Source organism: Aquarana catesbeiana, linkage group LG01, assembly GCF_042186555.1.
Source record: "Aquarana catesbeiana isolate 2022-GZ linkage group LG01, ASM4218655v1, whole genome shotgun sequence".
Lineage (NCBI taxonomy): Eukaryota > Metazoa > Chordata > Amphibia > Anura > Ranidae > Aquarana > Aquarana catesbeiana.
In genome coordinates this window covers 413965153-414037241 of record NC_133324.1, presented here as the reverse complement: position 1 = coordinate 414037241, position 72089 = coordinate 413965153, and positions in this window count along the sequence as shown.

The window sequence follows — 72089 nt, the reverse complement described above, 5'->3', positions numbered from 1 at the left end:
GTATAAGTGGTACTTTACTTGCCACTGGGTAGTGACGAGCTTAACTGCCCTGAGTTCAGTTTGACAGGGGGTTCATCGGACCTCAAAGAAATTTGAATTGCTGAACCTGAACCTGAACCCCATGGAAATCAATGGAAGTCGAATATGACAAAATAAAAATGCCCTGGGCTTCTGGTCTTATATGTAAGGGGGTGTCAAAAAATAACATGCAAGAAACACTTCCCTGAGGAACATGTACTAATGAAAAAATTATGTTTTAATAATTCCATACAGCTAGGAGTAGTGATTTTTTTTAGCACTGACACGTAAGAAGGAAAATGTTTTAACCACTTCCCATCTGCGCTATAGCCGAAAGGCGGCTACAGCACAAGCTTACTTTGCCTTGGGACCAGCGTGTGTTAAAGGGAGATCTACACTGATAATCAGGGCACTGATTAGTGTCCATCCGTGCCACTGATCAGTAGACATGTGCACACTGAAATATTTTGTTTTGGAATTTCATTTTCGTCCGAAAAAGAAATTTATTTAGTTACTCCCGAAATTCGTTTTTATTTATTTTGTTTCGTTAAAAAATGCATTCGTCCGAAAATCCGAAATAATTAAGGTCAAATCTGTAATTGAAGGCTTATGGCAGTGGCGTAGCGTGGGGGGTGCGGGGGGTGCCGTGGCCCCGGGCGCGACATTTAGGGGGGCGCAATTTTGTGCCAGTAGTGTCATTACTGGCTGACGCTTCCTAATTTTAAGTTCCTGTGTCCCCCGCGCTCCGGCTGCCATGTTAAGTATCCGGCGCCCTGTGATTGGCTGTATGGGGGTCATGTGAGCGCTCCTGAAGTCCGGCCTCCGCAAATGACCCATTCGCGGCTGCTGTCTTCTTCTCTTATCCTCCGGAGAATCCGGACCGATCCAGGCAGGACAAGGTGTGTGAGACTGAGACTCCCTCAATTTGTGTTACTGGCCCTGGGGGCGGGGGGATGAGAGAGAAAGAGATAAATAATGTATGCAGCCGTAGGACAGTGTAGTATGTATGGTGGTGGGGTGGGGTGGGTCAGTCCTTCAAGCCGTTTCTCTTCCCTTCTCATGGCTTTAAATACTGTGAAAGACTTTTGCTATACTGTCCTGTGGCTGCATACAGTATTTATCTCTTTCTCTCATTCACTGACAGTGTCCATAAATGCACATCATGACATAAAATAGTAAACACATCACTACAATATATCACCACTGCGTTATTTATCATTTTCTTATGCCCATTTCACACTGGGGCGGGGGCGGCGTCGGCGGTAAAGCGTCGCTATTGTAAGCGGCACTTTACCGTCGGTATTCGGCCGCTAGCGGGGGGGGGTTAGCCGAGAAAGGGTTAAAAACCACCGCAAAGTGCCTCTGCAGAGGCGCTTTGCCGGCAGTATAGCCGTGCTGTCCCATTGATTTCAATGGGCAGAAGCGGTGAAGGAGCGGTATATACACCGCTCCTTCACCGCTCCAAAGATGCAGCTAGCAGGACTTTTTTTCCCGTCCTGCCAGCGCACTGCTCCAGTGTGAAAGCCCTCGGGGCTTTCACACTGGAGAGACAGCAGCGGTTGTTTCGGGACGGTTTGCAGGCTCTATTATTAGCGCAATAGCGCCTGCAAACTGCCCCAGTGTGAAAGGGCCCTTAGGTTAAGTGATGCGCCTGCTAGGGTGATTTTTGACATTTGCTCTATGTGTGGATTTTTTTTGCTTTAATTACCCACTTCAGCCCTGGAAGAATTTACCCCCTTCCTGACCAGAGCACTTTTTGCGATTCGGCACTGCGTCGCTTTAACTGACAATTGCGCAGTTGTGCGATGTGGATCCCAAACAAAATTGACGTCCTTTTTTCCCCACAAATAGAGCTTTCTTGTGGTGGTATTTGATCACCTCTGTGGTTTTTATTTTTTGTGCTATAAACAAAAAAATAGCGACAATTTTGAAAAAAGCATTATTTTTTACTTTTTGCTATAATAAATATCCCCCAAAAAATAATTAAAAAAAACATTTTTTTTCCTCAGTTTAGGCTGATACGTATTCTTCTACATATGTTTGGTAAAAAAAAATCACAATAAGCATTTATTGATTGGTTTGCGCAAAAGTTATAGCGTTTACAAAATAGGGGATAGTTTTATGGCATTTTTATGAATCTTTTTTTTTTTACTAGTAATGGCGGCGATCAGTGATTTTTATTGTGACTGTGACATTATGGCAGACACATCGGACATTTTTGACACATATTTGGGACCATTGTCATTTATACAGCAATCAGTGCTATAAAAATGCACTGATTCCTGTGTAAATGACACTGTCAGTGAAGGGGTTAACCACTAGGGGGCGGGGAGGTGTTAAGTCAGTACTAGGGAATGATTCTAACTGTAGGGGGGATGGGCTAGCTGCGACACATCACTGATCTCTGCTCCAGATGACAGGGAGCGGTGATCAGTGACATTGTCACTAGGCAGAACGGGGAGATGCTTGTTTATATCAGTATCTCCCCGTTCGTCCTCTTCGTGAGGCGATCGCGGGTATCCCCGCGGCGATCAAGTCTGTGGGACCAGCGAGACGACTCACAGAGCTCCCGGCCGACACGCGCCAGCAGCGGCGCACACGCAATGGCACGGCGGGAAATTCAATGGGACTTACAGGTACACCCATTTGCCCAGCCGTGCCATTCTGCAGACGTACATCTGCGTGCACCTGTCGGGAAGTGGTTAAGCAGCAGCCTACCATAATAATATTGGTCTGTGTATCTTTTACTTCCAGGAGCACAAAGTATTGTATATAGAATTTTGGATTGTTTTATCCTCTTTGTTGGGGGGTGTATAAAAATAATAAATTAACAGTGATCAATAATACATAATCGTTGTAAACAATACTGAACAGATATCAACATGAAATAAATACACATTATATTATATTTATTTCATGTTGATATCTGTTCAGTATTGTTCACAACGATTATGTATTATTGATCAATTAATTGTTAATTTATTATTTATTACTAAGCACCCCCTTATTTTTATACACCCCCCACTAGCTCAAAGCTTGCTCACTAAGCACTTTGAGGGAAGCAGCTATTTTGTACATTTCACCCATAGCGCGGAGTTCTTCCCTTTCATTATCCTACTTGTTAGTGTATGTTATGTGTGACCCAAGACAATTTATCCAATGTCACCCAGGAAGGTCAAAAGGCTTAGGCTTGTTTTTGAAGCTGGTCTTGACTGCATTGTCTATATGCTTACCTACATAGAGGCTTAATATTATAGTATCTTGATCCTTTTTAAATGCCCAGGCCCACCATTGGGAATAACCCCCTACAGATGCTAAAAGAAAGATATAGGAGCTGGTTGGCTTGTTGGATTCAATACAGCGATGATGAGTTATATCAGGGTTAAATGAGGGGGGGGTCCACATCTGGGGTATTTGTTTTTAAGTTGGGCCATGGCTCATATTCAACCAGATTTCAGCGTATTGCAGTCATTGGAGGGAAGAGCTGAAAATGGATTGGTTACTTTAGGCTCATTTACACAGGCTTATGTGCATTTTCTGTATGAATAAAGATTCTTCCTGGCTGAGCAAGCAAAAGATCCTGCATAAAATATGTACCTATAGCATAGCTCCCAATTGTTCCTGATTTCAAGGGACTGTCTCTAATTTGGAATAAAGTCCCTCTGTCCCTCTCAGTGGCGTAGCGTAGGGGGTGCAGGGGGTGGTCAGTCAGTGTAGTATATAGTGCACAACAGTATAGTGTAGTGTGGTGGTCAGTCAGTGTAGTGTAGTATGGTGGTCAGTCAGTGTAGTGTAGTATGGTGGTCAGTCAGTGTAGTGTAGTATGGTGGTGTCACGTACCTGGTAGGTTTTGAGCCTGAAGTGCAGAGAGAGACCTCCCTTACAGCTCCCACTCCCGTTCCTCTGGAATGGAGACAGAGGGCCCAGGAGTGAGGAGTGGTATGGGTGCCTGGCAGGATCAATAGTCACCAGAAGTTCAGGAGTGGTGGCACCCTCTGGAACCTGAAGCTGAAGAGGAGACTGGAGACTGGAATGCAGAGTGGACCAGGAACCACAGTAGGTAAGTAGGCAGGAACTGAAGTGCTGGACTGGAACCAGGAACAAGCAGTAGGTAGTAGACTGGAACGCTGGGCTGGAACCAGGAACAAGCAGCAGATAACAGACTGGATACTGGAGCGCTGGACTGGAACCAGGAACAAGCAGTAGGTAGTAGACTGGAACGCTGGGCTGGAACCAGGAACAAGCAGCAGGTAACAGACTGGATACTGGAGCGCTGGACTGGAACCAGGTACAAGCAGCAGGTAGTAGACTGGAACGCTGGGCTGGAACCAGGAACAAAGCAGAAGGTAGTAGACTGGAACGCTGGGCTGGAACCAGGAACAAGCAGCAGGTAACAGACTGGATACTGGAGCGCTGGACTGGAACCAGGAACAAGTAGCAGGTAGTAGACTGGAACGCTGGGCTGGAACCAGGAACAAAGCAGCAGGTAGTAGACTGGAACGCTGGGCTGGAACCAGGAACAAAGCAGCAGGTAGTAGACTGGAATACTGGGCTGGAACCAGGAACAAGCAGCAGGAAACAGACTGGATACTGGAGCGCTGGACTGGAACCAGGACAAGCAGCAGGTAACAGGCTGGATACTGGTATCAGGCAGAGGGATGGTCAAACAAGCCAGTGGTCGGTATCGGGTGGACAGCAGAGGTACCAGGGAATACACAGAAGGATGGTCAGGCAAGCCAAGAGGGTCTGGTGCAGGCGGATAGCAGGATGGTCTAACAGGAAGCCGGGTCAGATAACAGAGTACACAGGTCAGATCAGGTTTTAGCACACAGAACGCTGTAGAGCAGACAGCGGGGATTGAATGTGAGAAGCCAGTTTAAATAGCCCGCCTGACACCAGCGGGAGGGCGCGTGCGCATGCCCGCGCGTGACAGCACCCGTGAACGCGCGCGCATGCGCGGTAGAACCCGTGGCTGTGTTCCCGTGCGTCTGGATCGCCGATTACTGGCAGGATCTTCATGACATTGCCCCCCCAAGGGGCAGCCTCCGGATGCCCCTTCGGAGAAATTTCTCTGGGTGGGACCTTTTAAAAGATTGCAACAGATCTTCAGCATGAATATTGTCCTCAGGTTCCCAAGGATTTTCTTCTGGGCCGAACCCCCTCCATTTTATCAGAAATTGATTTTGGTTACCTCTTTTCCTATGGTCCATGATAGCCTCCACCTCGAATTCCTCCTTCCCATCTACCAAAATTGGATCAGGAGGATCCGTACTTCGGCCTGGAAATGGATTAGAAATAGAGGGTCTGAGCAGAGACACATGAAATACTGGATGAACTTTTAGTGAATCTGGGAGTTCAAGTTCGTATGCCACCTCATTAATTCTCTGCTTGACAGGGAATGGTCCAAGAAACTTGGGACCCAATTTCCTTGAGGGGCAGGCCAGCCTGAGATTTACTGTAGCCAACCATACCTGGTCCCCGGGTGTAAGTAACGGCTCACCTCGCCTCTTTTTATCGAAGATTGATTTATTATACTCCTGGGTCCTGGTCATGGTCTCCTGCAAAACTTGGTTGTTGGAAGTAAAGAAATCCAACTTCTCCTGGACTGCGGGTACTGTACACTCTGGAAGAGAATTAGGCAAAAATGAAGGATGGAAACCATAATTTGCAAAAATGGAGTTTGTTTGATAGCGGAATGAATAGAATTGTTGTAGGCAAATTCAGCCAATGGGAGCACAGAAATCCAATCATCTTGGGCAAAAGAAGAAAAACAGCGTAAATATTGTTCAAGAGTCTGGTTTGTTCTCTCTGTTTGCCCATTAGTCTGGGGATGATAAGCAGATGAGAATGAAAGCTCAATGTTCAGTGTTTTTTTTTTTGTTTAATAAATTTTTATTAAAGAAAAATATAACAAGGATACAAGTAAAACTCAAAATAGAGAGCATTTCCATTTTTACAATAATACAGGAAACAGTACTCACATATCACACCGATTAGAATAATTCTATAATTGCCACCAGGGAGATATAGAAAGTCAGCGCACTAGCTGATTGGGCAAAGGATATAAACTATGTGAGCACTATGAACCGAACATAGTTGAATATAAACATATTGCATTAGTTTATGGAAAATAAACACTAAAAACGAGTAGTGGGAGAAAAGTGTGGAAAAAAAAAAAAGAATAAAAGAAAGAAAAAATGGGAAAGAATATAAGAGGAAGAATTGAAAGAAAAGGGTTAAGAGGGAGGGGAAGGAAGGGTTGCCGGCATGCAGGGCCATGTATTGAAAAGAGAGGTGCATTAGCGAAATTAAATGCAATGCTAGGTGACTAAGTGTGAATGATAGGTTTAAGGGGTTTATGTAATAAGATTTTTATATGTAAAAGTGGTCTGAAATTTTTTCCAAGGATCCCAAATTAGAGAATGTTTCTGAGAGGTCCCTCTGATATTGTGGGTGATACTCTCCATGAGGTGTACGTTGTCAATCATTTGTAGCCAATTTTTTAATAGAAGGAGTTACTGGTTGACCCCATAAAGTGGGAATTAAAGCCTTGGCAGTATTCAATAGATGAGGAATGACTGAGCGTTTGTACGACCTTATGGGAGTTTTTGTGACATGAAAAAGGATAGCCCACGGGTCATTTGGTATGTGAACATCAGCAATCTGAACAATCAGATCACGAATGACATCCCAATATTGGCGGATAAGAGGACAAAACCACCATATGTGTGCATGAGTAGCTTTGTTCCCACAGTTCCTCCAGCACAATGGGGAACTGGCGGGGAACATTTGGTGCAATCTAACTGGGGTGTAATGCCATCTAGTGAGCAATTTATAGTTAACCTCTGACATTTTTGAGGCTAGTGACGAGGTGTGGGCTAATTGAAGGATCCTATCCTTTTGGTTGTCAGTTAGGGAAAGATCAAAGTCTTCTTCCCATTTAGTCAGGTAAGGTGGGAAGCCGGGATTTTGAAGAGTGATAAGGGCTTTATAAAATAACGAAATGCTATGTAGAGGAGGGTCTTTTGGATAAAATATAACTTCTATATCATTTAAATCACTGATGCCCCTAAGTGGAGCAGGAAGAGAGCTTAAGAGGTGTTGTATTTGGTGGTATCTCCACTTATCTAGAAACGTGACAGGTTTAGGGGCGAGGATCGCAGATAATAGTTTTAGTACATTGCCATTTAGAATATGATGGAGCAAGAGAGGCTCTTCCGGCCTCCATGATTTAAAGCCTGGGTCCAGAAGACCTGGCAAAAAGTATGTATGATTGAGGAGAGGTAAAAGGGGGGAGTCATAAGTCCAAGAAAATTTTTTATGTAAGGCATCCCATACATCTAAAGAGGATATGGTGAGAGCCAACGTAGTACGAGTAAGGTTCCTGTGGGAGCGGGGTATCCAGGGAGCCATTGAGAGATCCATGCCACTTAAGGAATACTCAATTTGTACCCATAACTTCGAATTAACAGCATATTTCCAATCAGCAAGTCTGGCCAAAACAGCCGCTTGGTAATATGCTTTGAAATTGGGAAGTGCCAGACCACCTGAACATTTGGAACGAAACAATAGCTCTCTGGATATTCTAGGATGTCTGTCCTGCCAGATGAAGCGAGAGATCATGGATTGTAAAATAGTAAAAAAAACACAGGGACACTCAATGGTAGCATTTGAAAGAGAAAGAGGATGCGAGGTAAAATGTTCATTTTAATTATATTTACTTTCCCTAACCAGTTCTGATCTTGTTTAACATGGGAATATAATTGTATCGAAAAAGGGATTGGAGATTAGAGGTAAGATAAATACCTAAGTATTTCATACATTTTGGTTCCCATTTAAAGGGAAAGAGGGGTTTGAGAGAAAGAGCCTCGGACTTAGGGATGTTAATGTTTAAAATTTCAGATTTAGGTTTATTTTGAAGTTAGAGATTGAATGAAACGTGGAGAATGCAGACATCAAGTTGGGAATCGAAATACGTGGTTGTTGAATGAAAAATAGAACATCATCTGCATAAGCTGCGTATTTATGGGATCTGTTACCTATTTGTATGCCTATGATATTAGCATTGTTCCTAATTGTAGCTAAGAAGGGTTCTAAGGTAATAGCAAAAAGGAGAGGGGAGAGAGGACATCCTTGCCTGGTTCCATTACGTAGAACAAAGGGGTCACTTAGCGTCCCATTAATTCTAATTTGTGCTGAGGGATCAGAATAGAGGGATGAGATACGATGGAACATTTTGGGTCCCAGACCAAAGTGGCGTAGGGTCAGCTTAAGGTACTCCCAGTCCACCCTATCAAAAGCTTTTTCTGCATCAGTGGAAAGGAGTAGGGTGAGCTGGGAGCATCGCTGAACATATTGAATCAAGGAGATTGCTCGAAGGGAATTATCTTTTGCTTCTCTAGTGGGTATGAAACCTGATTGGTCTGCCGAGATCCATTTGGGTATAAGGGGAAGTAAGCGGCTTGCCATTACTTTGGCGAATAATTTAATGTCGACATTTATTAATGATATTGGTCTGTAACTGTTACAAAGGGTAGGGTCCTTATCTGATTTGGGAATAACAGTAATATGAGTTGAGAGTGATTCCGGGCGTAAACCTGAGGAGTGGGAGATAGAGTTTGCATATGCGGAGAGGCGAGGAAGCAGGATGTCACTGAATGTTTTATAATAAAGAATAGTGAACCCGTCCGGTCCGGGGGCTTTACCAGAAGGTGAAGACTTTAATGCTACTTGAAATTCCTCAACCGAGAAGTCTTCCTCTAAGTCTTTAAGGACAGATATGGGCAATTTAGGAAGATTAGCTTCTTTCAAGTAGGAAAGCATGCAATTCCGTCTCTCCTTTTGAGGAAGAGAGGCTAGGTCATTTTTGACGTTATACAGATCCGCATAGTACTCTCTGAAGGCTTTAGTTTATGTCTGGAGTTGCATGAGCTAATGCACCTGACGGAAGTTTGATTTTGGGAATAAATTATTGCGATTGTTTAGTTTTTAATGATCTGGCTAACAATCTACTAGGTTTGTTCCCCCATTCGTAAAATTTCTGTGACAGACGTTGGAACTTTCGCTTGGTTTCTAAATTAAGGAGGGACTTTAATTCCTCTCATTTAAGTGTGAGGGATTGAAGGTGTTTAATATGTAAAGAAAGTTTAAAAATGTTGTAAAACCTGGTCAATTTGTTGACCATGCTCCCTTTTCTTCCGAGCGCCAAGCTCAATGAGTCGGCCTCCAATAGTAGCCTTGTGAGCCTCCCACACAATAGAGGGGGAGGTATCCGAAGGTTTGTTTTCCTTAAAGTACTGCGATAGATGAGAAGCCAACATGGAAACCTCCACTTCATCCGAGAGAAGGGAGTCGTTCAGCTTCCAATTGGTGGTGCGTCGGGGTAGGGAAGGCATGGTCAATGTCATCGACACAGGTGCATGGTATGAAATAGATGTGGTGCCTATGTGAGTAGAGTGTAAGAGGGGGAGATGAAAATGATCTATGAATATATTGTCTATTCTGGAGTATGATTGATGTGTTGAGGAGTAATGTGAGAAATCCTTCTCCTTAGGATGAAGAAGGCGCCAGAAATCCATTAATTGAAGATCAAGAAGCCGTTTTTTCACAAATTTCAGTCGTTTAAAAGAGATATTAGAACGATTTTGTGACGTATCAATAGTGGGGTCTAATGGCATGTTTATATCCCCCGCTAGGATAGTAATTCCCTTAGCAAAGTGTGACAATTTAGTCAGTATTTGGGAGAGAAAGGCTGGTTGATTATGGTTTGGGCAATAGATATTTGCAAGAGTGCATTGAGTGTTTCCAATAAATCCTCTGAGAAAAAGAAAGCGACCATGATCATCCGCAAGCATATCGGATAACCTGAAGGACATGTTTCTGCAAAAACCAATAGCTACCCCCTTGGCCTTATTGGTTTCTGATAGACTATAATACCACTGTGGAAAGTTAGGTGATGTTAGTTTAACGGGTGTCGTATGAATTAAATGCTTTCCTGAAGAAAGGCAATGGAACATGTGGCTTGTTTCAGCTCCCGATATACTTGGTGTCGTTTAGCAGCAACGTTGAGACCCCTAACATTATAGGATACAATCTTTACCTTAGCCATTTAAAATAAGATGTGGACCTTCAACCTAGCTTGCCATGCATGCCAGCAGGGAGGAGATAGTGGGGGGAAAGGAGAGAGAAAGTAGAGAGAGAAATGAGGAAGACTGGAGAAAAATAAACATATACAGAAAATATACATGTAAATCAAAGAACTTGTGGGAAACAAATTAATATCATGCAGAAATCTGCAGTGGTCCTGTTGGGGAGAGAGAGAGCGAAAGGCCATCCCAGTCCCTGAGCAGGGGTGGAATAGGACAACTTCAGGGCCGTTCGCACTCGCCTACCCCAGAAGGAAATGGGGGCGGGGTTACGCTATAAGAGGGAGGTAGTGAAGGGAGTGTGCCCCGACAGCACACGGCCTGTAGAGAATACCAAATAACTTGCAGCCAACAAGAAAACAATAAGTTCCAGTTAGAAATATGAAAAACCATACAAATAGAACTAGAATCAGTATAAACAATGTACATCCTACAAGAGTTCACAAATGTAGACCAATCTGGAGTATGAACCAAAAAAAACCCTAAAAATAAAAAGGAAGATCAAACATTGGTCAGCTTAATGGCGAGATCGCTTTGGTCATATGTAGGCAAACAAAAGTAGAAAATCACAGCGGCCATAGTCGGACAGTATATAAAAAAAAAAACAAAAAAAAAAACCCTTGTAGGAGAGAGATTGGTTACATTAATGATAGAGGCGTGGGTGAAAAAGTAAAAGTTTCAGCCATGTTTTTGTGCAAAACCCGGAAAAGAAGTGCGCCTCTTCTTTGAGGGGGTTTTTTCCACAGAGAGTCCATGGAGCAGGAGAATTTGGGGATTGGATCCTGCTAGCCTGGAAGTTACATGGGTGAGAGATGTAAATCCTGCAAAAAAATTGGAAGTTCCTCAGGAAATCTCAGTGTATGGGAGCAGCCATTTTTTGTGGCTATCAGGCAGACAGGAAAGCCCCATCTGTATGTGATCCCGTCAGAGCGTAGTTGGTCAAGGAGCGGTTTCAGAGCTCTACGACGATCTAAAGTATCCTTAGAGAGGTCCGGATAGATGGTCATGGTAGCTCCATCAAAGTCAATGTTAGGCAGTCCCCACATCTTTACCATGATGGCATTTTTATCTTCAAAGTAATGCAGGCGACATATAACATCCCTAGGCAGATCTGAGTTAGCATTATGGGGTCGTAGGGCACGATATACACGGTCGAAGCGTAACGGTGCAGTGACAGGATTACCCAGGATACTGTTAAAAATGCCTCTTATAGAAGGTTCGAGATCAGTATCTCCAGTGGCTTCCGGCAGACCTCTAACCGTATATTATTTCTACGGTTACGGTTCTCGAGGTCTTCAAGCTTATACAAAGATGCACGTTGGGCATACGCCAACTGGGTAACAGTGTCCTGCAATTCTTTAATAGCTAATGCTTGCGTGTCTTGGCGCTGCTCCGTTTCCTCTACTCTGACCAAGATATGCGACATATCAGATCTGACTGCAGTTATTTCTTTTTTAATGGATTTCTCCAAACTGTGGAACATACTTGCAAGTTCTTTTTTGAGACCGCTCATTAGTGAAGACATTTCAGAACCCACGGGGGATCCAGGATCGTCCATAAGGTCAGAGCAATAGGAGGATGCCAGAGAGCTCTCTCTCACAGAGGCGGCGTGGGATGATGGAGAGGCCCTTGTTCTCGAGGTTTTGGCTTGGTCGCCACGTGCGTTGGCTAAGTATTGCTGAATGGATCCAGTAGAGACTGGGATGGGTAGTGATCTCTTGTTTGGATGCTTAACTGGGGCAGACTGGATTTTAGGTGTTTTGGCGGGCATAACTGGAGCTATATGGCCGATAGCTGTAAAGAGTACTTCCCCTCACATCTGAGCAATAACACACATTCATCAAGATGTTATTAGCACACAGAGAAATTTCCATGTAGGCAGTATGCAGACAGCATTAAATGTACTCCAGCGATTGCAGAAAGGAGCAAGGAGGGTTATTGTAATTGAGACTAATATGAGCAGCAGCTATGGAGATGATGCGTCAGCTGAAAATAAGTTAGGTAGAGTTGGGGGCACAAAGGTGGCCTCTGGTCTCCAGATGCAGGCCGGAACCACAGACTTTCCCAGCGGCAGCGGTCGGCCGGGAGCTGCAGTAATATATGGGGCTCATAAGATTCAATAAAGCTCCAAAGTCAGAGTCACAACAGGAGGTGTATAGCCCAGCTCTGTAAGTGGGGGGATCCTGCTGCAGGATGAAAATTGTAATAGGACTTCAATGAGGTGATCAGTGAAGCAGAAGAGTTAGAGGAGTATTTGGAGCACCAAGATGGCCGCCGGCCTCCAGAGGTAGGCCAAAGCCGCAGACTTTCCTGAAGGCCGGGTGAGCGCCGCCACTAATTAAGAGGATAGTATCCGTGCGGTGCGTGGATGGAAGGGGGATGCTGTTACCCACTGTGTCCCGGTTGTTAGAGAGGGCAGATCAGCTCCCGGTTGGTGTCTTAAATCCTGATACTGCAGGCTGGAGGCTCCGAACGAGCAGTAGGCCGCAAGATGGCGTCCGGCCTCAGGGAATCAGAGCTGAGGGCTCGGGCTCACAGGCAGAGTACCGCCGCTGATCACCTGTGATCTTCGATAGGGCGGGGAACCGTCGACCCGAGGCAGACGTCCGATCAGCGCCCGGGTCACCGGAACGGCAGGCTGGAGGCTCCGATCGGGCAACAGGCCCCAAGATGGCGGCCGGTGTTCCTGGCGCGGAACAATCTGCAGGCCCGGAACAAGATAATCGACTGGAGCCAAGAAAGGTCCCTCCCGGGATATAGCAGGGGAGTCCAGGAGGCTGTATAAGCGTGATGGGGGAAAGGTGAATTAGCCCCTGGATGGCATCAGATTCTCTGTGGCTTTGAGGAGCTCAGCTGGCCCACGTCCTCCTCGATGCACGTCCAGACACGCCCCCAATGTTCAGTGTTTTTCATAGAGACCTCCAGAATCGGGAGGTACCCCATGGAGCCTAATGACTTCTTTAATGAATGCCTGTGCTCTTTCTGTAGCTGAGGGAGTGCCCTTCATTGGGACAAAGTGGGCCATTTTTGACAGCCGGTCCACTATGACAAAAATCGAGGTGAAGCCCCCGGCAGGAGGTAATTCAACAATAAAGTCTATAGAAAGCATTTTCCATGGCCTATCTGGGACAGGCAATGGTTTTAGCAAACCCCATGCCTTGGTTCTGTGCCCCTTGTTCCTAATACAGGTGGTACAGGACTCAACAAATTTCCTACAATCTTGGCGTAACTGAGGCCACCAGAAGGTACGCTGTACCAGATCAGTGGTCTTAGCTACGCCAAAATGCCCGGCCAATGCATGGTCATGACAAAGTTCTAGTACTGGAACTCGTAGTGTTTCAGGTATAAAAATCTTACTCTCGTGCCAAAGTAACTCATCCTTAACTTGGAGTTCTGGCCCAATGGAAGATCCCAATTCCGCGGAAGCCTGCTTAATCTGGGAAAGCAGGTTTCCCTGAAGCAAAAGAAAATTCCCTGGGGACAAAATGGTGTCCGGAGGGGAAACTTCTTGGCACTTGTGAAACATCCTGGATAGGGCATCGGGTTTGGTATTTTTGGAGCCAGGACGGTAAGTGACATGAAAAGAGAACCTGGAGAAAAAGAGAGCCCACCTGGCCTGACGTGGCTTCAACCTCTTAGCAGATCTCAAATACTCCAGGTTCTTATGATCTGTAAAAATTAAGACTGGGTGAGCGGCACCTTCCAGCAGATAGCGCCACTCCTCTAACGCTGATTTGATTGCCAACAACTCTCTGTCACCTACATCATAATTTCTCTCTGCCGTGGACAGTTTACAAGAGAAGAAGGCCACAGGATATAACAGGGCCTTAGTTCCCTGTCTTTGGGACAACACTGCCCCTACCGCAATTTCAGATGCGTCCACCTCTAGTACGAACGGCAGAGAGGAATCTGGATGCTTTAGTACGGAGGCGGAAGTAAAAAGGCCCTTAAGAGTCTCAAAAGCCTTTTGGGCTTCAGCAGACCAGTGGAAGCATGTTCCTTGTTTAGTTAGCTGTGTGATGGGTGTAATGATGGCTGAGAACCCCTTAATAAATTTACGGTAAAAATTAGCGAATCCAAAGAATCGCTGGATTCCCTTCTTGTCTGTAGGAACTGGCCAATCTAAAACTGCAGCGACCTTTTGAGGGTCCATCTTAATGCCTTTACTGGAAATGATTAACCCCAAAAATGGAATACTTTCCTGTTCAAATTCCCACTTCTCAGCCTTTGCATATAGGCTGTTTTGTCGAAGCTGGCCCAACACACTTCTGACATGCCTGCGGTGAGATTCAAGAGAACAAGAAAAAATTATTATGTCATCTAAATAGATGATAACAAATAGATCTAGAAAGTCTCGTAAAACATCATTGATGAAATATTGAAATGTAGCAGGGGCATTGCACAGACCGAAAGGCATCACCAGGTACTCAAAATGTCCATAACGGTACGAAAGTCTTCCATTCGTCTCCGTCCCTAATACGAACTAAATTGTAGGCTCCGCGGAGGTCAAGCTTAGTAAATATGATGGCCGTCCCAAGTCTTTGGAACAATTCTGGTACCAGAGGAAGAGGATAACGTTTTTTTACAGTGATCTTATTTAGTTTGCGGTAATCCACACATGGTCTGAGGGTTTTATCCTTCTTCTGTCAAAGAAGATGCCTGCACCTGCTGGAGACGTGGATGGACAAATGAAGCCTTTCTCTAGGTTCTCATCGATATATTCCTTTAATGCCCCTCGTTCTACTTCAGTCAAAGGAAAGATTCTTCCAAAGGGAATCTCAGCACCGGGGAGTAACTTAATAGGACAGTCATAGGCCTGGTGAGGAGGTAAGACTTCTGCCCCCTGCTTGCTGAATACATCTAAGAAATCATGATAAGCTGAAGGGATGGAAAAATGTAGACTGGGATCTGTATCTAGGCAGAGCAAGGTAGGGTTCTCCTGAGCGTTCTGAATTCTGCAAGACTGTTGGCAATATGAAGAAGAAAAGGTAACCTCACCTGTGGTCCAGTTAATGTCAGGATTGTGAGCCTGTAACCAAGGCATGCCGAGGATTATGGGAAACAGGGGTGAGGTGATGATATCCAGGTGTAGCAGTTCTTGATGAGAATTGGAAATAGAAACGGGTATCGGAACAGTCTCTTGGGTAACAGGTCCGGATTTGATGGCGGTTCCATCAGCTAGATGAATGGAAAGTCCATGGGCCTTAGACAACAAAGGTATCTGGTGTTGGGTAGCAAAAAGAGAATCCATGAAACAACCGCAAGCTCCAGAGTCAATAATGGCGGTTATTTACAGAGTCTCTCCTGGAAGCTGTAACAGGATAGAGAGAGCAAGGGGAGTAGTATTCTTGACCAGAGGTGCAACATAGTCAGTGGACAGGGATAGGCACTTATGGAGTTTAAGGGAACAGTTCCTGACATAGTGCCCAGGTTCCCCGCAGTACAGGCACAAATTATTCATTCGACGATGTTGTCATTCCTCCTGGGTAAGAGAAGGCCGCAGGACCCCTAATTGCATCAGCTCAGGTGGGTTAAACGTGGAGGTGGGTGGTGTTGGTGACGTATGATGAAAAACTTTAGGGGTAACCCAGGTTGGGCGAGAAGATCCCATAGCTCTCTCAGTCCTACGTTCTCTTAAGCGTTGATCGATCTGAATGGCTAGATCAATCAAAGCATTTAAAGTCTGTGGTGTACCCACCTTGGCCAATTCATCCTTCAGAGAGTCAGAGAGTCCCATTCGAAACTGATAGCGGAGAGCCGCATCATTCCAATTTGTGTCCGCACTCCACCTTCTGAATTCAGCCACATAGTCCTCTGCTGCCCTGCGACCTTGTTAAAGGGTGTGCAGAGCCGCCTCTGCAGTCACGGACAGCTGGGGGTCATCGTATAACTGACCCAATGCGTCAAAGAAAGTGGAGAGATTGGTCAGGGATACATCCTTTTGCTCCAAGAGGCAATGGGCCCAGGTTTGGGTGTCTCCAGAAAGCAGAGAAATTACGTAGCCCACCTTGGTAGCCTCCAGGGAAAATGTACGCGGCTGAAGAGCAAAGAACAATTCACAGGAGTTGCGGAAGGCCCTGAATCTATGGCGATCCCCAAAAATTTGTTCAGGTGTCGGGACTTTGGGTTCTGGAGGGAGCATCACCACCGTTGAGGAAGGCCCGACTAAAGAAGTAGAAGCAGGAGGAACTCCCTGGACCCCAATGGGATTAGACAAAGTTAACACTCGTTCCTCCAGCCTGGTGTATCCTTGCTGCAGCTTCTTGACTGCTTCAGTCAATCCTGCCAGGTGTGCACAAAGTTCCTCCATGGGAGAGGTTCCCTGCTCAGGCTCAGACATGGCTGTCTGCTACTGTCACTTACCTGGTAGGTTTTGAGCCTGAAGTGCAGAGAGAGACCTCCCTTACAGCTCCCACTCCCGTTCCTCTGGAATGGAGACAGAGGGCCCAGGAGTGAGGAGTGGTATGGGTGCCTGGCAGGATCAACAGTCACCAGAAGTTCAGGAGTGGTGGCACCCTCTGGAACCTGAAGCTGAAGAGGAGACTGGAGACTGGAATGCAGAGTGGACCAGGAACCACAGCAGGTAAGTAGGCAGGAACTGAAGTGCTGGACTGGAACCAGGAACAAGCAGTAGGTAGTAGACTGGAACGCTGGGCTGGAACCAGAAACAAGCAGCAGGTAACAGACTGGATACTGGAGAGCTGGACTGGAACCAGGAACAAGCAGTAGGTAGTAGACTGGAACGCTGGGCTGGAACCAGGAACAAGCAGCAGGTAACAGACTGGATACTGGAGAGCTGGACTGGAACCAGGAACAAGCAGCAGGTAGTAGACTGGAACGCTGGGCTGGAACCAGGAACAAAGCAGCAGGTAGTAGACTGGAACACTGGGCTGGAACCAGGAACAAGCAACAGGTAACAGACTGGATACTGGAGCGCTGGACTGGAACCAGGAACAAGCAGCAGGTAGTAAACTGGAACGCTGGGCTGGAACCAGGAACAAAGCAGCAGGTAGTAGACTGGAACGCTGGGCTGGAACCAGGAACAAAGCAGCAGGTAGTAGACTGAAACGCTGGGCTGGAACCAGGAACAAGCAGCAGGAAACAGACTGGATACTGGAGCGCTGGACTGGAACCAGGACAAGCAGCAGGTAATAGGCTGGATACTGGTATCAGGCAGAGGGATGGTCAAACAGGGTCTGGTGCAGGCGGATAGCAGGATGGTCTAACAGGAAGCCGGGTCAGATAACAGAGTACACAGGTCAGATCAGGTTTTGGCACACAAAACGCTGTAGAGCAGACAGCGGGGATTGAATGTGACAAGCCGGTTTAAATAGCCCGCCTGACACCAGCGGGAGTGCGCGCGTGCGTGCCCGTGCATGACAGCACCCGTGAACGTGCGCGCATGCGCAGTAGAACCCGTGGCTGTGTTCCCCGTGCATCTGGATCGCCGATTACTGGCAGGATCTTCATGACAGGTGGTCAGTGTAGTATGGTGGTGTCAGTATAGTGTAGTATAAGGTGGTCAGTATAGAGTAGTATGGTGGTCAGTATAGTGTAGTATGGTGGTCAGTATAGTGTAGTATGGTGGTCAGTATAGTATAGTATGGTGGTCAGTGTAGTGTAGTATGGTGGTCAGTGTAGTGTAGTATATGGTGGTCAGTATAGAGTAGTATGGTGGTCAGTATAGTGTAGTATGGTGGTCAGTGTAGTGTAGTATGGTGGTCAGTATAGTGTAGTATGGTGGTCAGTGTAGTGTAGTATGGTGGTCAGTATAGTGTAGTATGGTGGTCAGTGTAGTGTAGTATGGTGGTCAGTGTAGTGTAGTATATGGTGGTCAGTATAGAATAGTATGGTGGTCAGTATAGTGTAGTATGGTGGTCAGTGTAGTGTAGTATGGTGGTCAGTATAGTGTAGTATGGTGGTCAGTGTAGTGTAGTATGGTGGTCAGTGTAGTGTAGTATATAGTGGTCAGTATAGTGTAGTATGGTGGTCAGTATAGTGTAGTATGGTGGTCAGTGTAGTGTAGTATGGTGGTCAGTGTAGTGTAGTATATAGTGGTCAGTATAGTGTAGTATGGTGGTCAGTGTAGTGTAGTATAGTGGTCAGTATAGTGTAGTATAGTCAGCCACCAGTAAATAAGACCTTGTTGTATGTCTTCTCCACAGACCAAAGCAGCAGCCGAGGCCCTCTTCAGACAAAGACTACTGGGACTGCAGTCAGTGTGTGCACCTAGAAGAAGTTTAAGGGAACTTCCGCCCGGTGAGTCTCACTTCTCCTGCCACCATCTTACCTGCACTTCCAGGGGGACAGGCCATCCTGACCCTCAGTACTGACATTGTAGTTATCCTTTAGAGCTCTAAGTGAGCATTGCCAGGGGACGCTGTCCAGGGAGGAGGCGGTCAGTTGGCAGTGTAGTTGAGCCACCAGCAGACCAGATCTTGTGTGCCATTGATCTCCTTACAATGGCATCTGAAAGTGGGTGGGACAGACATATTAGGCAGCAAATGAACATGATGTTGTCTTTGTAGTTGATGTGTTGAGAGGAGGAAAATGGAAAAGTAATTGACTTTGACAAGAGACAGGGTCATATGTCATAAAAAGGAAAGCTGCACTGTAAAATGATTTGTGATCATAAAAAAATGATACAACATTTACATCACACCATTGAAAATATATAAAAGGTTCTTGCAGTATGGTATTACTACAACATTTATGTTTTCACCAGTGATAAGTGCAAAGAATTGTGAAAATAGGGTACATAGCAAGATGCACACGTAACAAAATCAAGTCCACTCAGATAGGCTAGTTGAAAAAAGCCCACTTATAAGCAATTGTATAGAAGGTGACTTTGTAATCTTCCTGTCGGCAAAGACATGCAATTTCAACACTCGGAGGGGTGTGATGGGGTGCAATAAGAGAGTGCCTCCAACCACGAAAATACTGCCGCTTACCAGCTCCTTAGATCCCCCGTTTAAGGAGATCATACACGCCTGTGGCTCTTAACACCAGCCTTGGATCTTTCAAAGCTAAAGGGGCTCCTCAGACTCTCCATGTAAGATGTCATCACATGTGGTAGAAGTATGTTCATTCACCATAAAACCCAGGTTGCCAGCGGTGCTTGCCCCCCGCTTGAAGGTGGCCCACACACCAGCTCGCAGACAACCAAATTGACCTGTCTTGTCATATGTGTATTGGCTAGACAACCGGATCAGAGCATCCGCAAAACTGCATAGATGGATTGAAGTTCGTTTGATTCAGCAGGGACCAGACAGATTTTGATCCATATATGGCTGTTCCGGCTTGACAGAAGTTGACCCAGTGGTCTAGTAAATTTTTTATATATATAATATCATTTTTTATTTTTTTTTTAAACTTTGAAGTTTTTTAAGGGTAAAAGTTTGACGCCATTCTACGAGTGGGCGCAATTTTGAAGCGTGACATGTTGGGTATCAATTTACTCGGCGTAACATTATCTTTCACAATCTAAAACAAAAATTGGGCTACCTTTACTGTTGTCTTATTTTATAATTAAAAAATGTGAATTTTTTACAAAAAAAGTGTGTTTCTAAGACCGCTGAGCAAATACGGTGTGACAGAAAGTATTGCAACGACCACCATTTTATTCTCTAGGGTGTTAGAAAAAAAATGTATAATGTTTGGGGGTTCTAAGTAATTTTCTAGCAAAAAACCTGTTTTTAACTTGTAAACACCGAGTCTGAAAAAGAGGCTCGGTCTTTAAGTGGTTCAATTTTCATGGTATACAAGACATACAAAGTAGTTGCCTTCCTTATGTGCTAGCATTCTTTCCATGAGGCTTTGTGAGTTCACTCTATCAATAACCTCTCTAATGTTGGGGGGAGTAGTTGACTTCCATTTCTTCGCTATGGAAATGCGTGCTGCAAACAGAATGTATACCATCACTTTCCTGTGTAGGAAGAGAAAAGCGTCTATCCCCAGGCTTAGTAACGCTAGTACTGGGGAAGGAGTACACATTGTTTTGGTAGTCTTTGATAGTAGGGAGAATACATCCTTCCAGAAGGTTTGTAAGGCTTTGCAGTGCCATATTATATGTAACAGGTTGCCATTGTGATGGCATTCCCTCCAACATAATGGCAATAATGTGGGGTCTATAGTGTGTAGTACCACCTGTGGAGTATTTTATGTGAGTTGTCCCAGTGGTCTACACAGGCTGAAGAGGTAATTTTTTTTTTAAGCAGCAAAAAGAGCAAGGCAATAGGCATAAAGGTGAATAAACATTACAGTGAAAGTAAAAAGAAATAGTTATACAATGAAGGAGTGGTAAAAGTGCAGCAAGGCAAGAAAGTGATTACACGTATTTTTTTTTTTTTTTAGATTTTTCAAAATACTACTCAATATATACCATGCCAAACAAAAAAGAATCAGGTGCACATGGCAGGAAAAGGAGGAAGATAGAGAAAGAGCAACAAGTTAAGCTAGCTGGAAGCCTTAACAGGTTTCTTGTTGTGAACACTGCTGAAACTACAGCATGCTCATTAGCAGCACCACAGGAGACTCATGTCCCTGATCCAGTTTCTGTGGACATTCCTGTTCTTGCTTTAAGAGCAGAAACAGACTTGCCTGAGGATGTTTCTACTCAGCCAAATATTCTGCCAGAAAATATTGCCGAAAAAGTTTTCACTGATATTGGCTATTGGCCTGAAACTTTGAAAACTGAACTTGTCAAGCGAGGAACAGTGGAACTGCAGAATAAGGATGCATTGTTTCCAAGAGACAGTCATGGCAGGTCATTTTCCAAGGACTGGTTCTACATGAATTTGGAGAATGGTGAGACTGTTAAGGACATGGTTGGTGTTTTCTTCGGTAAACAATGCTGCATATTGCTTTCCTTGCATACTTTTTCAGAAGGGTAAAGGGAAAAGTTGTTTTGGAAAGCCAAGTGGCTTTAATGCATGGAGAAAGCTAAACCCCAGATTACTAGAGCACGAGCGCAGTTCATATCACTTCAGTGCATCTACAATGTGGAAAGAATTTGAAATGCGGCTGCAAAAACAGGAGACTATTGATGCTGCTACCCAGCTTGCACAACAGAGGTCATTTGACAAATGGAAGGCAATCTTAGTTAGAATACTGGATTGTGTGCTGTATTTAGCCAGGCAAACCTTACCCTTACGTGGTCACTCCGAAAATCTAAACACAGATGGTAACTGTGGAAATTTCTTAGAAACTTTCAAGTTACTTGCCAAATACGACCCAGTTGCCAAACAACATCTTCACAAAGTTCATCAGACAGATGACTACATTGTGTCCTATCTCTCTCCACAGAGCCAGAATGAGTTCATTAGCCTGCTCGGCGATCACATTAGAACAGCCATCTTTGAAAAAATCATAAAGGCCAAGTATTTTGCTATGATGTTTGACAGCACTCCGGATATTTCTTACACTGACCAAATGTCCCATGTGATTCGATATGTGCACATTGCAGATACAGAAGTCCATGTGATAGAGTCTTTCATTGACTTTATTCAGTTATATGGGAAATCGGCTGATGTCATTACAAAACAAATTTGTGACAAGCTGCAAGCAGATGGCCTTAAACTGGAGCATTGCTATGGCCAAGGATACGACAATGCTGCAACTATGGCTGGACAAATTAGTGGTGTACAGAAACGTATTTTGGATATGAATCCCAAAGCAGTGTTTGTGCCATGTAACAATCACTCTCTCTATTTTGCTGGGGTTCATGCAGTTGGTGTTGGGACAAAGTCTGTGACTTTCTTTGGCATTGTGGAAAAAGTGTATGCATTCTTCTCAAGCTCCACCCATAGGTGGGATGTCCTTAAGAAGCATGTACCAATTCATATAAAGCGATCATGTGACACAAGATGGAGTTCAAAGCATGAAGCTGTACGCGTACTAGCTGAGCACCCAGAAGAAATAATAGAAGCTTTGGAAGTGTTGAGAGATGGGCCAGAAGAAACCTCTGAAACCAAGGGTGATGCAGGAAGTCTGTTAGTTTGCATCATGACCTATGTTTTTTTCTCTTTCTTGCATTTTTGGAGCCCAGTACCAACCGAAGTGAATGATACTCAGATCTACCTGCAGCAAGAAGGACTTGCGCTTGATCAATGTGTGCAAAAGTTGAAAGCATTGGCTTTATTTTGCCAGGAAAAACTAGATTGTCTGGTGTCAAAGGCAACTGAGAAAACTCTGCAGGTATGCAAAACATATTGCATTTCTACAGAGAGAAGAATTGGAAGACGTAAGAAGATGGCTGGAGAGCAGAGTTGTGATGCTGGCTTGACCTTAATACAAGAAACAAGCAGAGAACAACTGGAAGCAATTGATAAGCTTAATGCAGAAATTACAAAATGTACAATGCAGATGAATATGCTTCACCAGCGATTTGCTTTCTTGCAAATCCAAATATTGTTGGATACCAGAAAAGATGATTTAATTAATGAACAAATTCAGCACACGTGTGCTCAGTACACGGAGTGGAATGCTGCATCTATGATCACTGAAATAAGTCGACTTCGGCACCACATTGTCTTATATAAGGAAGTCAATCCTGATGTGCAGATTGAAAACTGGTCTGCTTTAGATTTGCTTCGGTGGGTGTACAAGTGGAAGTTGCAAGAGAGTTTAACTAACTTTGTTGTGACATTAAGAATCTTTCTTACTATTACTGTTTCTACTGCCAGTTGTGAAAGAAGTTTCTCAAAACTTAAACTAATCAAAACATATCAAAGATCTACAATGAGCCAAGAAAGACTGAGTAACCTAGCAATACTGTCCATTGAGAGAGACTTCAATGTACATTTTAATTCTGTTGTTGAAAAATTTGCACAAATTAAAAGCAGGCGATTTTAAAACGGACCTTCTGTGTGCTCATTGGTGGACATTCCCTGCTTTCTCCTCCAGCCACTGTGTGCTTTGGGTCATTGTCATGTTGGAAGGTAAACTTTCTTCCCATTGACAACTTTCTGTCAGCAGAAAGCAGACTTTCATAAAGAATTTGATGGTATTTTTACCTCCTGGTTCTTTCATCCAGTTTGGGGCAACGTCCTGATCCAGGGAGGGTCTGTGTTGTGCCAAGATCCTTCCACTTCTTAATAGACTTCACTGTGCTTCTAGGCATTGATAAAGTTGTTTAATTTTTTTTCTTTTTATTTTTGGATCCATCTCTTGACTTGTACATGTCCATAACTGTATGTGCCTTGCCACCCATAGTTGATTGTTTTATTCAGTTGCACTACCAGGGACTGAAATGTTCCAGGAAAGCTCTTTAACATGCTGAACTAATCAAAATGACCACAGCTGAAAGTCAAATGGCTTTGTGTGCCATTGGCAACATGATTAGCTACACCTGGTTGAGTTTACAAGTCATTTTTAGGAGAGGTGGGATCTTTTGTCCAACACTTTGTTATCAATTGAACTGAATAAATACAGCTAGATAAAACAAAAACTGTCTGTCTCCATTTCAGGATGAAAAGGAACAAAGTGTGATTATGTTAAAGGTGGGGTGATTTCTTTTTTATACCCACTGTAGCTCCACCTGCAAAATGGCCCAGCCTGAAGTGATCTAGCAGAGCTTAACTTTCTGTTCCACAATTTTCTGTTAGTACCATCTTAAAATGGAATGTTATGTGCACTAATCTTATTTTTGTAAAAATTATTTCTTGTTTCACTTGCAATTTATTGATAGACCTGTTGAATATGTGGAGATTGCGTGATGCATTTTCACACTCAATAAAGTGTTTGAAAATAAACTTGTATTGGATGCATTTTTACTTTAATTACATCAGTATTTTTCATAGAATATGATGCATTTGGTTAGGGTGTCACAATGCTACTGATGTGAGCCCACAGGCGAGCAGGTGACATGGGATCCCCCAGGGCATGGAATCTAAGGAACAGCCGGTATTCTGCCAGAGACCCCCTCACAAGGGTTTGGGCTTAGCTGCATGCTGACCCCAGGTCATGACCCCCGGGTTCACCCTGCTCGCAAGGAGAGTACCAGAAGACACTGTCAGACACGGATAGATGAATGAAGCAAAAGGAGAGCCGGATAGCGTGCCGAGGTCAGGGCGGGCAGCAGACAACGTAATCAGGAGAACTAGCCGAGTTGGTACACAAGGGATCAGTTCACGAGAAGTCCGTTTAAGCAGGTTACAGGAAGAGTGCTCAGGAACAAGTGTTGCTCAAGCAAGTGGAACAACAGGTGCCAGCCGACCTACAGCAGTAAATGTAAGACACAGATCAGCTCCGCAGCTGATCTGTGACATAGGGGTAAGGGGTTTTATACTGTACTAGTCGAAGGGACTCATTGAGTGCTAAAAGTCCACGCGTTAGGGGATGCAAATTACTTGCCTTACCCCGGGCGCTGACAACCCACGCTACGCCACTGGCTTATGGTGTCAGTCATTCTTATGCCCCGTACACACGGTCCGGCATTGATCAGACATTCCAACAACAAAATCCTAGGATTTTTTCCGATGGATGTTGGCTCAAACTTGTTTTGCTTACACATGGTCGCACAAAGTTGTCGGAATTTCAAATCACCAACAACGCGGTGACGTCAACCACGTCCGACGAGACTAGAAAAGGACAGTTCAGAACCAAGCGTGGCACCCTTTGGGCTCCTTTTGCTAATCTCGTGTTAGTAAAAGTTTGGTGAGAGACGATTCACGCTTTTTCAGACTCGTGGTTTTCAGATCGTTTTCTGCGGTTCAGTTTGTGCTTGTGGGTTTGTATCTGCTCTTCAGTGCGTGCAGTCAGTTCGTATCAGAGCTTTCTGTGCGATCTTGCCCGCTCGTTGCTGTTTTTCAGGTCGCTCTTCACAGGCCTTGCTGTTCTTCAGTGCGTTCTGTTACTTCGTTCTGAGAAGCCGACCGTTTTCTAGCTATGTTGCGTATACGTACTCCTCGTAGAGTTCGTGCTGTGCGGGGGCTTGGTGTTGGGGTCCTGACCTTGACACAAGTCCAGTCCATGAACAGGGTGGGGAGGAGTTCATGGACCAAGAATTGGTTGCTTCAGCGTGACCAGTTCTCTCATATGCCTTTGCTCTGTGAGATCCGTGAGAATAATCCTGATGATTTCAGGAACTTGCTCAGGATGACGGACCCCATATTTCACCGTCTGCTGGCTTTGCTGACCCCCTATATCAGCAGGCAGGATACCTGCATGAGGCAAGCCATCACCCCGGAGCAGAGGCTCGTCGCTACCCTGCGGTACTTGGCGACAGGGAGAAGTCTGCAGGACTTGAAGTTCTCGACAGGCATCTCCCCCCAGGCTCTGGGTATCATTATCCCAGAGACCTGTTCTGCCATCATTCAGGTCCTGCAGAAGGAGTATATGTAAGGTAAGTTTTTTATCCTTTAATATCACATTTTATTGTATTGAATGTTTGCTAATATATTGTATTTCTCTCCTCATTCCCAAATTACCATGATTGTAATATGCTGTGAATGTCCCCTTTGTTCTCATGCATGCTGGATTTTTATGTAATTATTTTTTTGTCCTTCATACATATTTGCCTTCACTAACCTCCCCAGCATGCTCTCCTGCCCCTATATTCACCTCATGTAGTCACTTAACAATGTATTTTATCAGCTCCATAGTAGTGCTTTACCCCAAACACCCCCTAAAATGTTTTGAAATGTGACTTGTGCTTTAAATTCAGGCAGAGTGCCAGAGGCTTTTTTTTTTGGTGTCCCCAAATCATTTTTAGTAATCCTCCCTCCCCCAAGTGCTAAGTCAGCTGATCCCAATTCTCTATCTATCTTCAATCATCTATTTGCTGACTTTGCCAAACCCATACACACTATACCCATCTCTTTTGTGGTCAGATGTATGGTTGAATTTCCCAAAGCATGCAGTGCAAGGGCCTGCCTGTATACTTTCAAATGGTACTGTTTCAAGTTTTTGGATACTTTTATTATCTTGATAGGTAATAGCAGAATGTCCAAATGTGCTCAAATGCGTACAGTGTGCATTTATATCTTTGTATTAGGACACTTCTTACCTGTCCAGTGGGCTGCCAATAGTGTAACTAAGGAGGGGCTGTTCCAAGTAATACCCTGTATTTAGGCATTCATCTCTCAATGAAGTGGAGAGGGTTACCTGTCCAAGATTCCCCCCCCCTATAATGTTAGAAATGGCCCATGAGAGGGGGGAGGGGGAATATGATAGGTGTACCTTATACTTTGGTGTTGTAAAATTCCCCTTAATAAATGTTATCTGGAGGTTGGCCAAGAATGTTTGTGTCTAATCTCCTTTCCATGTTTATGTGCAAAAATAGTAATTTTTTTGTTTTCCTTAACAGTTTCCTTCCACGCCACAGGAATGGCAGATTGTGGCCTCCCACTTTGCCCAGCGGTGGGACTTTCCTAACTGTGGAGGGGCAATTGATGGGAAACACGTCCACATCGTCCCACCACCCAACTCGGGGTCGTACTATTATAATTACAAGGGGTTCAATAGTATTGTGATGTTGGCGATGGTGTCGGCTAATTACGACTTTCTGTATGTGGACGTGGGGAAGAATGGCCGGATGTCCGATGGTGGAGTCATTGCCCAGACGGAGTTTTACAGGCATCTTCAGAATGGCAGCTTGGACTTGCCACCTCCAGAAGACAATGTGGAAGGACTCCCATTCGTCTTTGTTGCGGATGAAGCATATGCGCTGGGGGACCATCTTATGTGGCCATTCCCGATGAGGACCCTCACCCCGGAACAGAGGGTTTTAATTACCGGCTGGTCAGAGCCAGAAGAGTGGTGGAGAACACATTTGGAATCATGGCCAGCCGGTTCCGCCTATTTCTGACACCCATCCATATGGCGGAGTATAAACTTAATCATATAATCCTGGCGTGCTGTGTTCTACATAACTTTTTACGCCAACATTCTGCCAACTATGCTGACTCAGTTGGGCCTGAGGCCGGAATTCTACATGAAACAACCCTGACGGCGCTTGAAAGTGGCCGTCCTGGCTTGCCCTCCCTGAGTGCCCGTGATGTCCGGTTAAGATACCTTGAGTTCTTTGCGGGTAGGGGGGCCATCAATATGCCAGACAATTTGTGAAGCCTTTATCAAATAAAAAAAAGCTAATTTTTGGTGACATTTACTGCTTGTGTTTGTTTTAGCTGACCCTGACAGCAATGTGGGTAGTCCTGAAAATGACATGATTGTGTAACCTTATACAAAGCACTGTTGGGTGTTATTTACTAAAGGCGTAGACACTTTGCACTACAAGTGCACTTGAAACTGCACTGAAACTGCACTTGTAGTGCAAAGAGGGTTTGCCCTTAGGAAATAACCCCCATTTTCACAGAAAACAGCAATTACATCACCACAAAAGTGTTGTAGCGTTGAGACAATAATCCACACATTCTTGATAACAATCTTTTTAATACCTGCACAATCACATGTGCATTTAGAAAAGGTTTTTAAAACAAACCAACATGTTTGTTGTATAACAATTTTTGGGGTGGCATTATCAAAAATAGAAATGTCCATTTAAGTTAAAACAGGCATGTGTAAAACCAACAAGAAAGACAAAAATCTTGAACTTACAAAGTTTACATATGGTAAAACTTGAAGGCAATATCAGACATGAGTATTTAGGAACTGTGTTTGATATTGCGGTCAGATGAGGTAAAGTCTCCCCTTGAAAAGCCAATTTGGAAGATGCACACCAATTTACGAATGTCAACATGTGCTAGCTGCCATCACGGGGGATCAAGGGATGTGTTTTGGGGGAGCAACCCCTTCCTCACAGCTACTTTATTATTGAGGAAGGGGTTGCACCCCCAAAACACGACCATTGATCTCCCGTGATGGCAGATAGCACATGTTGGCACACTGTGTGCATCCTCCAAATTTGGCTTTTCTAAACATCGCTAATACATTTTTAAGATTGTAGCACACAAAAAAACAAAGTGATTTTGAGGGGTTTTAAATTCGCCCCAAAACATCAATGATGTTATTATTTTTTTGAATAACATCATTGATTTTTTTCTTGAGGTTTTCCAATTTTAAATTACACCCCATGATCTCCCCGATCAGGATCTGGGCACTTTCTGATGTGAAAGGATCTGGATCCACAACATCACGATCACCTAAAAAGAGAGAAACCAAACAAAAACAGGTATCAAAAATCTGCCGGCATCCATCTTTTACCTGAGTCTGTGGTCGCAGACACTCACCTGTTGTGGTGTCAATTTCCACCACATCTTCTTCCTCCTCCTGCTCAGCTTGGGTTGGGGGTATTTCCCCTTCTTCCAGAGGTGGGGGGTCTGTGGTCTCCTCGGATGAGGGGTGTCCTCTGAGTCTTTTCTCCCCTATGTAAAACAAAAATGGTATAATTAGCACACAGATATTTGATGGCCGAAATCTAAAGATGAAACATTGCTTGGAAGTGGGGTACAATTGTCTATTTGGGCAGAGTTCCAAGATGTAGCATTTTTATTGTCCTTTGTAAAGCTTCAAGACTTTACCTGTTTTGTACAAGCTTCACAGATGGAGACCCCCTACAGTATACACTGGAGCACCTGTGTGGGCCCCCTAATAAAAAGGGTGTTTTGTTGTCCCACACTAGTGCTCCAGATGTGAAAACAGCTGCTGAGTGTCCTCTCCTTACACAGAATCTAGTTTGCATTTCATTCTAGTAACAAACCCATCTACATAACCAAATATTTTTCATACAAGTAAGCCCTAAAAAATGTAGGAAAATGCATATGGCCTAAACAATGGTGTTTTGTAGGCCGAAAGAAAAATGTTTGATACGAACGAATAATGAGCCCATGAACATTAAAGTTGCCATTTTAAACTGTACAACACTTAAGAAAAGCATATGGAGCAGCACGAACGTAATAAAGACAAAAAGAATAGGAACACAGCACAATTACTTACTTTTTTGCAGCACTCTCTGGATCTTTCTGTACTGCTCGGGCTCTCTTAATTTCAGGTCCGACCACTGCTTCCTGAGCTGATCTTTCGATCGTCGTACCCCGAAATTCCGGTGCAGACTTTTGACCACTTTCGCCATGATCTTGGCCTTTCTGATATTGGGGTTGGGGTAAGGTCCATACTTCCCGTCATAGTCGGCCTTCTTCAGGATGTCAACCATCTCCAACATCTCCCCAAAGGACATATTTGTGGCCTTAAATCGTCTCCTTCTGGATCGGGACATTTCCGGATCTGGGCTTTCCTCCTCCTCGTTGCTATAATTAGCACGCACCTGCTCTGACTCCGCCTTGTGCTCTTCACCCACTGCGCCGAACGAAAGGGGGCGGGGAATAGACTAGAAAGAACGTCAGGGGCAGGCGGAGTTACACGCATGCGCAGTGTGTATAAAGCGTAACACGCGTGCGTAGTACGTACGATCTGTGAGCTGACAAAGGAGTATCGGAGGCGCCGATCGTGATAACGAAGGTAAGAGCCAAACTTGGGCCTATACTGCTTCTACATTGAGGCCTATATTGTAACAAGATTAGGAGAGTTTGGCCTGACATTAGGGTTTGTCTTGTGTCTTGCAGTGAAAATGGATATCTTGAACGATACCGACTTCATGGCAATCTTCATTGACATGTTCAGGGAGCTGCCTTGTCTGTGGGAGATCAACCACCCACATTATAAGAACCAAACAAAGAGGAAGGCAGCACTGAATCAATTGTTGGAAATTGTGAAGCAGGTGATCCCCACGGCAGACATCACCTATTTGAGGATCCTAATTGGTGGCCTGAGGAGTACATATCTAAGGGAGCGCAAGAAAGTCCAGGATTTGCAGAGATCCGGAGCAGCAGATGACATCTATGTCCCCAGGATGTGGTACTATGACAGGCTGCATTTTCTGGCAGGCCAGACTGAACCCAGGTCATCACTCTCTAGTCTTCCTTACATGCTTCCTTCCCCCCCAGCTGAGGCTTCTGACGCCCAACCTGGGCCTTCCAGGCAGCAACATGTGGAGGAGCCCAGCTTGAGCCAGGTATAGCATTCCTCTAAATAGTTCAGGTTGTCCAATCAATGATGTTAACTAGATGTTTGTTTGGAGTACTAATTTATGATTGTGATTGATGATGCAAAAACTAAAACCATGTCCCTTTTTCATACACAGGGAAGTCTCAGCCAGGAGGTGGCTGGGCCAAGCAGGCTGCCTGATATGCTCTCCCCTACACCTGCAAAGAGAAAGTGGCAGGAAGAGGAGTACCCTAGAGGAGGCTGCCATAGGCCTCTTTTGGAAGGCTACAGAGGCCCTGGGAGCACCACACACTGTGGAGGAGGACTTTGCTGCCATAATTGCCTGTAAAATGCAGCAGAAGGAGGAGGGCCAACAACTCATGTGTGAGTCATTAATGTTGGAAGCTCTCAATAAGGGGTTGAGGGCCCAACTAACATCTGATACCCACATTTGTGACCTCACACACACGGTCCTCCTCCTCCTCCAGGTCCTACTACTCTTCCTCCTTCTCCTCCAGGTCCTACTAGTCCTCCTCCTCCTCCTCCAGGTCCTACTCCTCCTCCTGCCACATCTCCAACAGCAGAGCTACAGCCAGGAATGAAGCGTGGAAGGAAGACCAGAAAGTGATGACCCTGGATCCAGTCTGGTCTGGCAAAAGATACAGCCTCTTGTGGTACCACAGCCTGGGGACACAGATGTCATCTGCTGCTTTCCAGATCTCTGGGACTTCTGGACCAGACTGCACTTCCTTACATATGGACTCCTCAGGCCACCAATTTTGATGTTAAAGAATTGATGTCTGCCCTGGGGGTCCAAGGCTTTGCTAATTTCTGCTGTTTATCCAGTGTTGCCTCCCTCTTTGTTTGGTTCTGAGCCCTTAATAAAGGATTTTTGTTTTCAATTATACTTGCCTATGTCTTTTTTCCTTCAAAAGGGACACTTTGTTGGTGAGGATTCAGGTACATTTCAAAAATACAATGTGAAATTAACAAGGGACACTAACACCAAACAATCTCCTTGAGATTAAATAATACAAGATAATAATGGCATTGTGGTAACTTGACACACAAAAAACACACAAAAATATTCTGGAGTAAAACTAAATATAAAATAAAACAAAGATCAGCCTTGGAAAAAATACAAACCTAAAATCTAAAAAAAAAATGTCTTTAAAAAAAAAATATATATTTTTGTCAGATGTGACAAACCCAAATATATTGAGGGAATCCCAATAAATAGTAAAGAAATAAGTTTGTGAGAAGTCTGTGTGAATATGAGCAGCAAAACTACTTCATTCTTCTCACATTATAAAGAAGAAGAGAGTGCTCTGTATTAAACCATTTTTAACATTGCAGCGTGACGAAAGTGCTGTATCCATTCTGAACGCTAATTTTACCCGACGGAGCTGTTACGTCTCGGAATTTCTTCTGAGCATGCGTGGCACTTTGTGCGTCGGAACAGGCCACACACAGTCGGAATTGACGCAATCGGATTTTGTTGTCGGAAAATTTTATAGCCTGCTCTCAAACTTTGTGTGTCGGAAAATCCAATGGAAAATGTCCGATGGAGCCCACACACGGTCGGAATGTCTGACAACACGCTCCGATCGGATATTGTTCATCGGAAAATCCGTGTACGGGGCATAAGAAGATTCGACGGAGCAGCTAAACTGTACGACACTGCAATCATACATTTCCGGTCGAATGTTCCGCCTACAAGCTATAGTAGAATTCTAATGTTGTATGACACTAGTATTAGTTATAGTTATTAGTTATTATTACTAGTCAACCAACATTAGAATTCTTCTATAGCCTATGGGCAAAGCATTTGACCATAAATGTCCGCTCGCGGTGACTGCTTTGTCGAATCTTCATGTCGAATCTTTTCTCTCTATGTCGAATAATCTTGGACTAATAGAGCTAAGGTTAGGCACATTCGACCACAGGTTCAATGGACACAGATCGCTATTGTCAGCATCATGTCGAATCTCCTATCTATATTGTATACTGTTGTTGCAACAAAAATGAAAATAAAGCATTTGTTTATGTTGGATCTTTCGTTTTCAGATTTTGCACGTTGGTTATCGTTTGTTAAAACGATAACGAAAATACCCGAAATTCGGACGAAAATGCATTTGGACGAAAACGAATGCACATGTCTACTGATCAGTGCAGCCTCATCAGTGCTCACAAGTGCCACCTCATCAGTGCCCATCAGTGCCACCTATCAGTGCCCATTAGTGCCACCTATCAGTGCCCATCAGTGCCTTCTCATCAGTGCCCATCAGTGCCTTCTCATCAGTGCCCATCAGTGCCTCCTCATCAGTGCCCATCAGTGCAGCCTCATCAGTGCACATCAGTGAAGAAGAAAATGCATCTGTTTGCAAAATTGTATAACAAACTATGAAAAATTGTTGTTTTTTTTTGCAAAATGTTCAGTCTTATTTTGTTTGTTTAGCAAACATTAAAAAAGAAAGCCCTATTTGTGTGAAAAAAAATGATAAAAAATGTCATATGGGTACAGTGTTGCATGATCGCGCAATTGTCATTCAAAGTATGACAGCGCTGAAAGCTGAAAATTGAGCTGGGCAGGAAGGGGGTAAAAGTGCACAGTAGGCAAGTGGTTAAAATTGCTAGCAAATGACTTTGACAACTTTCATTGCCAGCTCTTTTGTTTAAAAAAGAACAGCAAGACTGATGTTTTTTTTCCTGTTTTATTACAAATCTTTTGTAATCAGATTTTAACTCACAAACCTTTCTCCTAGCTTTTAACGCTCTCAGAGATTAACACTGTTTCCCGGCTGATTCACTAAAGACAGCTATTGCCGTCATACAAAAAGAAGGCAAGGACAACACCCACTGTACACATTTTTGCCCTGTCTCATTGCTCAATATAGACCTGAAGATCTTCACTAAAATTCTGGCCAATAGGCTTCAACCCTATATGCAGTGGCTGTAGCATCCTGACCAGCGTGGGCTTTGTCCCCCTCAGAGAAGCCAAAGACAATACCAGAAGAACCCTGTGGATCCATAAGGCACACACTACCAGGACACGCTTTCTACAGATGCCGAGAAGGCATCAGTATCTGGGTCTTGTTACCCACTTCAGGAAATGGATTGATGAGATGTACTTGCTCCCCACTGTCAGAGTCAGAGTGAACAAGGTGCTGTCAGACAAATTTTCACTAAGAAACAGGGCTAGACAAGGCTGTCCCTTGTCCCCACTCATTTTCATTCTCACGCTGGAGCCATTATTAGGACATACAGTATTAGAACTAACCAGAATATCATTGATCTCCGCACTCCCCACAGGGAACATACAGTGGCAGGTTAAACGGATGACCTCTTGTTCTTTATTACCAAACTGTTGACTTCCCTTCCGAACCTCATGGAGGAGCTTTGGAAATATGGTACTCTGTTCAATTTCAAAATCAACTTTATCAAATCAGAGGCACTGAACGTGAACATACCACAGATGGTATTGAATGCTCTCCAGTCTCATTTTTCCTTTAAATAGGCCCAACGCCAAATCCAATATTTGGGAACTAATTTAACTTCTTTTAAAGGAATCTTGACCAACAATTTCCTTCCATTGTTAACCAAGCTATGTCAAGACCTATGACAATGGTCCACCAAATACTTCTTGTGATTCGGCCAGAATAGGTTTCTCAAAAAGAATGTGCTCCCGTGCCCACTTTATCTGCTACAAACTTTACCTGTTAGAATCCCTAAAGCTTTCAGGGATAATATACTGCTTTTCTTTGGGCATACACATCCCATCGATTGTCACACATGATACTATCCCTCCCAAATGCAGCGGAGGCCTGAGTTTCTCAGTCCCAGAGCTGTATGTCTCATCCACGCTCTAGATTTGTGCACACAGGTGGAAAACAAATGCTTGATCCAATTAGAAGGAGCCTTGGCAGGTATTCCACTTCAGGGTATTCCCTGGCTGAGGTCTACTCAACGTACGATGGAAGACACCTTGGCTTCTTCTTATCACAAATAGGAACAATTTTTTAAAACCTGGTTCTATTGGTTTGACTATACTTTCTTTGCAACTTACTCTGCTGATCTGGCCCACTGATTGCCTCACTTGGCTATGAGGACCCTTTGATTTCAAAGATGATGGAGATGCATTTTTTTCTTTCTCTTTGTCAAATCAAATGACTATGTCACCATATGGAGGGGCTGACTCTGCTCCCTAAAACTTATCATAAGTTCCTAATCACTATATGTCTGCTCCTCAATCACCATATGCCTGTCGTTTGTATTATGTGGATACGTCGCCCTTATCCTAGTCTTCCTTTTCGTGTTTGTGTAAACATACATTAGGCACATGGGATGATGTGGCTCACTGGCTGTTTTTGTTTTGCTTTGTATTTATTCCTGATTTCCATTTGTACTTTGAAAACTTTAAATGAAGAAGTAAAAAAAAACAGCACGCAGAACGCCCCCACCCCCAAGAGTCTTCTCTGTTGCTTAGGGGACCTTTGGAGGGGTATGTATTTTTTTTTTTCCTAAAGAAGCTGACAATTGCCATTTGCTGACAATTTAAATGGTTTCACTTTTTGATGTAAATGTAATTTTTGCTATAGCACATGGTACAGCAAGAAAGAAAAAATGCCTCCCAAAATGCATATTAGACCCTTTAGGCCTTGATTTCAAGAAGGTATCTCACACAAAAAGAAGCAAAAAGAATGTATGATGTCCTCCAGAAATGTAAACACAATATTCCCAATACACATGTTCCTCACAATGGTTGTACATGTAAATGGGTGCTGCAGCAACCACTGTCTGGAAACCAGAGATGTTCAATGAGAGAAGAATGTCGCCAGCACACTAAAGATCTCCAGAACGGGTCCAAAGCCTTGTTCAGTGATCACATAGTTACAAAGACAATGTTTTTGTCACATCTTCATCAGGCATGTGACCCTTCAGGTCTGGTACAGATTTTAAGATGGACATCATGCAAAGCAACACAAAAAAAGGCAAGGCCCTCTTATAAATTCCTTTCAGAATCCTTGCTGGCTAAAAAAGGAGGGTGAATGTGTATTCCTCCTCCTGAACCATGTCCATGTTGAGCAGGACAAGGACCTCTTCCCCACAACCCTTGCCTGGTGGTTTGTGGGGGTCTGTGGGTGGGCATCTTCTCGGAATCTGGAAACCAACTCTAATAATAAAGGGACCTCCAGACACCATTGTACCACTTCAATGAGCATGAGGTGAATAGTACCCCTACTCATTCATAAAAACAAGATTCCTTTATTAAACAATATAAAGCTTCCAAAAAAACTTCCTTATTGTAAATCTATCATCAATCACAATGCCTACTGCCACTGACTTGTCAAAAAAACAAACTGAAGACTCCCAATTCATGACCAATCCCAGAAGGTGACATTAGCTGAATGAAAGCTTCCCAAGCTGTCATTGGCTATATAAAAGATGGGGTGGGTATAGTAGTGACATCATCACCCAAATATGGCCATGGCTATATTTAGGCAATTATGTAAGGACATGGCAGCTGCCAGTAGCCTCTGCATCCTTAACAACCATTGACAGCATTGCCCAAATACTGATGAGCTGCCATATTGAGGCAGTGATGTAACCCACTCCCTTTCCTGCCCATTCGTTTACATGGCTAGGGATTCCCAGCTATAAAAGTGAATCAGCCAGGTGATGTCAATGGTTGGTAAGGATGCAATGGGGTTGATTTACTAAAGGCAAATAGACTGTGTACCTTGCAAAGTGCAGTTGCACTCTGCAAGTGCAATTGCTCCAGAGATTATTAAATGAGATGAATGGTCACTTTGCAAAGAATACCCAATCACGTGCAATAAAAAAAAACTTTTTTTTTTTGCTAGCACATGTTTGGATGATGGAAGTCAGCAGAGCTTTTGCTCATTTGCTAATCTCTGGAGCAACTGCATTTAAAGAGTACAACTACACTTCGCAAGGGGCACAGGGGTTGATTTACTAAAGGCAAAGAGATTGTGCCCTTTTCAAAGTGTAGTTGAACTCTGCAAGTGCAGTTGCTCCAAAGCTTAGTAAATGAGGTAAAGCTGAACTTTGCAAATATTACCCAATCACATGCAAGGAAAATAAAAAAAACAACATTTGTGCTTGCACAAGATTGAATGATGGAAGCCAGCAGAGCTTCTGCTCATTTACTAAGATCTAGAGCAACTGCTCTTGCAGTGTGCAACTGCACTTTGCAAAGTGCACAGTTTATTTGCCTTTAGTAAATAAACCCCACAGTCTATTTGCCTTTAGTAAATCAACCCCAATGGCTGCTTCCTTAGCAACCATGGACAGCTGGAAACTGTTACATTCATCCACACTGAACACCCTAAATGTTTGGTGTTCGAACGAACGTCTAAACAACCAGTGTTCAGTCCATACATACGTTCGGACTAAACAATGAGCTTATTCCTATTCCTGGGCATTTTAAACAAATGGGAATTGTATGGCCTAACCAGTCTTTACAAAATGCCATAGCAATGATTACCTTACAAATTAAATCCAGCTTTGAACTAAATGGTAAGTAAATATAAATGTATTTATTTATTTTTACACTTTTTTTTTTACTTTTTGTATTCTTCATGAGTGGGTCCTGATCTGGCCAGTGGAAACCAGATCCAGACCCCTTCATGAAGCTTTGCAGTAGTAGATGAAATCTACTTCAAATAGTAATCTATTGCTACCTGTAGTTATTAACAGCCAGTGGTTAAATATGACAAAATAAACAGTGTAGAGCCAGCTTCAGACAAGTTTTAGTTTCTATTACACCTGCAACATCTTACCATTTGTGTGAAATGCATTGGAGTTGATTGGAAAAGCAAAGTTTATTTGGTTTGTCATGGTTTATAAAGGTGCAATTGGCTTTAAATAGTTTCTTAGGGTTACAGAAGCTCATTTAAACTTTCTTAGACCTGCTCTTTTTAAAAATAAATAAATAAATAAACATTTACATGTATAAACATCAAGAACACACAAAAAATGCTAAACAAATAACAAATACAAAGAAAATAAAACTAACATAACCTAAAAACACCTACCCACACACATATGTATGTATTTGCATATATTATGGAAAGAAGAGAGATCAAGATTTTTTTTTTTGTAAAATTACAATTGTAATATAGATGCATGATATTTTTCCCATTTTCCAATTGTATATACAATTGTTCTAAAAGGCAGTCAATGACTGGCTCAGCACTGAAAAGGCATCTGAGCAATTGTGAGACTGATTGCCAGGTGGATGTTGACTCTAATGCCCTGTACACACGGTCGGACTTTCTGACGGAAAATGTGTGATAGGACCTTGTTGTCGGAAATTCCGACCGTGTGTAGGCTCCATCACACATTTTCCATTGGAATTTCCAACACACAAAGTTTGACAGCTTGCTATAAAATTTTCCGACAACAACATCCGTTGTCGGAAATTCCGATTGTGTGTACACAAATCCGATGCACAAAGTGTCACGCATGCTCAGAATAAATTAAGAGACGAAAGCTATTGGCTACTGCCTCGTTTATAGTCCCGACATACGTGTTCTACGTCACCGCGTTTAGAACGATCGAATTCCCCGACAACTTTGTGTGACCATGTGTATGCAAGACAAGTTTGAGCCAACATCCGTCTGAAAAAATCCATGGATTTTGTTGTCGGAATGTCCGATCAATGTCCGACCGTGTGTACAGGGCATTAGAAAGGAAACATGCTATCCAGCAAGTGCTTCTTCTCCCACCAGGAGAGTAGTTCTGCAAAAAGTGTGTTCAAGCCTGAAAAACAGGCACTTTGACCAGATCACTGTCTCATGAGAAGTAAATAGGTCTCCATAGTATACAGTAATGCCCGTACACACGATCGGACATTGATCGAACATTCCGACAACAAAATCCATGGATTTTTTCTGACGGATGTTGGCTCAAACTTGTTTTGTCTACACACGGTCGCACAAAGTTGTTGGAATTTCCGATTGCCAAGAACGCGGTCACATACACCACGTACAACGAGACTATAAAAGAGCAGTTCAGAACCAAGCGCGGCACCCTTTGGGCTCCTTTTGCTAATCTTGTGTTAGTAAAAGTTTGGTGAGAGACGATTTGCGCTTTTTCAGACTCGTGGTTTTCAGATCATTTTCTGCTGTTCAGTTTGTGCTTGTGGGTCTGTATCTGGTCTTCAGTGCGTGCAACGAGTTCCCCTTGACTTTGTCATTGAGTTCTTGTTCGTTCGTTACTGTTTTTCAGGTCGCTCTTCACAGGCTTTGCTGTTCTTCTGTTCTTCAGTGCATTCTGTTACTTCATTCTGAGCAGCTGACCGTTTTCTAGCCATGCTGCGTATACATACTCCTTGTAGAGTTCTTGCTGTGCGGGGGCTTGGTGTTGGGGTCCTTACCTTGACACAAGTCCAGTCCATGAACAGGGTGGGGAGGAGTTCATGGACCAAGAATTGGTTGCTCCAGCGTGACCAGTTCTGTCACATGCCTTTGCTCCGTGAGATCCGTGAGAATAATCCTGACGATTTCAGGAACTTTCTCCGGATGACGGACCCCCTATTTCACCGTTTGTTGGCTTTGCTGATTCCCTATATCAGCAGGCAGGATACCTGCATGAGGCAAGCCATCACTCCAGAGCAGAGGCTAGTCGCCACCCTGCAGTACTTGGCGACAGGGAGAAGCCTGCAGGACCACAAGTTCTCGACAGGCATCTCCCCCCAGGCTCTGAGGGTCATTATCCCGGAGACCTGTTCTGCCATCATCCAGGTCCTGCAGAAGGACTATATTAAGGTAAGATTGTTATCCTTTTACATCACATTTTATTGTATAGAATGTTTGCTAATGTGTTTTATTTCTTTCCTCATTCCCTAATTACCATGATTGTAATATGCTGTGAATGTCCCCTTTGTCCTCATGCATGCTAGATTTTTATGTCATTTTTTTTCCTTCATACATATTTGCCTTCACTTACCTCCCCAGCATGCTCTCCTGGGCCTATATCCACCTCGTGTAGTCACTTAACAATGTATTTTGTCAGCTCCATAGCAGTGCTTTACCCTAAATACCCCCTAAAATGTATAAAATTGTGATGTGTGCTTTAAATTCTGGCAGAGTGCCAGAGGCTTTTTTTTTGGGTTCACACAAAATCTTTTTGAACCCACCCTCCCACCAACTGCTAACTCAGCTGATACCAATCCTCTATCTGCTGACTTTGCCAAACCCATACACACTATACCCACCTCTTTTGTGGTCAGATTTATAGATGAATTCCCCAAAGCATGTAGTGTAAGGGCCGGCCTGAATACTTTCAAATGGTAGTGTTTAAAGTTTTTTTATCCTATTATTATCTCCCCCCAACTGCTAACTCAGCTGATACCAATCCTCTATCTGCTGACTTTGCCAAACCCATACACACTATACCCACCTTTTTTGTGGACAGATTTATAAATGAAATCCCCAAAGCATGTAGTGCAAGGGCCGGCCTGAATACTTTCAAATGGTACTGTTTAAAGTTTTTTTATCCTATTATTATCTTGATAGGTAATAGCAGAATGTAAAATGTGCTAAAATGTGTACAGTGTGTATTTTTCTCTTTGTATTATGACACTTCTTACCTTTCCAGTGGGCTGCCAATAGTGTAAAGTAAGGAGAGGCTGACTAAAGTAATCCACATTATTTAGGCATTCATCTCTCAATGAAGTGGAGAGGGTGACCTGTCCAAAACATCTCCCCCCATAAAATTCACAAAATGGCCCATGGGGGGGGAGGGGGATCTGATAGGTGGACCTTATACCTTTGTCTTTAAATAGTCCCTAAAATAAATGTTATACTGATGTTGGCCAAGAATGTTTGTGTCTAATCTGCTTTCCATGTTTATGTGCAAAATGATTAATTTTATGTTCTTGTTTGACTCCAGAGTTTCCTTCCAACCCACAGGAATGGCAGACTATGGCCTCCCACTTTACCCAGCGGTGAGACTTTCCTAACTGCGGAGGGGCAATTGATGGGAAACACGTCCACATAGTCCCACCACCCAACTCAGGGTCATACTATTATAACTAAAAGGGGTTCAATAGTATTGTGATGTTGGCGGTGGTGTCGGCTACTTACGAGTTCCTGTATGTTGACGTGGGGAAGAATGGCCGGATGTCAGATGGTGGAGTCATCGCCCACACGGAGTTCTACAGGTGTCTCCAGAATGGCAGCTAGGACTTGCCACCTCCAGAAGACAATGCGGAAGGACTCCCATTCGTCTTCGTTGTGGATGAAGCATTTGCGCTGGGGAACCATATTATGCGGCTCTTCCCTATGAGGACCCTCACCCCGGACCAGAGGGTTTTTAATTACCGGCTGGCCAGAGCCAGAAGAGTGGTGGAGAATAGGGATGAGCTTCGTGTTCGAGTCGAACCCATGTTCGACTCGAACATCGTCTGTTCGCCCGTTCACCGAATTGCAAATTCGTGTGGCACGTCACAGCCCATAATTCACTGCGGCATCGCAGTGCATTGCTGGCTAATGATTGGCCAAGCATGCACTATGACCCGCATGCTTGGCCAATCACAGCGCCGTCTGAACAGAGAGCCGTAATTGGCCAAAGCCAAGGAGGCTTTGGCCAATTATGGCTCAGGGGATTTAATACACGCCCCACACTATATAAGGCCGCCTGCATGGTGGCCCTGTGTAGTGTGTGTTCCGGAGTTGAGAGAGAGAGATAGACAGAGAGACAGTGTCATTTGATTTAAGTTAGATAGATTAGGCAGGACAGTCAGTGAGAGTTAGCTGCACTTACAGTGTATTGTGTATATATATGCATCCCAGGTGTTATATATATATATATATATATATATATATATATATATATATATATATATATATATATATATACACTGCATTCAGTTTAGCTAGATCCATTCCTGTTATCTTGCTACTGACAGGCAGGCTTGTGTTGTTACAGTATTTACAGCTACCTGAAGAAAATTGCTGGTGTTCTTTTGATCCTATTAGTACCACAGTCAGGCAGCTAGACTATTTACAGTTAGTGTAGTGCGTCCTCCTCACAGTGTTCAGTTAAAGCTACAAGTTAGTTTAGTGAGACCTCTGCACAGTGTTCAGCTAAAGCTACAAGTTAGTGTAGTGCGTCCTCTGAACAGTGTTCAGCTAAAGCTACAAGTTAGTGTAGTGCACAGTGTTGAGCTAAAGCTACAAGTTAGGGTAGTGTGCCCTCCTCACAGTGTTCAGCTAAAGCTACAAGTTAGTGTAGTGTGTCCTCCTCACAGTGTTCAGCTAAAACTACAAGTTAGTGTATTGCGACCTCTGCACAGTGTTCAGCTAAAGCTACAAGTTAGTGTAGTGTGTCCTCCTCACAGTGTGCAGCTAAAACTACAGGTTAGTGTAGTGTGACCTCTGCACAGTGTTCAGCTAAAGCTACAAGTTAGTGTAGTGCGTCCTCTGAACAGTGTTCAGCTAAAACTACAAGTTAGTGTAGTGTGACCTCTGCACAGTGTTCAGCTAAAGCTACAAGTTAGTGTAGTGCGTCCTTCTCACAGTGTTCAGCTAAAACTACAAGTTAGTGTAGTGTGACCTCTGCACAGTGTTCAGCTAAAGCTACAAGTTAGTGTAGTGCGTCCTCCTCACAGTGTTCAGCTAAAACTACAAGTTAGTTTTTTGTGAGCTCTGCTCAGTGTTTAGCTAAAGCTACCTGTAGAAGGTTGGTGGTGTTTTCCTGATCCTATCGCTACCGCAGGCAGCTAAATAAGCTACAAGTTAGTTTTTTGCGACCTCTGCACAGTGTTCAGCTAAAGCTACCTGTAGAAGGTTGGTGGTGTTTTCCTAATCCTATCACTACCGCAGGCAGCTAAATTATTTACACGTTAGTGTAGTGCGACCTCTGCACAGTGTTCAGCTAAAGCTACCTGTAGAAGGTTGGTGGTGTTCTCTTACTACAGGCAGGCAGTTGATTTTGCTAGCTGCAGTATCAGTATATATATATATATATATATATATATATATATTAGGGATGAGCTTCGAATTCGAGTCGAACTCATGTTCGACTCAAACATTGGCTGTTCGCAAGTTCGCCGAACAGCGAACAATTTGGGGTGTTCGCGGCAAATTCGAATGCCGCAGAACACCCTTTAAAAGTCTATGGGAGAAATCAAAAGTGCTAATTTTAAAGGCTTATATGCAAGTTATTGTCATAAAAAGTGTTTGGGGACCCGGGTCCTGCCCCAGGGGACATGGATCAATGAAAAAAAAAGTTTTAAAAACGGCCGTTTTTTCAGGAGCAGTGATTTTAATAATGCTTAAAGTCAAACAATAAAAGTGTAATATAACTTTAAATTTCGTACCTGGGGGGTTTCTATAGTATGCCTGTAAAGGGGCGCATGTTTCCCGTGTTTAGAACAGTCTGACAGCAAAATGACATTTCGAAGGAAAAAACCCATTTAAAACTACCCGCGGCTATTGCATTGCCGACAATACACATAGAAGTTCATTGATAAAAACAGCATGGGAATTCCCCACAGGGAAACCCCGAACCAAAATTAAAAAAAAAAAATGACCTGGGAGTCCCCCTAAATTCCATACCAGGCCCTTCAGGTCTGGTATGGATATTAAGGGGAACCCCGGACAAAATTAAAAAAAAAAATGACGTGGGGTTCCCCCTAAATTCCATACCAGACCCTTCAGGTCTGGTATGGATTTTAAGCGGAACCCCGCGCCAAAACAAAAAAAAAAAACGGCGTGGGGCCCTTATCCGAGCACATAACCTGGCAGGCCGCAGGAAAAGAGGGGGGGACAAGAGTGCGCCCCCCCTCCTGAACGTACCAGGCTACATGCCCTCAACATTGGGAGGGTGCTTTGGGGTAGCCCCCAAAACACCTTGTCCCCATGTTGATGAGGACAAGGGCCTCATCCCCACAACCCTGGCCGGTGGTTGTGGGGGTCTGCGGGCGGGGGGCTTATCGGAATCTGGAAGCCCCCTTTAACAAGGGGACCCCCAGATCCCGGCCCCCCCCGTGTGAAATGGTAAGGGGGTACTTACCCCTACCATTTCACTAAAAAACTGTCAAAAATGTTAAAAATTACAAGAGACAGTTTTTGACAATTCCTTTATTTAAATGCTTCTTCTTTCTTCTATCTTCCTTCATCTTCTTCTGGTTCTTCTGGCTCTTCTGGTTCTTCCTCCGGCATTCTCGTCCAGCATCTCCTCCGCGGCGTCTTCTATCTTCTTCTCCTCGGGCCGCTCCGCACTCATGGCATGGGGGGGAGGCTCCCACTCTTCTCTTCATCTTCTTCTTCATCCTCTTCTCTTCTTCCTTCTTCTATTCTTCTCTTCTTCATTTTCTTCTCTGGGCCGCTCCGCATCCATGCTGGCATGGAGGGAGGCTCCCACTGTGTGACGGCATCTCCTCGTCTGACGGTTCTTAAATAACGGGGGGCGGGGAAACCCGGTGACCACGCCCCCTCTGACGCACGGGACATGACGGGACTTCCCTGTGGCATTCCCCGTGACATCACAGGGAAGTCCCGTCAAGCCACCGTGCGTCAGAGGGGGGCGGGGTCACCGGGCGGCCCCGCCCCCCGTTATTTAAGAACCGTCAGACAAGGAGACACCGTCACGCAGCGGGAGACTCCCTCCATGCCAGCATGGGTGCGGAGCGGCCCAGAGAAGAAAATGAAGAAGAGAAGAAGGAAGAAGAGAAGAGGATGACGAAGAAGATGAAGAGAAGAGCGGGAGCCTCCACCCATGCCATGGGTGCGGAGCCAAGGAGATGAAGATAGAAGACGCCACGGAGGAGATGCTGGACGAGAACGCCGGAGGAAGAACCAGAAGAGCCAGAAGAACCAGAAGAAGAAGAAGATGAAGGAAGATAGAAGAAAGAAGAAGCATTTAAATAAAGGAATTGTCAAAAACTGTCTCTTGTAATTTTTAACATTTTTGACAGTTTTTTAGTGAAATGGTAGGGGTAAGTACCCCCTTACCATTTCACACAGGGGGGGGCGGGATCTGGGGGTCCCCTTGTTAAAGGGGGCTTCCAGATTCCGATAAGCCCCCGCCCGCAGACCCCCACAACCACCAGCCAGGGTTGTGGGGATGAGGCCCTTGTCCTCATCAACATGGGGACAAGGTGTTTTGAGGGGCTACCCCAAAGCACCCTCCCAATGTTGAGGGCATGTGGCCTGGTACGGTTCAGGAGGGGGGGCCGCACTCTCGTCCCCCCCTCTTTTCCTGCGGCCTGCCAGGTTGCATGCTCGGATAAGGGTCTGGTATGGACCGTTGGGGGGACCCCACACCGTTTTTTGTTTTTTTTTGGCACGGGGTTCCCCTTAAAATCCATACCAGTGGGTGCCTGATAGGAGAGAGGAGAAGGAGGAGGAGGCACATCACCAACGAGGCAAGATGCCCTCCAGGGGCCAGCCTAAGGGCAGCACACTGACTGCATCACACCGCAAAGCTCCGCATGTGCAGGGCGCTGCTGTCTCTGCGCGTTATTCTAAAAGTTCTTTGGTGTGGGCCTTTTTTCAGATGAGTGCATCAGATCGCACCGCTGCTATTTGCAACATATGTCTCAAGCGTATCTCGTGTGGCCAAAAAAAACCATCTCCCGCTTGGGCACCACATGCTTGACCAGACATATGTTGACCTGCCATGCAGTTTGTTGGCAAGCGTATCTAAAAGACCCACACCAAAGAACAAAGAGGACCTCTCCTTGCTCCTCATCAGCTGAGATCTACAACCCCACTATACCTTCAGTCCTCTCTGAGACTTGCACTGAGAGGAATGAAGGTGTAGAATTAGGTGTGTCACAGCCAAGTACTTGTGGGCAATCTGCTTTCGGTACACCGATGTCAGATTGTACCAGGCAAATTTCCGTGCCCCAGCTGCTACACCGCCGAAAGAAGTTTGCTCCCAGCCAACCACATGCCCAGCGGTTGAATGCTAGCTTGGCAAAATTGCTAGCACTTCAACTGTTACCTTTTCAGTTGGTAGACTCTGCCGCACATTCCACAAACTCACTCACTCATGTGCGGTTCCTCAGTGGCAGGTACCCAAAACAACACTTTTTCTCATGGAAGGCGATTACGGCTCTCTACCGGCATGTGGAAGGCAATGTCTTGGCCTCGCTGGACAGGGCGGTCAGCGGTAAGGTGCATATTACCGCTGACTCATGGTCCAGCAGTCATGGACAGAGACGTTACCTAAGTTTCACGGCACATTGGGTGACTCTGCTGGCAGCTGGGAAGGATGCAGGACAAGGTGCAGTAGTGTTGGAGGTTGTTCCCCCACCACGCCTCCAAAATGCCACTACTAATAAATGAGACACACCTCTCTCTTCCACCCCCTCCTCTTCTTCTTCCTCCATGGCCTCTTCCTGTGCTTTGTCCTCGGAACCAGCGGTGCTCCGTAGGCATTCAAGGGGCTATGCAAGTATGCAGACCAAAAGATGCCATGCGGTGCTTGAGCTGGTGTGCTTGGGGAACAGGAGCCACACTGGGGCAGAGGTTCTGTCAGCTCTGCAGGGGCAGGTTCAGAGGTGGTTGACACTACGCCAACTTAAGGCAGGAATGGTGGTTTGCGACAATGGCACCAACCTCCTCTCCACCCTCCGACAGGGACAGCTGACCCATGTGCCCTGTTTGGCTCACGTCCTTAAATTGGTGGTGCAGCGGTTCTTGAGCAGGTACCCGGGCTTACAGGATGTCCTGAGGCAGGCCAGGAAAGTCTGTGTGCATTTCTGCCGGTCATATAATGCCAGTGCTCGGCTGGCAGACCTCCAAAAGGAGTTTAACCTGCCCAAGAACCGCCTAATCTGTTGCATGCCCACCAGGTGGAACTCAACGTTGGCCATGCTGCAGGGGCTGCACAAGCAGCAGAGGGCCATCAGTGAGTACCTGTGCGACTATGGCACCAGGACAGGGTCAGAGGAGCTTGTTTTTTTTCCCCAAGCCAGTGGGCCATGATCAGGGATGCATGCACTGTCCTGTCACCATTTGAGGAGGCCACGAGGATGGTGAGCAGTGACAGTGCATGCTTTAGTGACACTGTCCCCCTTGTCCACCTGTTAGAGCACACGCTGTGTGGAATAATGGAAAGGGCACTTGAGGCGGAACAGAGGCAGGAAGAGGAGGACTTCCTTAGCTCTCAAGGCCCCCTTTATCCAGACAGTGTTCCTGCATGCCCACCGATCACACAAGAAGAGGACGAGGAGGAGGAGGAGGAGGAAGAGGAGGAGGATTGTGTCAGTATGGAGGTGGAGCCTGGCACTCAGCATCAGCAGCAGTCTTTAAGGGATCAGTCCCAAGAAACACATGGACTTGTACGTGGCTGGGAGGAGGTGGCTGCGGACCATTTCGTCCTTAGTGACCCAGAGGACTCCGGACCGAATGCCTCAGCAAACCTACGCTGCATGGCCTCAAGCAAAAAAAAGCTGCGCTATATAAATGGAAAAATATATGTGAATACAAAACACATCTAAATAAAGAAAATTAATATTATACACACACTGAAACGTGACCACCAGTGACAAGTGTGAAAAATCTAATAATAAAAAACATGGGTGAATAAATAGGGTAAGCAAATTCAAGTCCACGCCAATGGGTTATAGGAAAAAAGGTTCACTAGCAGAACGATATTCCAAGTGATGGCTTGGCAAACATCCATATGATGTAAATCATGCAATTGCAACACCAGGAAGAATGTGATGACAGAAGGGTGCCTCCACCAATGAAAATACTGCCGCTTACCAGCTCCTAAGATCTCTTTTTAAAGGAGATCATACACGCCTGTGGCTTTCTACCCCAGCCTCGGGTCTCTGAACCTGGATGGCTCCTTAGGTTCTCCCCACAAAATATCTTCTATAAGGCAGATAGGCACTCATCCCCCATAAAAGGATAAAAAGGCTCAAGAATGAGCCAGACAGACTCAGAAAGAATTATCTTTACTCTCTCTCCAATACGATTTCACTCCTCCTGCTCCGACCTGTTACTCAGTAGCAGCTCTCAAATAGGCAGCCTCCCAGGTAAGATGTTTCCTTTCAAGATATGGTTCTTCCAGGAGCCGCTGCAAAGATGTGTGTTTGAAGTAGGGTTGCCACCTTTTCTTCAAGCCAAACCCGAACACTTTTGTGGCGCATGGCAATCTCTTTGTAGTACACGCTTCCAGGAGCCGCTGCAAAGATGTGTGTGCGAAGTAGGGTTGCCACCTTTTCTTCAAGCCAAACCCGAACACTTTCGCGGAGCACAGCAATCTTTTTGTAGTACACGCTTCCAGGAGCTGCTGCAAAGATGTGTGTTAGATGTGGGGGTGGAGTCTAACATCCAGGGCCACTCCCTGGCCTCCCTGATCCTGCAAAGCCTGCGGAAGGATCCTCATATTCGTGGTATCAAGGAGGGGGATCGTTACTGGCTGGCAACCCTCCTTGATCCACGTTACAAGGGTAAGGTTGCAGACCTTATCTTGCCATCGCAGAGGGAGCAGAGGATGAAACCTCTTCGGGAGGCCTTGCAGAAAGGTCTGTGCAACGCGTTCCCAAAGACTGGGAGGTTACAAACTCCTGTTTCTGGACAACGTGTTGCTGAGGCTTCGGTCAGTCAAAGAAGGAGCGGTGGAGAAGGTGGCCGTCTGACTGATGCATTCATGAAATTTTTTAGTCCGCAGCCCCAAGGTATGATTGGTTCCAGCAACCATCGCCAGCGTCTGGTTTACATGTTGCAGGAATACCTAGGGGCAAGATCTGACTTGGACACCTTTCCCACCGAAAATCCTATACTGGGTCTTGAGGATGGATCACTGGCCATAGCTTGCACAGTATGCAATTGAGCTACTGGCCTGTCCTGCATCCAGCGTTCTTTCGGAACGCACATTCAATGCTGCTGGAGGCTTTGTAACCGATCATAGGGTACATCTGTCCACCGACTCGGTCGATCGACTGACCTTCATTAAAATGAATGAGCCTTGGATCACCACCAGCTACCAACCTCTGATGGTGATGTAACCGAATAATTTTTTTTTGAAATGTCAGATCCCTTCAAAGACTGCCTATGCTGATGCTGAGTGACTATCCTGTTATGCTGAGTAATTATCCTCTTCCTCCTCAATGATCATGCTGATAGCTTGTAAGAACATTTTTGGTTCTGGGCGCCGCCACCAGTGCCTAAGGCCCAATTTTTAAGCCCCTTCTTAACAAGGGCATGTAATTACAATTTTTGATGTAATTCTTTTGCAGCAGGGCTCGTTCCTGTGTTCCAACTAGAGTATCTGTGAGGGGTTGCAGTGTTGTGGCACCAGCACCAGTGCCTAAGGCCCAATTTTTCAGCCCCTGTTCAACAGGGACATGTAATTAGAATTCTTGATTGAATATTTCACAGCAGGGCACGTTTCTGTGCCCACCAAGATTAACTGTGAGGACATGTCAACATGTGCTAGCTGCCATCACGGGGGATCAAGGGACATGTTTTGTAGGTGCAACCCCTTCCTCTCAGCTACTTTATTATTGAGGAAGGGGTTGCACCCACAAAATGCCTACATTGATCTCCCGTGATGGCAGATAGCACATGTTGACACAGTGTGTGAATCTTCAAAATTTGGCTTTTCGACAATAGGTAAAAAAAGGTGCAACACATTTTTTTGGAAAAAATGCCAACTACATTAGGGACTTCGAAGGGTTTTAAACTCTCCCTAGAACATCAATGATGTTCTTCATTTTGTTTTTAACATCATTGATGTTTTTTCTGGATGTTTTCCAAGTCCCTATTACAACCCATGATCTCCCCGATCAGGATCTGGGCACTTTCACTGGTGAAATGACCTGGATCCACAACATCACGATCACCTAAAAATAAAAAAACACACCATGTATTATAAATATGCAGGCATCCATCTCTTACCTGAGCCTGTGGTCGCAGACACTCACCTGTTATGGTGACAATTTCCACCATGTCTCCCTCCTCCTGTTGGCTTTGGGGGATTTCCCCTTCTTCCTGAGGTGGGGGGGTCCCTGGTCTCCTCAGATGAGTGGTGTCCTCCAAGTCTTTTCTCCCCATTTAAAAAAAAATTAGGTATACTTAGCACACAGATATTTGATGGCAGAAATAGGAATATGAAACATTGCTTGGAAGTGGGGTACAATTGTCTGTTTTGGCAGACTTGCAAGACGAAGAAATATTTTTGTCCTTTGTCAAGCTTGAATACTTACCTGTTTTGTACAAGCTTCATAGATGGAGTCACCCCTATTTTTTTTTTTTTTTTCTTTTTTTTTATGACCACTTCAGTTAACTTTATCCAGAGACAGCTTTCAGAATGATGCTCATATATGTCTCTAATCCAGTCACATCATTATGGCCTTTCAAGCATTTTTTTTTTTAATATATATTGTGTTACGATATGTGTTTCAATATATAAATAATAACAGTAGTGCCAGAATATAAGATGTATAACACACAACTTAGAACTCGAGACTAATTGACCACATATCCTCTTATTGCTATTATACATAATTATATATTGTTACTTTTCTCTCTGGTAATCCCACCCCCCCACCCCCCTTTGACCCTCCCTTATTAGGCCCCCATAATTCCAAGGCACACCCAATAGCTGGCAGCGGTTCTGTGCATTGTTCTCTCTTGACTTCTAAACTCTAAGCTGCACCTAACTCAGCCTCTCCCCCTTAATAGGAGGAGCAGGTTTTCTCGACGCTAGAGTAGCACTGGTAGCGGACATGGCATTGCTTGGATTCACAGGTTCCATAATCTCACAAACTTGTTATAGTTGCCTGACCTAGTGTAGAATGTTCTTTCACTCCACACTGTGGAGTTGACAGTTCCAATCCAATCTTCCGGGGTCGGGGGAGTTCTTGATTGCCAAGACTGTGCTATTAGTTTTCTAGCTTGAAACAAACATCTTGCTACCGCTACAGCTGTACTCCTGTCCCTCAACCCATTGTTAACATGTCCCAGCACACAAGTCTTAGGGTCGAACTCTAAATTCATTTTAAACGTGGTGTTTATTTTCTTTAAAATCTCGGACCAGTACCTGACTAGTTTTGGACACCTCCAGAACATGTGGATTAAATCGCCTGTTCTACTGCATCTAGGGCACTCATCGTTGGTTCTATGACCAAACATAAACAGCTTTTTTGGTGTGTGGTAAGATCTGTGCAGCAACATCAGATGGGAGGCTTTTTGTGAAGGAGAAACCGACACCTCTGGTCCAAATTCCAGGATCCTTTTCCACTGTGCCTCCGTTACCTCCCCCACATCAGTCGCCCACCTGTCCCTACCCCCGGGAAAGCCTACCTACATGTTTGTTCTCTTTATTAATTGGGTGTATATCTCTGTGATTAACCCCTTGGAGGTCTCTGATTTGATTATTGTTTGTAATAGTGGGATCCTGCACCATGTGGGGGGTTGCCTACTAAGCTGCTTGCTCAAGGCATGCCTAATCTGTAAGTAGCTATAGAATACTCGATTTGGTAACCCGTACTCATGCCTCAATTCCTCAAAAGATTTCAGGGTATCCCCCTCATATAGCTGTATCAGCCAGCTTTCCCACAACTTGTTCCTATCAACAGATAGTAGTTCCTGCAAGTACTTGTTGTTCCAGATTGGCGAGTATTCTGAGGTTCCTTTGTACCCCATTAGTCTCTTAGTTGTCTGCCAAACCCTAGTGATCATTTTAAGTGTCGGGATCTCTCCTTGTAGTGAGTCTGCCTCCAGTGCTTCCACTAATGAACTATGTGGGTTTCCCTGTAAAATAATTTGGACACTCTTACTTCCCCCTCCATCAATGGCGCATTCCCATAGTTGTTGTAATTGGGCTGCCAAAAAGTAGGTAGGCGGATGGGGAACCCCTAGTCCCCCCTCCGCGATGGGATTGGATTCTTTGAAACCACTTCTCCCCAATCCAAACTGGGGAGTTGTGGAGCAAGTATAACAACTGAGGCATCCATACCATTTTAATCAGATTGGCCCGACCCGCCACAGATAAGTGGAGTCTACTCCAGATGTCACATTTTTTTTTAAATTTTGATAGGAGAGGGACCAAATTGTCCTCAATGAACACACCAGGATCCTTGGACAACACAACACCGAGGTACTTCATTTTCCCCATGACTTTCAGTTGAGGCAGACACATCGAGATGGGATTGGCCAATGAATCAACCGACAGGAGCGATGATTTCTCCCAGTTGATAGTCAATCCTGAGAACTTTCCAAAGTTCTCCACTAGGTGCATCATTTTCTCCAATGAAGAGGTCGTGTCCCCCAGAAAAAATAGGACATCGTCCTCAAAAAGCGCTATTCTCTCTTCCACCCCTTTTCTGTGAAATCCCTGCAGTTCGGATGATGATCTCACCGCTACCGCCAGTGGTTCCATGGCCAAAACAAACAGCAAAGGAGACAAGGGGCATCCCTGTCTTGTCCCTCTTTCGAGGGGTAAACTTTCCGAATAATCGTTATTTATCTTGAGCCTTGCCCTTGGATGATTATATAGGATTTTTAACCAGCTGATAAATACAGGGCCAAATCCAAACCTCTCTAGCACCCACCAGAGATATTCCCAATACAGGCTATCGAAGGCTTTGGCAGTGTCCAAAGACAATATAGCTCTAGAACCTGCATTCTCTGTTGGTACCTGAAGATTCAAGTAGGCCCTTCTAATATTAATACTGGTTGACCGACCGAGGATAAACCCCGATTGGTCCGGATGCACAAGTTTTGCAATACATTTATTTAATCTGGATGCCAACACCCTTGCAACAATCTTGGCATCTGAACACAGTAATGATATCGGTCTGTATGAGGTGACTTCCAATTGATCTTTCCCCTCCTTTGGTATAACTATTATATCGGCCTCCGACATTGATGAGGGTAGCCTTCCATCCTTAGTCGTCTGCTCCAGCACTTTTAAAAACTCTGGGAGCAGAATCTCCCCATACTTCCTATAAATCTCCAGTGGCAGCCCATCCGGGCCTGGAGATTTCTGGCCTGACAACTCCGCAACTGCATTTTGCAGCTCCTCCAAGGTCAAAGGGGACTCCATCTCGCTCCTTTCCCTTTCCGAAAGTACGGGCAGGTCTACCCCTTCTAGAAACCCGTCCATATCGCACCGGTCTGAACCCCGGCGCGACCTGTACAGGTCCCTATAGAATGTAGAGAAAGTCTCTAGGACCTCGGCGGGATCGGAAGTGATCTCTCCAGCCGGTGTCTTGATTGAGAAAATGGCTGATGGGGATAGATTGGACTTAGTTATAAGTGCGAGCATCCGGCCTACTTTCTCCCCTTCGCCAAAATAAATTTGTTTCTGGAAAAGTCTTTTGTTCTCTACTCTTCTGTTGATTACTTCTTTATACTTTTGTTGTTTTTTAAGCCAAATCTCCTGTTTTTCAGGGGTTGGGTCCACCACGTATTGCGCTTCTGATTCCATGGCTTCCCTACTAGCCCTCGCCTCCCATTCCCTTGACATTTTCTTTACTATGGCAACCTGCTGGTGTAGTAATCCCCTAAGGAACGCTTTTAGGGTATCCCACACTACCCCTGCTGGTGCTGTACCTGAATTAAATGTTACAAACTCTTTTAGTTTGGAGGTTACTTCTACTGGGCTGCTTATCAAATCCAACCATAGTGGTTTTATTGTCCACCTTTTCTGGCTAGGTCTAGTATTTAAGTTTAAAGTCAAGGTCAAGGGTGAGTGGTCTGATATTCCCCTCGGCTTATACTCGGCTCGGCTTATACGCTATATTTCCTATTAATTGCAGAGCTTCACTGTTACCCACTGCCATATCTATGCGCGAGAGAGTAGAATATGACCCTGAGTAGCAGGAATACTGCCGGGTGTTTGGATTGTGAGATCTCCATAGGTCGCACCACCCAACTTCTTCAAGAAGTTGGCCTAGACGCCCCTCTGATATCATTTCCGCCCGGTTCACGGGCGGAAACCGATCCATATTGTTGTCCAAAACTGCGTTAAAATCCCCCACCAGTATTATCGAGACATTTACCTTACGCTCCACAAACTCCAACAGATCCAAAATGGTCTCTGTTTTAAACGGAGGGGGAATGTAAATATTAGCTATCACCAGAGGTTTATTTTCCACAATGCAACTCAAGAAGACATAAAGTCCCTGCGGCCCTTTTAGCAGGCTCTCCCATGCATCTAATATTCCAGGAACCTATTTTTAGTGTTTTAAAAAGCATCTAAGGAAAATGAAAGAAAAAAGGAGAAAAAGAGAAAAGAAAGATAAAAAATAATAAAAAGAAGAAAAATGCCCAATAAGAAGGGGCAATTCATTCGTGCATTTGTGTATACAAAACTTGCCATCGACTCTGTGGTTGTGTCAACCAAAAAAGAAAGAAAAAGAGGGGGGAAGGGCAAGGGGCCCCCGCATCCAGGGACCACCCCCCCCTACATTTCCTAGCTGCAAATACAAACCGCATGTGCAAATATGCTGTACTTTTGTAAACCGCCCCTCCTAACTGTGTGTGCCTTGCGTTCGCCCCATTGCCTAACCCTATATCTCACTGTGAACCCCCCCCTTCAACTTTATCCATCCCCCTACTCCCCACCCTTTTTCGTGACCCCCCTCCTGACTAACTAGGCTAGCCCTAGGGGCTGCACTTGTGACCTTTTTCCTCCCTCCCAACCATTCAGAAAAAAACTCCCCACTCATGTACTGGAAAAATACATTGTGGGGGGGCAGGAGGCGGAGCCTAGCGGAGCAGACATGGATTGTTAGAGCTCCACACCGCTGAGGAGAGAAGAGAAGGACAAAGCGGAGCCTGCAGGCTCAAAAGGTATCCATTTGAACCTTTTTGCCCCAGGGAACAAACTGTGAAAGTTTGGGCAGGAAATATGGTACTGGGAGGAAACCGTGGCAGAAATAAAAATCACCTCACAAAGAGCTCACAGGCACTCACTGCAGCTGAAGCAGCTCCAGTCACCTCACAAGATACAGCATCAGGGCGCTCTCACAGACAGAAAATGTCACAGCAAGACTCTCCATTTGAGTCAGATACAGAACAAATCCTCTCACAAACTTCTCCACAAGCCTCCTCAGTATCCCCAGTAATATTATTACAATTTGAAAAGATGCTTCATAAGGCTCTAAAACAAACCTCAGACCAAATAACAAAAAGCCTAAACAAAGAAATAAGAGAGCTGGGAAACCACACCGCAGCCCTAGAAATAAAAATGGATGAAATTGAAATTACAACCCAAGAAAATATAACAGAATTGGAACAATTAAAAAAAGAGAATTTAATACTTCAAACTAAGCTCGAAGATTACGAAAATAGAGCCAGACGTTCAAACTTGCGCATAAGGGGAATACCTGAAACTGTGACAGACCTGCAATCTACTATTACTGCTCTATTACAAGAACTAAAGCCAGATATCCCTATTGAACGTTTAGAACTGGACAGAGTACACAGAGCCCTCACAGCCAAAAAGAAAGATGGACCCCCACGTGATATAATCACAAAATTTCATTATTACAGAACGAAAGAACAAATACTAATTGCTGCAAGAGAAAAAAAGGAACTTAATTTTCAAGGACACAATTATCAAATTTTTGCTGACCTATCCCAACTTACTATTACTAAAAGACGATCCATGAAACCCCAACTAATGGAACTGCAACGCCACAACATTATGTATCAATGGGGCTTCCCCTTTTCAGTAAGATTTAACTACCAAGGTACAATTTACAGAAGCAGATCAGCAGATGAACTACAACAAACCCTTTTAAAATTAAATCTGACAGAACCCACAAGCAGCAACACTCCCACACGCAGAAGAATGGCATCATCTTCACCTTCAGGCAGCACCCAGAAAATTTCAGAACAAAATGGGAATTAATCATTCTCACAAAAGAGGCCGTTATGCCACATCATCCATGGACCAAGAAGATTCAATGGACTGACATCCTAATTCCTGATATCTCTTCATTTATTATACTAAGAGATGGTTCTCTATAAAAAACCTACATTTATAACTGAATGTAACTGCATTCTGATAGTCACACACTGTGTGGGATCATGTTACATTCCAGTTATATTTCTTATTACTTCTGATTCATATAGCCTTAGAATATATAAGTGAAATAAGGAAATTCTTGTTCAGTTATATATTATCAGGTAATAACAATAGATTTATTACTTTTTAGAACAAATATGTTCAATAATCCAGAAGTAATGGAAGCTTTTTCTTTCTTTTCTTAAAACAAATATATTATTACCTAACTAGTCCCTAGAATTATGTTTTTGTTTATTCTAATCTGAAGCAATACAACCTCAATTTTATGAGTTAACATATCTAAACAGTTACATATGAATAAAATATGTAATTGTTTACTCTAAAAGGGTTAAAATCCCAAAATAATTCAAACTATCTTCATCAATACCAAAGTTATTAACAGTACCTTTCTAACTGAATTATTTAGCCTAGGGCAAGACTAACCATATACAACCACCCTGGAATAAATAATTTCAACAAAAACTATATTCTGCACTCCAATTAATGAAACATCATTTTGATGTCTTTTGACATAGCACTTCTCTCCTGTAAGCGGAAGATCCGTGTACCCCCATTAGCCCTCCTCATTCTCCCAACCATATTATGTTTGGAGTGTGACGAAGGCACTTATTCCCCTGAGAGAGATATTTATTCTCTTTCACGGGTAAATTGTGATTACTTGCAAAAAATAATTTATACAATGTATCATCTAATCTCATATGTTTTTTGTTTACTCTTTACTCCAGAATTCACTGGTTTCTTTTCTATCTATTCATCTCTTCAGTCCACACAGGTTGATCTGCGCAGTCAGCTCGGCATAACAAAAAGTAAGTCAAAACTATTTGATCTATTGCCATGGCACCACTGAATATACTTTCCCTGAATGTTCAGGGAATAAATGTCCCTCAAAAAAGGACCAAAGCCTTCCGTACTTTCCATAACAAGAAGGCTCACATTGTATGCCTCCAAGAAGCACACTTCACCAAAGATTCTACTCCAAAATATATTTCTCCTTTTTATCAACAAATTTACACGGCTTCTGCCTGTACCAAGCAAAGGGGAACTCTAATTGCATTTCACCGATCCACACCATTCACCTTATCATCAGAAATTAAAGACCCAGAAGGTAGATACCTGATACTCATGGGTTATATAATGGATACAGCAATCACAGTGATTTCCTACTACGCTCCTAACAAACAACCTACACCATTCCTCTCACATATATTACAAGTGATTAATACACACAAAATAGGAACAGTGATAATGTGTGGGGATTCGAACCAGGTCCTCCTCCCATTTCTAGATAAATCACCTTTTACACCATCCAAAATAACCTCTAGATTACCTTTTTCTCAACTTCTTTCCAAATACAATCTGGTAGATTCGTGGAGAGAAAGTAACCCAATGAAAAAGAAATTCACTTATTTCTCGCACCCTCATCAAACCTTCACCAGAATAGATCATATTTTTCTAACAATAGGAATGATACCAGAAATTATTGCATCAGATATAATTCCGATTCCGTGGTCTGACCATAATGCAGTATACACTACTATAGCCTCAGCCATACCAAAAGCGCATGACCCAACGTGGTACTTACCGGACATAATGCTCAAACACCCACTACATCAGATGGCCATTGAACAAGCTTTAAAGGAATACATATCAATTAATAATACAACAGACATCTCCCCAATAACACTGTGGGAAGCTCATAAGCCTGTCTTGCGTGGTACAATACAAAGACAAATGGCACTATTTAAACGGGAACGCAAAAATCTAGCAAAAAAACTAGAACTCAATTTTAATGCAGCCTACATATCATTTCAAGATAATCCATCTCAGAGTACAAAATCTCATCTGGAAAAATCTAGATTGGAATACGATCTATTTCTCACTGAGTCCGTTGATAAATCCCTCAAACGCTCCAAACACAATTTCTACATGAATACAAACAAACCAGGTACATATTTGGCTCGGGCATTAAATTCAACTAACAAATCTTTCAAACCAATACGTTTGAAATTATCAAAAAATGTTTACACTTGTAATCCAGTTAAAATAGTCCATAAATTTCACTCACATCTCGCAACTTTATACAAGACAAACAATGAATTTAATCCTACAGAGGCTGAATCCTTCTTCTCAAAAATAACCTTACCTGAGTTATCTCAGAATCAAAAAAGCAGTTTGGATGAGCCTATAACTATAGATGAAGTTGCTAACGCCATAAAAGACCTAAAACTTAACAAAAGACCAGGCCCAGACGGCTACTCGGCTTTATACTATAAAACATTCTCAGAAATACTCTCTCCCATTCTCACTGAAACTTTTAACAAACTTCTAGATGGACATTCTTTTCGGCAAGAAACACTAATGGCAATTGTTTGTATGATCCCAAAACCCCTTTCTGATGATACTTCCTGTGTGAATTATCGGCCTATCTCTCTGTTAAACCTCAATATTAAATTATTAGCAAAAATAATAGCAAAACGCCTTAATAGCATTATAGGAAAATTAATACATAGAGATCAAGTAGGCTTCATGCCAAATAGACAGGCAGGCGATAATATACGCAGGGCAGTGTTATTGGCACATATTGCTAAAAAACGGAAAATCCCTTTATGTTTTCTATCTCTCGATATTAAGAGGGCATTTGACACAGTATCCTGGCAATATATGCAATATTCATTACAAAAATGGGGTTTTGGACCCCACTTTTTAACATGGATCAAAGCATTATATAATAAACCCAAAGCCTATATAAAATATGCTGGATACAAATCTGAAGCCTTTAATATCGAAAGAGGTACCCGACAGGGTTGCCCATTATCTCCCTTATTATTTGCCCTTATACTCGAACCCATGGCCCAATACATCAGAACAAACCAAACTATAACTGGCATTGAATTAGGAGGTATTACACACAAATTATGTATATTTGCAGACGATATATTACTTTTTCTATCATCACCACAGGTCTCTGGTCCTAACTTAATACCAGCTCTTGATGGATTTGCAGCCCTATCCGGCCTTATGATTAATCCTAAGAAATGCCTAGTGCTTAATATTTCACTCACAAACATGGAATTGATCCCGGCTAGGGCTGCACTCCCATTCATATGGGCAGAAAAATCAATCCCATATCTTGGAATTCATTTAACAGAATCTCATTCTGACTTATTCTCAACCAATTATCCTCCTGTATTAAGACAGATCACAAATCTAATAAAACAATGGTCGCAACTTCCTTTATCCTGGATAGGGAAGATTAATGCAATCAAAATGACTATTCTACCCAAATTGCTTTATCTATTCAGAGTCCTCCCTATTCCAATTCCTTCCTATTTTTTGAGAATAGTACAAAAAAGAGCAACTTCGTTTATATGGGGCTCTTCTAAACCACGTATACCTATACACACACTACATCAGTGGTTCTCAACTCCAGTCCTCAGGACCCACCAATAGGCCAGATTTTAAGTATTACCTTGGGGAGTTGCAGACTAGAATACTGCAATCCCTGAGCAGCAAATTATATCACCTGTGATGTATTTCAGCTATCTTGCAAACCTGACCTGTTGGTGGGTCCTGAGGACTGGAGTTGAGAACCACTGCACTACATCTTCCCAAAAATAAAGGAGGCCTGGGATACCCTAATTTTACTAACTACTACAGAGCAGCACATTTGGCCAGTCTGTCCAAATACCATGCAAAACAGGAAATCCCATTATGGGTATTTATAGAGGCTTCAGAAAATGACCCTCTATTAATATCAAATTTATTATGGCTTGATCCTAAAGACCGCTTTAAAATTCATAATCCCATAACTAAACACTTCTTATCTCTCTGGGATAAACTAAAAACCAAATATCAGTTACAATCTCCACACAATCCTCTCCTTTCTTTTATCAGAAATCCGGCCTTTTATCCGGCATGGATCTACCCAAATTCTTTTAAAGCTTGGACAACATCAGGCATTCAGACACTAAATGACTTCATAACATCTAAATCATTCCTTTCATTCCCATCGCTTAGAGAAAAATATGATCTACCAAACTCTGAGATATTTAGATATCTCCAAATCAAAAATTTCTATACACCATTCCTAAAGGGGGATACACCATTATCCCAATTATCCATTTTTGAATCAATCTGTACAAAAGATCCATTTGCTAAAGGTACAATTTCATCACTTTATAATCAATTATATGGAGTAGCAAATCTTAATAGACCCTCTTACGTTCAGAGGTGGGAGGAAGACCTGGGACGAACTTTAGAAGACACGGACTGGTCTAACATATGGCTCACATCTAAGTCATCTTCACCCAACATCTTAGCACTGGAGACAAATTATAAAGTCCTAACTCGCTGGTACCTTGTACCCGCTAGAGTGGCAAAATATTCACCTAATACCTCAGCTCTTTGTTTTCGAGGATGCCCAGAAATAGGCACATATTTACACATATGGTGGACGTGCCCAGTAATCCAAACCTTCTGGAAGGAAGTCTTCGTGATTGCATCTAAAATATTTAAAAAAATAATACAACCAGATCCATATTTAACTTTACTTAATCTAAAACCGGAATGGTTAACACTCTCTCAATTCAAACTTATGATCCAACTAATAACGGCTGCAAAACAAACAGTGGCCAAGGCATGGAAATCTCCTACATTGGTACTAGCAGAAACAATTCACAGAATGAATAATACAATGTCCCATGCTAAGATGGTAGCCATCGATCAAAATCAAATTCCAAAATTTGAAAAACTTTGGCATCCTTGGATAAAACAACAGTTCCTGTCAAACTTCAATGAGTCTGTCCTGTTGCCATGGTAACAGATTAAATGACTTACAGAGACACCCATTCTAAGGCTTCAAAGAGAACTAAAAAGAATAATAAACTGACGAGCGGGACAACCTTGTGGACCATGCCTCTACCTTTCAACCCTTTTTCTTCTTTTTCTTTCGATTTCTCCACCTTACGATTAAAGCTCATTATCAGAATTTATTTGACCTATATACACTCTACTTGTAAACAATATGTATAGTAGGTATAAATCATTTAAATACCTACAAAAGTAACTAAGGAAATGATATATATCTTTAATTTAGGTTTACGTGAACCCAATGTTTAATATTTGAAATTTCATGATATTTACCTATATAAACCTCACTGTAAAACAATGAGCTTACTTTATAGATCCTTGTGAACTTACTTTATGTATCTTTATAACATTGTATACTCAATAAACTTCTTTTGACAAGGAAAAAATACATTGTGACTCACTTCCACACTCTTCCCCCCCTCCCTCCCTCCCACAACCCACTTCCAAACCCTCAAAGCAACACTTAAAACATACATAGCTGGTGAAGTCACATCCTTCTTCCATGCTTCCATCTATCACACCACCCTTCCCCCCTCCCCCGTGTCATCCGCTGATTACTGTGAGGAAAACAAAAAAAACAAAAAAGTTTTCCTCTTTTCCTTTCCAAGTTTAACTAGCCTTATTCAACCCTTATTCAACCCCTAGCTCTGCAGGTTCATTTTATTATCTTCCAGCCATTTTGTTGCCCCTGCTGTTGTGTCGAAAAAATGGGTAGTCCCTAGGGCAGTGATGTGTAGCCGTGCAGGATACAACAGGGCATATTCAATTTTATAGTTACGCTTAACATCCCTGAATTCAGCCCTTCGTTTCTGTAGGTCTGGGGAGTAGTCGGGGAAAAATAAGATCTTAGCTCCGTTGTGCAGGATATCCCCCAGCTCTCTGGTCCTACGCATTAATGTTACCTTATCTCTATAGTTAAAAAGCTTCATAATTATTGGTCTGGGATACCCCCCTGATGGTGGGGCCCTGGTTGGCACTCTGTGGGCTCTTTCAATAGCAAAGAGTTGAGAGAAGGTTTCCGTCCCGAATATTTCCCTGAGCCACTTCTCCAAGAACTCCTCGGGGTGGGGACCCTCACACCGCTCCGGTAGGCCCACCACCCTCACATTGTTCCTGCGGGACCTGTTTTCCATTTCCTCCATTTTGGCTTTGTGGAGACCCATCTGCGTTTTTATTGCTTTAAGCTCTTGCTTCAATGGGGTTAAAGCATCCTCAACCTGACTCACTCTCTCTTCCAGTGTAGTTGTTCTAGCAATAGTCCTTTGCAATTCTTGGCTTACTGTGATTAGCTCTTCCTTTAGCCCCTTCAGCTGGTCACACAGATCACTTAGGGAGGCCTTACAGGAATTGACGGCGCATAGAACATCTTTCAGTGTAGGTTCACCTGCTACTGATGCAATTTGCTCAGCGGCATTGTTGGTTGCTAATCCCAAGGGCTTGCCCGCAGAGCTTTTACTGCATGCCGTTTTTGTGGTGTGCATTGCCGCCGGTCCTTTTCCTAGACTCTTCCTGTCCCCTGAACCCCCCACGTGTGATTTATCCTGCTGTTGCTGAGTGCTTTTAGATGGTGATGAGGTAGAGGGGTGCGCAAATTTTTCCAGTTTGGCCGCTGCTGCAGCTGCTGCCTGGTTCCCCTTCTCTTTTGATGTACGGGTCGTTTGGGAGCTAGTATTCTCCTGTTGTTGCAACTCCTCTCCCTTTTTCCTAGTCATGGCTTATTGTATGGGCCAAAGCAGTGTATGGAAGGGTTTAACCACTCGTCAAGTTGATGCTCTCCCTTTTTTCTCTCTTCTTTCTTCCCTTTCTTTCTCTCTTTCCCCCCCTCCTCTCCTCCTCCTCTTCTCACCTTCACTTCCCTCAGTATTATCACAGTCCCAGTGGTGTCCTTCTAATTTTCACCCGCTAGGGTTATCATTCAGCCTACTATAACGAGTGGTTCAGCGCTATTAGAATTTTATGTTATAGCAATAGGTCGGCATCTATCTTGCTTGTGCAGCCCTCCACCAACCGTCAGGATGGCTCTCTCCCTCACAGGGACAAGTCGCTATATAGCAATGTATCAGACTACCAGAGCCTCCACCCCCCCTCGTCCAAGGCAGTAATTCGACCCTTGGAGAGAGAGGGGAGACAATCCACATTTAAATGACCACAATAGTTGGTACCTTGATGCTGCCGACTACCTGGGCAGCGCAGGGACACTCCTACTGATCGCTCCTTTTGCTGTTTAACATACGCCGTCCCTTCCGCCTCTTCCCGCTAGTGTCGAAGCCGTTGCCCAGGTGACCGTTCCAGGCACAGCGGGTATCCCGACCTCTTCCTCTCTACTCCAAGGACTCTGATCTACGTCCTTTCCCGCTATCCGGACGGTAACGTTGATGGTCCGGCGTCGCGCTCCGGCACAGGCGAGTCAGGGGGGAGCCGGACAGCTGAGCAGACACCAATCTCTGTGAGGGAAGAGAGCTCCTCCAGCTGGGACTAATCCGCCAGGTTGGTTCGGATGATCACGGAGGCATCGGGCTGGGGGAAGTTCTCTCCCACCTCCTCTCACTCCAGCATCCGGTCACGCCCCTCAATCATCCTGTCAGAGTCACCCCTATAGTATAAACTGGAGCACCTGTGTGGGGCCCCCTAATAAAAAGGGTGTTCTTGTGTCCCACACTAGTGCTCCTGTGTCCAGATGTGTAAACAGCTGCTGAGTGTCCTCTCCTTACACAGAATCTAGTTTGCATTCCATTCTAGTTACCAACCCATCTAGACACCAAAATTATTTGAAGAGAAGTAGGCTAGCAAAAATGTATTTAAATGCATGTGTCCAAAACATGGTGTTTTCTCTCCCGAACGAACAATGTTTCATACGAACGAATAATGTGCCCATGAACACGAAAGTTGCCATTTTAAACTGTACAACAGTTAAAAAAAGAACATGGAGCAGCACGAACGTTAGAAAAATAAACAATAGGAACACAGGACAATTACTTACTTTTTTGCAGCACTCTCCTGATTCTTGTGTACTGCTCGTGCTCCCTTAATTTGAGGTCCGACCACCGCTTCATGAGTTGATCCTTGGATCGTCGTACACCAAAATTTCTGTGCAGACTCTTGACAACTTTCGCCATGATCTTGGCCTTTCTGACATTTGGGTTGGGGTAAGGTCCATACTTCCCGTCATAGTCGGCCCTCTTCAGGTTGTCGACCATCTCCAACATCTCCCCAAAGGACATATTTGAGGCCTAAATCGTCTCCTCCGGGATCCTGACATTTCTGGCTCCGGGATTTCCTCCTCCTTGTTGCTGTAATTAGCACGCACCTGCTCTGTCTCCACCATGTGCTCTTCCCCCACTACACCGAACGAGAAGGGGTGGGAAATAGACTAGAAAGAATGTCAAGGGCAGGCGGAGTTTCACGCATGCACAGTGTTTATAAAGCGTAACACGTGTGCGTAGTACGTATGATCTGTAAGCGGAGGAAGGAGTATCGGAGGCGCCAATCGTGATAATGAAGGTAAGATTTAAACTTGGGCCTATACTGCTTCTAGATTGAGGCCTATATTGTGAAAAGATTAGGAGAGTTTAGCCTGACATTAGGGTTTGTCTTGTGTTGTGTCTTGCAGATAAAATGGATGGCTTCAATGACCACAACTTCCTCCCCCTGTTCATAGACAAATACAGGGAGCTGCCCTGTTTGTGGCAGATCAAACACCCCCAATACAATAATAAACAAAAGAGGCAGGCAGTGCTGGAGAAACTGCTGGAGTTGGTGAAGCCGGTGGTCCCCACAGCAACCATCCCCTATTTAAAAGCCAAAATTGAAGTAGAGGGGGCCGGACGAGCTACAGGGAGGACGTGTGGATGTTGTGCTCCATCTAGACAACTAGCACCCATTGCCATCCTTGACCCATTCTACCTCGAATAAACACTATCCTTTGAACAAAAGTGTCTGGGCCTCCTCCACTACAGCTCCGGCCGGGTCTTGACTGAATTTAGCCACATCTGGCTTCTTTGGGCCTGCTGCCTATCCCGAGTCACGGACGCCCGCCGCCATATTGGGGCCTACAGCCTGCCACTCTTCATCCCTGCGGACCGGGGGACTAGTAGGAGCTCCAACAAGATCCTTCAACCGAGGTACCGCTGGTGGATGTGGAGTGCCCACACAGTGGAGGAGAATCGGCTGGGGTTCCCTTCCTTAACCTCCATTTCCCCACAGCATACCACCATCTTGCGGCCTGCCGATCGTACCCCTCCTGCCCTATGGACACTGTGAGTAGCAAGGTGATCGCCTAATCCTCCCTCTGCTGCTGCCCCTAACAGTGATTGAGTGCTAAATTACCTCCAGGAACCCGAATCCTATACCCTATAGTGTTGCCCTGGGCCTGCAAAGAGCGGAACTCACCCGACCGGCCCCAGCCACTAGGAAAGTCCGTGGCTTTGGCCTAGTCTTGGAGGCCGGCGGCCATCTTGGTACTCCAAGTACCCCCTAAGTCTATTTACTTTAACCCACTGCTTACTCAGCTCCCGCTCCTGCAGACATCATACTTACTAGGTCTCTTAGCCCTGTCTAATACTTAATGTGATCACCTCCAGCACGGTGTGCAGGATAGCGGACATGTAAGAGAAGAGCCCTGGTCCCCGTCTCCCTACTAGATGTTCCTACAAAGCTAACGGATCCTCATTAACCGGAGGAGCGATACAACAGACTGCCTGATCCTCCCTGACACTGCATGGGGAAGATTGGCTTCCAGAAGGCAATATATAGAGGCTTTATCCCACCGCCACCGTCGCGGCCTTCCCATAACATGGAGCGCTTTCTATATAAACAGCGATCCCCAGCCTCAAACGAACAGTTGGGGCCGTCGGACACTGCTGATTCCCACGTACTGCCGGAGGGTTTGGTCCAGGATGACAATAGATCCCAACTATCCCAACACTCTCTCCCACCTGACCATCCCACAGATGTCGTGACAGTAGCTGTTCTTGATACAAAATTGAACTCATTACTACTCGACCTGACCCGCAGCATCGCGGTGGGTAAAGAGGTGGGTAAAATAGCACACGAGTTACGTGGTGAAATTGACGAATTGGGAGAACGCACCAACACATTGGAGAATAGATTCGATGAACTGACCCAATATGTACATGTTCTCGAAGAGGACAACTCCTGTTTGAAACATACAGTCTCCCAACTCCAGCTTCAACAGGAAGACTTGGAAAACCGTGAAAGACGTCAGAACCTGAGGATTAGGGGAATCCCCAAGGCGGTGAGTGACAAGGAGCTAAGTTCCTACCTTCTAGGCCTGTTTGTCACTTTGGCCCCACATATCCCGGACATAGACTGGCGCATGGACAGGGCGCACAGATCCCTGGCCCCAAAACCTCCTCCTAATGCTAACCCCAGGGATGTTATTATCCGTTTCCACTATTACGAGAGCAAAGAAGTCCTAACATCTGCAACACGCAACAAGTCACGTATTGACTTTAAACAACACAAAATTCAGATATTCAACGACCTTTCCCCAATTACTCTGGCCAAAAGGCGCAGGTTCCGACCCGTCACTACACATCTACAAAATCATCAGGTTCCTTACCGCTGGGGATTCCCCTTTTGCTTATGCGTCTCTAAAGATGGCGTTCAACATTCCCTGAGAGATCTCTACAAAAGTGAAGCTTTCATCCACAGCTTAAGCCTTCCATCTCTGCCTGAGGAAGATTTCCCACTCCAAGCTCCGAACCCCAAACCACTCACCACACCAGCCAAAATCTGGACCCAGTTCAACGAAGATTCCCAGAAGACCTTTTCTACTCCACAACGAGCCAATAACCACAGATATCCAACCTGAAGTGACCTACTCCCTTTCAAATTTTTGTCTTATTTCCCTTTTTTTTTCCATGACCAGATAATGTATGTCATTGTTACCTCAGTGACCTCACTGTAACTAGGTCACTCTCTCTCGTACAGAGAGGCACACCTCTTAATATTGGCTTCACCTGTTGCCTTTTTGGAAATTGTTTTCTTCCTTTTATCTTTTCTTTTATTCCCTTTTCTAAGAATTTTTTATTCTGCTCGTTAATTATAATCTACCAAGTACCATTTTCCTCCTGTCTGTTTGTTTTTTTAAAAAAAGCAGAGACGAGGACCTCCCCACCTCCCCCCCCCCCGCTAGTTCCTGCAGGCTAACATGCCCCCCACTATGACCCAAGGCTTCTGCCTGGGCAGCCTGAAATTTTTTTCTCAGGCTTTTCAAAAAATATTTTTTCCTTTTTTCTTTTTTTGCTATGTTTTTTTTTCTTTTTACTCAGTTTTTCCCTGTTTTTTTTTTTGGTTTCCTTTGATGTTTCAATCTGCAGGTCTTTTTTTTTTCCTTTTTGACCTCCATATGTTTTTTCAATGCTATATCTACGATATTGTACCAATTTCAATATATGTTTGTCTTCACATGTTCTATTATAAGGATGCTCATTTATATGTTTACAGTTTATATACAACACTAGCGTTCCTCCCTATGACCAAATATGGCTCTTAAGGTTTATTCATGTAATGTTAAAGGATTAAATTCCATTGGTAAACAATGGCAGGCTTTGAAAGAATTTAGATCATCCAGAGCAGAGGTGATTATGATTCAGGAAACTCATTTTAAATCTGGGGGTTCCTTCAAATTCGCTTCCAGACACTTTCGCGAAGCGTATATGGCCTCTGACCCCTCTGGAAAAGCAGGAGTGGCAATTCTTATTAAACGCTCATGCCCAATTAGGATACTCTCCTCCTACTCAGATTCCCAAGGTCGGTTCATATTCCTGAAGTGTAGTCACCTAAATACTCTTTTTTCTTTGGTAAATATATATGCTCCAAATGGAGGACAAATCGGTTTTCTTACAAAGATTTTTGAAAAATTAAAACCCTTCTCCCAGCCTTTTATGATTATAGGAGGCAACTTCAATGTGTGCATGTCTCCGACCAAAGATAGGAAAACCTTATTCCAAACCACTCCACAACCTGCCTCCAAGAAATTATCTACCTCTTTTCGTAAATTAGTTAGATCCCATAATCTTTTTGACACCCAATCCAAAAAAATTACACATTCTATTCTCACCCTCACAAGTCATATTCTAGACTAGATTATTTTCTTGTTATTGGCCCTTTACTCCCCTATGTAGTTTCTTCTGAGATAAATCCTATTACCTGGTCGGATCATGCACCTATTGAACTCAATGTCCTGTTGACGAAGTCTTTTACTAAAACCTGCCACTGGCGTCTTAATGAACCGTTGCTTAAAAACCCTTTATCTCAAACCCAATTACAACAGAAACTAACTGAATTTTTCCAGATTAACGATGGTTCGGTTTCAGAGATTTTCACCTTGTGGGAGGCCCACAAAGCCTTTTTTAGAGGTGAATGTATAGCTATGGGCTCTCCCCTAAAAAAGGATTCTGTACAACTCAAAAATGATCTAATTACTCAACTGCAGACAGCTGAAGGCCACTTGCTGGCCTCCCCCACGGTGGAAAAATTGAGAATTGTCACCTCAATCCGGGATCAGATCAAATCTTTTGACTTGAACCAAATTTCTAAATCTATGTTATGGGCCAAGCAAAAATTTTTTGATTTTGCAAACAAACCACACAGAATGCTGGTTAACAAATTAAAACCACGGCCCTTTTTATCGATCCCCGATCATTTGATACAATCTGATGATACTCCCACATATTGCCCTAAAGCTATGTCAAAAGTCTTTGGAGATTTTTATAGTCGGTTATATAACTGCTTAGGTCCTGATTCACACCCTCAATTCTCACAATCTAAGTTTGATGAATTCATAGCTTCCCTACCGCTACCAAAACTTTCCACTGACCATATATCCTCTCTCAATTCCCCAATTACCGTAGAGGAAATAGTAGAAGTGATTAAAAATCTACCAGCCCACAAATCCCCAGGCCCTGACGGTCTCCCTTACATCTATTATAAAACTTTTTCACAGACTTTAATCCCCTACCTACGATCCCTATATTCCTCTCTCCTCGGAGGATCCATCCCGCATTCACAGTTCTTACATGCAAATATAACAGTAATTCCCAAACCGGGTAAAGATTCCACATTACATGACAATTACCACCCTATTGATTTATTAAATTCTGATTATAAAATTTTTACTAAGATATTAGCCAATAGATTATCCCCCCTATTACCAACCTTGATTCATAGGGATCAGGTAGGATTTGTCCCCACGAGACATGCTGGAGACAACACAAGAAGAACTATAGATTTGATTGACCTAATAACTAGAACCAAACGTCCCACCATACAGAAAAGCATTTGATCATTTAAGCTGGCCTTTCATGTTTGCAGTCTTAACCAAATTTGGATTCTCAGGTCCCTTTATACAGGCTCTACGAACCCTATACTCCCTCCCTACATCTCAAGTCCAGATGTCTTCCTACATGTCACAACGGTTTACCCTTAGTAACCAGACAAGGATGTCCTTTGTCACCCTTATTATTCATACTAAGTCTTGAACCTTTAGCAGCAGCTATCAGATCCCATCCTGACATCAGGGGAGTCCCATTGCGACAACAAGATTACAAACTCTCTCTATTCGCAGATGACATCTTACTAACCATCACCCATCCCGACACTTCCCTACCCTTTTTACACAAAATTCTATCAATTTTTGGAACCTTATCAGGTTTTCGTATTAACCAGACCAAAACAGAAGCCCTCCCCATCAATTTACCCTCAGACATGCTTAGCTCTTTACAAAACAGATTTAAATATAGATGGTGCCAGAACTCACATCACTCACTTTACCAAGCTAACTTCCCTCCTTTGTTTGCAGAAATCTCTAGACTCCTGCAACTCTGGTCTTCCATCCCACTCTCTCTCCTTGGCAGAATTAATGTCCTCGGTCGGTACTACCCAGATTATTGTATTTATTTGAAACGCTACCAATCTCAGTCCCACTGTCGCAGTTGAAAAATCTCCAGGGAAAGTGCCTTAATTTTATTTGGAACAATGCATCTCATAGAATTGCTCAATCAGTAGTCTTCTCTCCTAGAGCTAAAGGTGGATTGGCTGCCCCTGATCTCATTAAGTAATATTACGCTTCTCATCTTAGGGTGCTGACCACCTGGACCTCAAGGAAAGCCACAAGTAGATGGGCTGAAATTTTAATGGGGATTACTGCCCCAGTACATCCTTGCTACATGTTATGGCCATCTTCAAAGAAATTCATGCCCCAATTGAGGTCTCTATGTTTGTCCCTGATGTTTTTACTCTATCTATTTGGAAGAGATGTAAAGATAAACTTTCTCTTTCCTTACCATGCTCCCCTCTCCAGAATGTCCTCTTTAATACAGACATCCCCAATGGACTATCTTATTTGTGAACACTCTCATGGACTCATGCAGGTATATTTCAACTGCGACACCTGGTTCATCCGGTAACACGTAAGCTTCTATCATTTTCAGATCTCAGATAAAGATTTCAGATAAAAGAATACTTTTATTTACAAATTAAACATTTTTTCCAATCCAGCTTCCCTTTATTATCCTTAAAAAAACCTACAGACTTTGAAATATTGTGTGCAAATGGCCCATATGAACCAAAACTAATTTCATCTATATATAGAATACTCCATGCAGTACCCCCCCTAACTAACTCCACACACAAATACATGACAAAATGGTCTAGAATGCTAAATAGACCAATCTCATTGTTAGACTGGGGGAAAATTTGGGAATCAGCTTTCAAAGTTTCAAGGTGTGTAGCACAAAAAGAGACCGCTATTAAGATACTATTTTTTTGGTACAGAACTCCTGAGTTGTTACATGCCCAAAACCCTTCTCTTTCTGATCTGTGCTGGAGATGTGGGCAGTCTGTAGGTACCCATCTTCACATCTTCTGGGATTGCCATATCTTAAGTACATATTGGACTGAGATACAAAAATTATTACAAACACTCTTCTCTACAACTATTCCATTAACCACTTGACGACCGCCTCACGCCGATGTACGTCGGCAAGGTGGCACGGACAGGCAAAATCACGTACATACACGTGATTTGCCTTCCACGGGTGGGGGGTCCGATGGGACCCCCCCCAGTGCCCCAGGCGGTCGCCATGTCTTCCCGGGCGATGAGAGGTCAGGGGGAGGCCATCCATTGTTGGCCACCCCCTCCTGATCGCTCCCAGGGAATGAAAATGCTTCCTTTCCCTCTGTAATGTAAGCAGAGGGAGAGGAAGTGATGTCATCCCTCCTCGAGCCGGTCTTTATCGATCCGGCGCCGAGGAGAGAAGACATCAATTAAGTCTGCACAAAACTACACTTCCAGTAGAACACGCCAGGCACACTTGTCACCCCCCTTCACCCCCCGATCACCCCCCTGTACCCCCTGTCACACTGACACCAATAGCAGTTTTTTTTTTTTTTTTTGCATTGGTGTCAGTTTGTGACAGTTATAAGTGTTAGGGCAGTTAGGTTAGCCCCCTTTAGGTCTAGGGTACCCCCCTTAGGTCCAGGGTACCCCCCTAACCCCCCTAATAAAGGTTAACCCCGTGATCACCCCCGTCAGAAGTGTCGCTAAGCGATCGTTTTTCTGATCGCTGTATTAGTGACACAGGTGACGCTAGTTAGGGAGGTAAGTGTATAGGTTCGCTGTCAGTGTTTTATAGCGACAGGGACCCCCATATACTACCTGCTAAAGGTTTTAACCCCCTGATTGCCCCCTAGTTAACCCTTTCACCAGCGATCACCGTATAAGTGTTACGGGTGACGCTGGTTAGCTAGTTTGTTTTTTGTAGTTTATTATAGTTTATTATAGTTTATTATAGTTTTAGGGCACCCGCCGTTTATTACCTTATAAAGGTTTAACCCCCTAATTGCCCGGCGGTGATATACGTTTTTAGGGTCAGATAAGGTCTGCGTCGCCCCAGGCAGCGTCAGGTTAGCGCCAGTACCGCTAAAACCCACGCACGCAGCATACACCTCCCTTAGTGCTATAGTATCTGAGCGGATCAATATCTGATCCGATCAGATCTATACTCCCCAGCAGTTTAGGGTTCCCATAAACACAGTGTTAGCGGGATTAGCCCAGATACCTGCTAGCACCTGCGTTTTGCCCCTCAGCCCAGCCCTGCCCAGCCCACCCAAGTGCAGTATCGATCGATAACTGACACTTACAAAACACTAAGCACACATAACTGCAGCGTTCGCAGAGTCAGGCCTGATCCCTGCGATCGCTAACAGTTTTTTGGTAGCGTTTTGATACAGTCGCTGACAGTCAGGAGCTTTTTTGCCTGTGAGTCTCACTAGTGTACCCCTAAATTTAGAGCCCAAAATGGCAAATCAAAGGTACACTAGTGAAGAGGCCTACACATTTCTGAGCATGACAGATAGTGAAGAGGAAGTCACTCATCTGTCAAGTTCAGGCTCAGAATACGATCCTGTAGAGGACAGCGGCTCCATGACAGATAGCTCTGACGATGGAGTTGTGGTCCCTGCTAGGGTCAGGCGTACCAGACCCCGAACTTCTTCTGTCCTTGAAGTGCAAGAACCACAGGGCTCTCGTATGGAGCAGAGAAGTACTAGCGCCGCTATTCCTTCTGGTGAACTGGCAAGCACCAGTGGCCTAGTACACCCTGGTCGTACATCCAGCACTGCAGTATCACGTGGTGACGTGGCGAGTCCCATAAGTGCAGTTCAAGCTGGTGAGGTGGCAAGCACTAGCAGTGTCCCGCTGCCACCAAGAAGACAAAGACAGGCCCGTCGTGCCCATAGTGCCCTTCCTACTGCATTCGCCAATCCGAATTGGGAACCCACCACTTCTGCAGCACCCGTACTTCCCCCTTTCACTGGCCAACCCGGAATTCAGGTGGAAACAGTTGACTTTACGCCACTGGATTTTTATTCACTGTTTTTCACCGAAGATCTCTATAGATCTATTGTGGACCAAAGCAATTTGTACGCTGGTCAACACATCGCCACTATTCCCCAGTCCTCCCTTGCCAGAGATTGGAGACCAATTACGGTCTCCGAATTTAAGATTTTTCTGGGCCTTTCCCTCCTCATGGGCTTGAATAAAAAGAGTAAGTTGCGGTT